Here is a 63,511-nt window from a genome sequence, read left to right on the forward strand (position 1 = left end):
AAAAGAAACTGGATTTTCAAACAGTTCGTGGTAACGAACTGTAGTAAGGAGCGACCCGGCTCAATAGTAACCAAAACTCTAAAAAATTGAATTTTGATATCAATAGCTACATCAAAAGAATCGCATTTTAATGCTGATTTTAAATATATAAGTTTAATCAAGTTTAATCTTACCCATCAAAAGTTACGAGCCTGAGAAAATTTGCCTTATTTAAGAAAATAGGGAGAAACACCCCCTAAAAGTCGTAGGATCTTAACGAAAATGACACCATCAGATTCAGCGTATCAGAGAACCCTACTATAGAAGTTTCAAGCTCCTATCTACAAAAATGTGGAATTTTGTATTTTTTGCCAGAAGACAAATCACGGGTGCGTGTTTATTTGTTTGTTTTTTTTTGTTTTTGTTTTTTTTTCTTTTCCCCAGGGGTCATCGTATCGACCAAGTGGTCCTAGAATGTCGCAAGAGGGCTCATTCTAACGGAAATGAAAAGTTCTAGTGCCCTTTTTAAGTGACCAAAAAAATTGGAGGGCATCTAGGCCCCCTCCCACGCTCATTTTTTTCCCAAAGTCAACGGATCAAAATTTTGAGATAGCCATTTTGTTCAGCATAGTCGAAAACCATAATAACTATGTCTTTGGGGATGACTTACTCCCCCAAAATCCCTGGGGGAGGGGCTGCAAGTTACAAACTTTGACCAGTGTTTACATATAGTAATGGTTATTGGGAAGTGTACAGACGTTTTCAGGGGGATTTTATTTTGTTTGGGGGTGGGGCTGAGGAGAGGGGGCTATGTTGGAGGATCTTTCCTTGGAGGAATCTGTCATGAGGGAAGAAAAATTCAATGAAAAGGGCGCAGGGTTCTCTAGCACTACTATAAGAAAACAATGAAAAATAAACATGAAAACGTTTTTTCAAATGAAAGGAAGAAGTAGCATTTAAACCTAAAACGAACAGAGATAATTACGCATATGAGGGGTTCTAAAAATACTTTAGTATAAAGAGCGAGGTATTTAGGAGGAGATAAATACCTTGCTCTTTATGCTAAAGTATTTTTAGTAATTTCAACTATTTATTCTACGGCCTTTCTGATTCAGGGGTCATTCTTAAAGAATTGGGACAAAACTTACGATTTAGTGTAAAGAGCGAGGTATTAACGAGGGTAAAAACCCCCTCGTATACATAATAAAAATATAAGGTTATGAAAGTTTGTTATGTAAGTTAATTCTTAAGCTACGTGTATTTCTTACTAATAAAAACGTTCATTAAAAATTAAAAGTTCTAGTTGCCATTTTAAGGGACCGAAAAATTGGAGGGCAACTAGGCCTCCTTCTCCACCCCTTGTTTCTCAAAATCGTCTGATCAAAACTAAGAGAACGCCATTTAGCCAAAAAAAGAATTAATATACAAGTTTCATTTTAATAATTTATGTGCGGAGAGCCAAAACCAAACATGCATTAATTCAAAAACGTTCAGAAATTAAATAAAAAAAACTAATTTTTTTAGCTGAAAGTAAGGAGCGACATTAAAACTTAAAACGAACAGAAATTACTCCGTATATGAAATGGGTTGTCCCCTCCGCAATCCCTCGCTCTTTACGCTGAAGTTTGACTCTTTGCCACAATTCTACTTTTTAAAACAATTAAAAGCTTTAGCGTAAAGAGCGAGGGATTGCGGAGGGGACAACCCATTTCATATACGGAGTAATTTCTGTTCGTTTTAAGTTTTAATGTCGCTCCTTACTTTCAGCTAAAAAAATTAGTTTTTTTTATTTAATAACACAAAAAAGACAGAGGTGATGATTTTTGCCGTAGACAATCAACAGGAAATAAAGATGAAGAAAGTTTTAATTTGAATGGTGAAGTTGTGAAGGTTGTGTCTCAGGCAATATATTTAGTATTCCATCTAACATCGAACGGAAGATGGAGCAATCATATTTCGAAGATGGCAAATCGAGGAAAAGCAGCAATGGCAACGCTGTTCAGGAACAGTAATTTGACGGGAATAGGTGACTTAAAGATGCACAAAAACGTGTTCAACCCAAAAATAAGGCCAATCCTCCACTATGGAGGAGAAGTATGGGGCCTAGAAGTGGCAAATTCATTAGAAACTCTACAGCTACAATATTATAAACGAATGCTAGGTCTGCACGCCACAGCCCACCCACTTTTCATCAAGGAAGATTTGGGACTTCTCTCCATGAGAAAACATAGACAGATCCAATTAATTAAGTTTTTGGCTGAAAATACTGCAATGTCCCTCCTCAAGACTCATCAGAGCAGCGTATGATGAATTACTTATCCTGGGACAAAAAATTTTATGGCCCTTCCATGTCAAAAAACTCCTGGACAGCACACGTTTATCGTATGCATGAAATGGAGGAGATAGCCCAATATCAGATCACAAAGTCTTTCTGTCAGAGATCCAAACAAGGCTGGAAGACCAAGAAATTCAGAAATGGTGGAATAACCTTAGCCAATCGGAAAGCTTAAGTTCTTACTATAAGGTGAAAGAAAATTAGGGTGAAGGATTATATATTGAATTAGGGATTCCAAAAGAATCCCTGAGGTCTTGGATGCAGGTGCGATCAAACTGTCTCCCTCTTTATAGTGTTTGGGAAAATAGGTGTCATCAGGAAATACGGTATACTTGCCCGATTTGCGGTGATCTTGATGGGCTGGAACATTTTTTTCAGGTGTCAGGGGCTAAATGAGCTAAGAGCGAGCTTTCTTCGTGTAGGTGGTTGTGAGCCCCTTCTTGGAACTTTCAAGTCCACGTCGAAAATAAATATAGTAGCAGTGAGAAATTTTGTCCGGAAGGGTCTTATTATTCGAAAGTCGAGTGTTACATGATTTAGTTTGCTTGTTTTTGTATATGTATGTATACGGCCTGAAAAATGGCTTTGAATACAGTCATTCATTCATTCATTCATTCATGACACTTGGTTTCTTTTTGTGCTTTAGATATTCCTCTATATCACTAATATATAGAGACAATAGCCTAGGACACAAAGTCCGTCCTTGTTTCACTCCTATCCTCGTTTGTACTGCCCTAGATATAGCGTCTACCAACCTTCACAACTACCCTCACTGCCAAATTCATCTTAACTATAATCATTACAAATGCTCTCGGCAGGCTATTTCTAACAAAATTAGTAATTTCTTGTCAACTCCATCAAACGCCCCTCTAAGGTCTAGAAACGCTACAAAAAGCTCATCTCCCTTTTTCTTAGTATGTTTTCTAATTAAACTATGTAAGATAAATACCTGGTCTATCGTACTATAATTGTCTCGAAATTCTGCCTGAACTTCCACCAGTCTTTTTCCTCTTTCCAACCATTTATCTAGACTTCTACACAAAATCTCAGAGAATAGCTTACTTAATGTGTTCCCTAATGTTATAAGCCTATAATTTTCATGTTCTTCTGGGTTTTCCTATTTTTAAAGGGGTACCACTATTGACATAACCCATTGTTCCGGCTGTTGGAGAACCTTTATCAACTTTGAAAATATAATCGCTATATCGGTATTACACAAACCCGTGTGCACTTCCAAATTATTGCCAGTATGTCATCTATTCCCGGTAATGATCGATCTTTTGTCCTTTTTAGAGATTTCCATGCCTCCTTTTGAGCTACAGGTTGAAAAAGCTCTTGATCTTCTTCTGTAACAGGTCTATCTGACCGCTGGCTTTCTAATCCTACTATGTCCTAAGATCTACATTTTCATCTAATCCGCTATGCCCTTGCCTCTCTGTTTCCTCTACATAATCTAGCCAACTTTTTCGAAATTCTCTACTAGCTCTAAATGCTTCTCTAATTTTTTATTCCTCTCATAATGACCTCTTTTCCCCTTTATAAACCTTTTATGCTCTCTCCTCTCCATCTTATATTCCACATAATACTTATCAAGCTCTTCTTTCCCTCTATACTCTTTTACTAACAAAATTAAAGTATTCAATATGTTTATCCTAGCTCAACATTCGCTGTAAAAAAAAAAAAAAAAAAAAACTCTCCTCGGACCTCTCTCTCCCAGTTGCTACCCTCTCCCAAACTGAATATACTACTTGACTGAATGGGCCTATAGAACCTTCAACTTCCCCATCTCCCGCTAATCTCGAGCTTCTCTCCAAACTTTCTTGCTCATTTTCTTCCATTGTTTTCTCCTGAAATGACTTTTCCACCTTAGGAGACACAAAAAGCGGATTCTTAATTTCTATATTTATATACTTTTCTTCTTTCCTATTTTCTACTGCCCTGCTCTTATCCATTATCCCACTTCCTTTTTCTTTTTGTCTCAACCTTTTTTCTCTAAATTTAAATCTATCTTGGGCCTAATTAGCATATGATCAGACCTCACCTGCGCCAGAACCTCAAAATCAACGCATGAAAGACAAAGAGACAAATCCACCATGATAAAAGCAATCACACTTGGAGACCTCCCACTATAACAAGTAAATTCTCACTTACCCTTATAAATTCCTATTCTCCTAATCAAAATTACCTACTTATCATTTTTACAAAATCTCAAAAACTTACATCCCCAATTATTATTTCTGCAGAAGTGATCCCTATTTGCCCTCTGCGGAAGAACCATGTCAATGTCATCTTTATGTCTTCCCACTGGTACATCCATGCAGTCACGAACAGACCAGAGCATCTCCCGTGTCGATCCAACATAAGCGTTGAAATCTCCTAGAGAGCAAAACAATCGACAGGATGCAATTTTAAAAAGACACATTTCTCCCTCTCAAGAATAGTCCAAGCATCTTCTTCCGAAAATGAACTGGACTCAGCTGGAATATATACAGCACAGAAAATAATATTTATTTTTGAAAAACAAACCCTAATCCCTACTAGATTACATGACACTCTTTACAGGTTTGAAACTTTACTCTCTGAAAAAAATTTCTTGAAGACCTACACCTCCATATGTTCTCCCATTTCTTGATTTTTTTTTTTTTTTCCTGTGGGCACCAAAATATACGTATTTTTCCATAAATATAGGACTTTCCAACCAAATCTCAACCACTGATATTAAGTCCCACTTGTAAAAACTTAAACCCTATAAAAGACAGATTTATCTTCCGCAAGTCCTTGAATAATACAATGCATATTATTTAAATCTTTTTGTCACCACGGCCCGCTAATTCCTAGTTCCAGTTTCCCTTTTCACTATTTTTTTCTCTGATTAAATCCCAGATTACTTGGTCGCAAAATATTGCCTTTCATTACTAAATGAGTTTATATGGTCACGAAAATAGGGCGAGTGTTCCTTCCACTACGATATGTCGGGTCATTGCGGCTAATAACTTCCACATTTGACCTTTTAGAGGCCTGACTGGAAGCAGCCGGCTTAAAGTTTCTGCACCCTGCGGCGGATGGGGTCGAATCATTTCTACTGTCGAAAACACTCTGTGCACTACTAAACGACACCTGCGAGTTACCGCTTTACAGAGACAAGTTGGCAAGATTTCACTCTCTAGCTATATTATTTGCCATTCCACTTTCTAAATTATCTCCTTGCTGTTGCCCATTACTTCTTTTTTCCCCGCCGTCTCATGGTTCTCTAATTATTCAGTTCTGCTTGTTTCTAAGTTATAACGATAGCATTTATTTCTAGTAATTCATTTAAAACCTTGTAGCTTCACGTCTGATTAACCATCGTTTTCATTTTATCTTTCTCGATTTTTAGCTGGCCTAGTGCCAACATTTCTCGGTGTGTGTTCTGCGGGGCTAACTGCTAATTTGTGCTGACGCAGATAAACGTTTGATTTCAATACGAAGTCTCTGGCAGATACAGTATAGGTTGAAAAAGCTCTTGATCTTCTTCTGTAAAAGGTCTATCTGACCGCTGGCTTTCTAATCCTACCATGTCCTAAGATCTATGTTTTCATCTAATCGAGTACTCCCTTGCCTCTCCGTTTCCTCTAAATAATCTGGTCAGCCTTCAGCTGGTGTAATCCTTTTTTCTTTATTCCTACAACCTAACGAACTTTTCACTAACTTCCAAAACTCTCTACTATCGCTACCTCTAAAAGCTTCTCTAATTTTTTTACTCCTATCATAATGACCTCTTGTCCCCTTTATAAACCTTTTATACGCTTTCCTCTCCATCTTATATTCCTCATAATACTTATGAAACTCTTCCTTCCCTCTATACTCTTTTACTAATATAAGTAAACTATTCAATACACTTATCCTAGCTCGACAGTCGCTGTCAAAAAACTCCCCTCAGACCTCTCTCTCCCAGTTGCAACCCTCTCCCCTACTAAATATTCTACTTGACTCAATAGGCCTATAGAACCTTCATCTTCCCCATATTCCACTAATCTCAAGCTTCTCTCCAAACTCCTGAAATGACTTTTCCATCTTAGAAGGCATATAAACCGAATTCTTCATTTCTAAATACTCTTTTTCTTTCCTATTTTCTACTATTTCTACTATTTTCTACAGTCGCTGTCAAAAAACTCCCCTCAGACCTCTCTCTCCCAGTTGCAACCCTTTCCCCTACTAAATATTCTGCTTGACTCAATAGGCCTATAGAACCTTCAACTTCCCCATATTCCACTAATCTCAAGCTTCTCTCCAAACTCCTGAAATGACTTTTCCATCTTAGAAGGCATATAAACCGAATTCTTCATTTTTAAATACTCTTTTTCTTTCCTATTTTCTACTGCCCTACTCTTACACATTATCCTAATTCCCAATACAGTACTAAATTTTTGTTAAGACGGGGGGAATACCGTGTGTTGATTTTAAGCGAAACATCCCTAAAACAACTAGGGCGCATTTCTGTGTTTGGTATAATGTTGTTAAATCATCAAAACTGACCGACCTCTTCTAACTGGATCAAAGTAATATAAAATGAGGTAACAGCGCTTACCATCAGCTTCCAGCTGCTGTAGCTTTAATTTTGTTAGGTCGAGTTCTCTATGTAGGCTAGCCACTTCAGACTGAATTATATTGCTTTGCTAAATTCGTCTTGTAATGCTTTGTAATAACAGTAAAGAAGAAGGCTGAGCACGTTTTTCAGTTTCTCCATTCTCCTAGTACCTTTAAGGTACTTAACATAAAACCTTTTAAATTACTCAAGCTGATTTCTGAACGTATTTTGGCTTATAATACTATTCTCACTTTACACAGTAAAGTTTCCATATAACTTAGAATTTATTAGATTTTTTATGCATAAAATGAAACCTGCGACTCGATCAAACCCCAAATTGGGATTCATTACGCCATAGAAGCTGTGCTAAAAATTATAACAATAAGGCATGACAAGGAGATGTCGTTGCAGGTAGTCTTATCGATAAATCTGTAATGAGCGACGAAAAAAACTTCCAATGAAATGTTAAATCCCAAAAAAGAGCTACATAGACAGTTTAATTAATTTTTTTTATTGATAAAAACTATGCGTATTTAAAAAGCACAATGATTTCCAGAAACATACGCTTAAAAGACTACCATAAAAAGTAACTGTTGATCCTAGAAAATTGTATTTATATACTTAAAATTTTCTTGAATGGTATTATGAGAGACAAAATTTTCACAAAAAAAATCTAGATAATAATCAGTCTATTTTAATACCAGGCTCTTCAATATAATGAAGCATTTTTTATTAAATGAATAGCAAAACAGGGAATCTAAATTTAAGTGAAAAATCAACCTATGTCTTTTAAGGGTTTTTTTCTTAAACGTTAGGGTCACTATTTGCTGAAGAAAACCAATTTAGTTTCTAAAGATATTGACCTGGAATAGGTCTTTCAAAAGATGGATGAAATAAAAAAGTTATTGTATATAACAAAAACATCTTGAATAAGGATGAAGGAGCTTCCTACTTTACATTTGGTTGCTTAGGAAAGGCACTAGATGCAGTAATTTCCTTTCTAGTGAGCCCAAAAAATTTCCATTATGATATTTCAGTGCCCCACTAGCGGCAACAGGAAACAAACAAAGAAAAGGGAGAAAAAAAAGGGTGAACACATCACAGCTTCTTATGCGAATAAGGGACTTGTTGGTCGAGAGTGGGGACCGTAATTCTTCTTTAAGCTTTCAGCTATAGAGGTTCAATGGTGTGTTCAATGTATCACCATTTTTATGGGGTTTGGGGCAGTTTTTAAGAATTCCACAAATTTGTTTTTACAGTAAACTTTTACAGTTAAAATTAATCGAAACAGTAGTTTTACCGCTTAAGAATGGTAATTCTCGAATCAGCTTCAAATAGCAATTGTTTTCAAATTTTCTTTTATTATGGGCATTTCAATAGGTTGCAGAAGATGTCAAAGCAGTGATTAAATGTACAATTATTCAATTAAGCATAACACAGGCACAATTATAATTCGTAGGGGTCTTTCAAAGGGTGAAATGATTTAATCCCAAAGAAAATTAAACATTTACCAATCCGGGGGGGGGGGGGGGATAATGGAGAATATCCAGTTAATATGGCTAAGTGGTACTTACCATCACGGTATTTTAGGTTAACTTTTTGACACAATAGCCCTCCTTAATGTTGTTTGTCCATCCCTTCTATTTCGTGATTTTTCTTCAATTCGCGTTTGTAATTTCAAATCTATCTATATCTATATATGTAAAAATAAGTTGTCTGTGTGTGGATCTGTGGATCAGGTGACGTCACCTGAAAAAACTGGATCAGGTGACGTCAAAACTGAAAAAAATAAAAAAAGGCAAAAACTACAAAAAAAACTAAAAACTAATAAAAAAAATAAAAAAGCTAAAAAACTAAAAAAAACTAAAAAAAAGGCAAAAACTACAAAAAAAACTAAAAACTAATAAAAAAGCTAAAAAACAAAAAACTAAAAAAAGGCAAAAACTACAAAAAAAACTAAAAACTTATAAAAAAAAATAAAAAAGCTAAAAAACTAAAAAAACTAAAAAAAAAACTAAAAAAAGGTAAAAAACTAAAAAAACTAAAAACTAAAAAAAACTAAAAAAAAGGAAAAAACTGAAAAATAAGCTAAAATAAAGGTAAAAACCAATAAAAACTAAAAAAAAAACTGAAAAAACTAAAAAAAGGCAAAAACTACAAAAAAAACTAAAAACTAATAAAAAAAGTAAAAAAGCTAAAAAACTAAAAAAACTAAAAATACTAAAAAAAGGTAAAAAACTAAAAAAAATAAAAAATAAAAAAAAAATAAAAAAAGGAAAAAACTGAAAAATAAGCTAAAATAAAGGTAAAAACCAATAAAAAACTAAAAAGAAAAAAAGGAAAAAACTAAAAAAAATTTTCATCTAAAAAACTAAAAAAAAAATAAAAAAGGTAAAAACTAAAAGAACTAAAAAAGAAAAAAATAAATGACGAAACTCAAAGAGAAAGCGACCAGGACAAAAGGAATGTTCGATTAGCAATCAACAAAGCACCGGGACACAGGGAGTATAAATGACGACCAGGGCATAAGTAAAAAAAAAAACTAACAAAACTAAAAAGAAGGTAAAAACTACAAAAAAACTAAAAAGAAAAAAAAACTAAAAACTAATAAAAAAACTAAAAAATCTAAAAATCTAAATAAACTAAAAAAGAAAAAAAAAGGAAAAAAAATAAAGGAGAAAAACAAAACTAAAAAACGAATGTATATACAGACCGGGACACCGGGATACAAATGACGACCGGGACACAGGGAATATAAATGACGACCGGGACACAAGCACACAACTACGACGGGGACACCGGGGGAAACAGGGGGATATAAATGACGACCGGGACACCGGGACAGGGAATGGTCGATTAGCAATCACCATCAACAAAGCTCAAGGGCAATCATTAGAATCATGAGGTATAGATCTGAATACAGATTGTTTTCCCATGGACCATTATATGTTGCATGTTCAAGAGTCGGTAAACCTGACAATCTATTTATATGCAAAGACAATGGGACAGCAAAGAATGTTGTATATTCGCAAGTTTTACGTAGTTAAAACCATATATATATCTTCTATATATATAAAAATAAGTTGTCTGTGTGTGGATCTGTGGATCAGGTGACGTCAACTAAAAAAAAACTTAAAAAAAAGGAAAAAACTGAAAAATAGAAGAGAAAAAGAAAACTAATAAAATTAAGAATAAAAATAAAAAAAATAAAAAAGATAAAAACTAAAAAAAAAAGTAAAAAGAAAAAACGAAAAAAAACTAAAAAAGCTAAAAAAAAAGGTAAAAACCAATAAAAAACTAAGAAGAAAAAAGGAAAAAAACTAAAAAAAATTTTCATCTAAAAAACTAAAAAAAAACTAAAAAAGGTAAAAACTAAAAGAACTAAAAAAGAAAAAAAAACTAAAAAAAGGAAAAAAACTGAAAAATAAAGGAGAAAAAGAAAACTAAAAAAATATAAATAAAAATAAAAAAACTAAAAAGATAAAAACTTCAAAAAAAAATAAAAAGAAAAAAGAAAAAAACTAAAAAACCTAAAAAAAAGGTCATAACCAATAAAAAAAACTAAAAGGAAAAAAAAGAAAGACCGGGATGCAGGGACACAACTACAACGGTGACGCCGGGGGGACATAAATGACGACGGGGACACAGGCAATGTTCGATTAGCAATCACCATCAACAAAGCTCAAGGAGCAACAAAGCTCACCATCAAACAAAGACGAACGGGACGCTCAAAGAGAAATTACAGACTGGAACACTGGGACACAAATGACGACCGGGATACTGGGAATATAAATGACGACCGGGACACAGGGAATGTTCAATTAGCAATCACCATCAACAAAGCTCAAGGGCAATCATTAGAATCATGACCGGGACACAGGGAATATAAATGACACAGGGACACAACTACAACGGGGACGCCGGGGGGCACAGGGGGATATAAATGACGACCGGGACACAAGGAATATAAATGACGCCCGGGACACTCAAAGAGAAATCACAGACTGGGACACCGGGACACAAATGACGACCGGGACACAGGGAATATAAATGACGACCGGGACACAGGGACATAACTACAAAGGGGACGCCGGGGTGCACAGGGGGATATATAAATGACGATGGCGACTCAGGGAATGGTCGATTAGCAATCACCATCAACAAAGCTCAAGGGCAATCATTAGAATCATGAGGTATAGATCTGAATACGGATTGTTTTCCCATGGACCATTATATGTTGCATGTTCAAGAGTCGGTAAACCTGACAATCTATTTATATGCACAGACAATGGGACAGCAAAGAATGTTGTATATTCGCAAGTTTTACTTAGTTAAAAACATATATATATATATATATATATATATATATATATATATATATATATATATATATATATATATATATATATATATATATATATATATATATATATCTATATTCACAGGTGGGACACAGGGACACAACTACAATGGCGCGTAACTATTATGGCGCGTAACGACTTACGCGCGCGGGGGGGCTTGGGGGGGGCGCGAAGCGCCCCCACCAACTAGGTGTTGGGGTGGCGCGAAGCGCCACCCCAACAGCTAGTATTTATATATAAATAAGTTGTCTGTGTGTGTGTGTGTCGAGTGACGTAATGTTTGTGTGTCGACTGACGTCATGTTTGTCGACTGACGAAATTACAGACCGGGACATCGGGACACAAATGACGACCGGGACATAGGGAATATAAATGACGACCGGGATACTCAAAGAAAAAGCGACCGGGACACAAGGAATGTTCGATTAGCAATCACCATCAACAAAGCACCGGGACACAAATGACGACCGGGACACAGGGAATATAGATGACGACCAGGACACTCAAAGAGAAATTACAGACCGGGACACCGGAACACAAATGACAAGCGAGACAAAAATGACGACCGGGAAACCGGGACACAGGGAATATAAATGACGACCAAGACACTCAAAGAGAAATTACAGACTGGGACACCGGGACACAAATGACGACCGGGACAAAGGGAAACAACAACAACGGGGACGCCGGGGGGCACAGGGGGATATATAAATGACGACGGGGACACAGGGAATGTTCGATTAGCAATCACCATCATCAAGGCTCAAGGGCAATCATTAGAATAATGAGGTATAGATCTGAATACAGATTGTTTTTCCCATGGACAATTATATGTTGCATGTTCAAGAGTCGGTAAACGTGACAATCTATTTATATGCACATACAATGGGACAGCCAAGAATGTTGTATATTCGCAAGTTTTACGTAGTTTAAAATATATTTTACACCAACATCAACTAGGTGTTGAAGTGGCGCAAAGCGCCACCCCAACAGCTAGTATATATATAAAAATAAGTTGTCTGTGTGTCGAGTGACGTCATGTCATCAGGTCGTCATGAAGTTAGTTGTCGTCATGTTTGTTATGACGATAACGTCATTAAAGGTATTTAAGAAAATCGTTCAAAGACAAATTTTTAATTGTAAGAAGATCATGGACGGAAAAATGTTTAATTGTAAAATGACTGAAGAACCTACAATGGCAACAGCCGAGGAAGCTGCTCAAAAGACAAATTTTTAATTGTAAGAAGATCGTGGACGGAAAAATGTTTAATTCAAAACGTGCTGCTGATAGAGAAAGTAAGAAAAGAAAGCGTGCCGAGGAATCACAAGAACAGCAAGAAAACAGGCTTGCGGTTAAAGAACGCAAAACCCCGCAGTTAGATGAAAATCCACCTGGACAGCCAGAGTCAAAAGATATCAAAACTGAAAATGATAGCGATGATAATTGGGTTTGGGATTTTGACTTGGATAAGGTCATCAATGCCTACCAGATTTTACTTTAAAAAAAAAAATAGTTCGGCGATATGTATTTCATAGTAACGCTGAAAAATAAAGAAGAAAAAGAAAACTGAAAAAAGAAAAAAGGTAAAAAACTAAAAAAAAAAACTAAAAAGGAAAAACACTCAAAGAGAAATTACAGACCGGGACACAAATGACAACCGGGACAGAGGGAATATAAATGACGACCGGGACACTCAAAGAGGAATTACAGACTGGGATACCGGGACACAAATGACGACCGGGACCCAGGGAATATAAATGACGACCAGGACACAGGTATTTAAGAAAATCGTTCAAAGACAAATTTTTAATTGTAAGAAGATAGTTGAAAGAGAAATTTCTCAAAGAGTCTATGCCAACAGACTTACGGCTGATAGAGAAAGTAAGAAAAGAAAGCGTGCCGAGGAATCACAAGACCAGCATGAAAACAGGCTTGCGGCTGATAGAGAAAGTAAGAAAAGAAAGCGTGCCGAGGAATCACAAGAACAGCATGAAAACAGGCTTGCGGCTAAAGAACGCAAAACCGCGCAGTTAGATGAAAATCCACCTGGACAGCGAGAGTCAAAACATATCAAAACTGAAAATGATAGCGATGATTATTGGGTTTGGGATTTTGACTTGGATAAGGTCATCAATGCCTACCAGATTTTAGTTAAAAAAAACAAAGGTTCAGCGATATGTATTTCATAGTGACGCTGAAAAATAAAGAAGAAAAAGAAAACTGAAAAAAGGTAAAAAACTAAAAAAAAAACTAAAAAGAAAAAACACTCAAAGAGAAATTACAGACCGGGACAGAGGGGATACAAATGACGACCGGAACACTCAAAGTGAAATTACAGAGTGGGATACCGGGACACAAATGACGACCGGGACACAGGGAATATAAATGACGACCAGGACACAGGGACACACCTACAACAGGGACGCCGGGGGCACAGGGGGATATATAAATGACGACGGGGTCACAGGGATTGTTCGATTAGCAATCACCATCAACAAAGCTCAAGGGCAATCGTTAGAAAATGCGGTATAGATCTAAATACGGATTGTTTTCCCATGGACAATTATTATGTTGCATGTTCAAGAGTTGGTAAACCTGACAATCTATTTATATGGACAGACAATGTGACAGCAAAGAATGTTGTATATTCACAAGTTTTACGTAGTTAAAAATATATATATATCTATCTATATTCACAGGTGGGACACAGGGACACAACTACAATGGCACGTGACTAATATGGCACGTAACGACTTACGCGCGGGGGGGGGGGGGTTTGGGGGGGCGCGCAGCGCCCCCACCAACTAGGTGTTGGAGTGGCGCGAAGCGCCACCCCAACAGCTAGTATTGTATATTTTTACTTGGCTCCCAATTTGCTTTTGCGACATTAAAATAGTCTTTAGATTTAAAGTTTGAAAAAGACGGTTTATGGCCGTATTCAAGATAAATAAATGGAAAGAAGGGGGAGAGGCAAAAGTTTGTGATGATTCTGACACGGAGCGATAAGTTCCAAGAGATGACAGTGAAATGTTAAGCCAGCCCATAACTGAACATAACAAGCTTTGGGTTCTACTAAAACATGCAAAGCCCCAGGAAAAAAAAGATTCTTGGTGAGATCCAACATGGAGGCCTAAAAACCGAAAAATTCAGATATCCTTGCAATATTTGGCAACTTACTCCTTAGAAAAGAAGGGCTGTCGGAAGATAATTTCAAATGAGGGTTAATATGTGTTAATTTTGTCTAAGGTTGCAACTCAATAGAGCGGCATGTGCTGTGGATACTGATAACAAAAAAAAACATCCGTTTTGTAGTGGACTAAGTCGATATTTACAAAAATATATGCCATGGCGCATCAGCAAAGAGTTTGTGAATGGCAGCCTCTCCGGTAAGAAGACCCAATCTCTTCATTCCTATTTGAGATATATTTTGGCCCGTTAATTCAATACCTAACAAGAATAATGGATGTCAGGTTACTGCCAACTCTAGCTCTCAAGTCTGAGGTCTTTGTGGGTGATGCAAATTTTTGGCCAATGGATGGAGTGATGTCAAAACAGTAACACTAGGCCTTGAATGGTATGCTAAAAGCTTTGCAGTTAGGGCTCACAATGAAAAGAGGCAACATCCTCTGGTTAACAAAAAGCCCAAAGACAAGTTAGGCTACAAGCTTAGAAAACGATGCTTGGCTGGATGTCAGTCTATCAGTAAAGATAGTTAATATTGAATTGTCAGTCAGGGGAAATTGTTGGCAAAATTGAGGAGAAAGAAACTGCTCGAGATACAGCGCCTATATGGTGATGACGATAGAGGCAGGAATCTCTCCTTATTTCACGGTCACCGTTTATCAACAAGTATTGTATGTCAAGAATGTTTTATCTAGTTACAGTATTACCCCTCCCTAAACTTGTACCATAAAAAAATGACAACAGACCATGGCGGTTTCTACGGGGACGGTAAGCTACAAAAATTTATTAAGAAGATACTCCTTCACCAAAGGAATTTTAAGGTCTAGGTGTTCTTGATGTTAGAAAAATGACCCATAAAAACTTCTCCCAAAAGACAATTGAATTCCTAACAGACCTCAGAAATACTGAAATGATCAAAAACTGGTTGCCCACCAACTAAATGATGCTAGTCCAACAAATTCAGATATAAATACCCCAGGTTTCATAGAAGATTCAGTCCTGATACTGAAGCAGCATAGATTTTAGCGGAAAATGCGATAGATTTATTCTCCTATAATCGCTTTTCGGAATAACGATAATAAAATAATTTTTTTTAATTATGTATCAAAAGGCTAGACAGAGTTAGCGCGTCTTGTGTGTCCTTTTCTTGGCGTAAGCGTGCTGACACAAACTAAATTTGTTCAAAGAAGACTAAATGCTTTCTTTATGATTATTTTGAAATTGTAATGCACAGAGACTCCAAAAAAATATGCGTTAGTTTAACTGAAATGGGATTGGGTGAGCATAAACCTCATTAACAGGAGCCATTTCGAGGGCGGGGGGAGTCAACTTCTTCATTCCATTTAAAAATTAAGTGTATAAAGAAAATCATAAGCAACTATAGAGATAACAAACTTTTGGAGGGACATGCGCTCAAACCGTCTCCCTCCTCTAAGGAGGCCGCTCTTCAATGAGCATTTTACAACACTCATTATCGAAATCTATCAGGTAGAAACTATCAGGCTTGATTTTTCGTAATTAAAAAGTATACGTAAGAAACATTACATATGACCGTTAACCATAACGGTTATAACAAAATCTCTATAACAAAATTTTCAGTGCCCAAAATCGGTATAACATACAGCCCATTTAAACAACGTCTATCCAGCCCTTCATTTTCAATGTTCTCTTTTTCTCATAAACAAACTTGTACTTTAGAAAGAAATAAGTGCCCCGGTGAAAGCATTACAAACGAAAGACAAAAGTTTCCTCAGCCAAATCCCTTGGTGAAAGAACAGAAAACAGGGAAAAACTGAAATGAAATCTTGTGCTTACAAGTCAGTGTAAATATTATTAAGCTGAGCGAAAGACAAAGGAGTAGGAGAAGATGAATTTTAAGAGCAGCCTTTCTAAAAAATTCAAACAATGCTATTATTGTTTTCAATTTCACTATAAGACGTTTATAATTAGCCCCTCCCCCTCCTCCCATCCCTTTCTTCAAGATGCCAACACTGGAGGATAAATGCAGCCTTTTATGTCTACAATATCCCAGTGAAATATTTTACAAAATGACGTACTCATTCACCTTAAACATTGGGACTCCAAAGCTTCGCACTATTAAAAATTCCTATTAGCCAGAGGCTGTCCACAATTTGAATAGAACTTGATATATATATTTAACCGAGTAAGCTTGCCGTTCAAAGAGGTAACCTCAGAACTAGAAGTTGAAAGTGTGCGTTATTGCTCGGAAGAACAGATCTAATGATTCCATAATTACACCAGGCACTCTGTCATTACGAAAACAATAACTGAATGGAGGTCAAAATTTAATTTCTAAATACCATTTAAAAGTCCAGAACTACAGATTTTGAAAAATCTACAACCTTGATATAAGACGGCATCAAACATTTCTGAATCCTCAAAATTTGAACCAGGCTATTATTTAATTTACAGGGAACTTTCACATTCCAATTTCATAAACTGAGCATGGGAGTGCTCTGAAATTGACAAAGCTTACCCCCACGCATGGAAAGGAAAATTCCCGAAAACAAATAATTTCCAGTAGAAACGGTTAACTAATTGCTACCATAGCCATGTTTTATGCTCAATTCCTGCAATACTCCCACCTCTTGATAAAAATAGCCAAGATTTCTGAAAGAGACATGCGTTTTTCCTTGATTCTAACGTTACACTTGTACTACAGAAGCTGAAAACTGAAATAGCAAGAAATTAGCGTGCCAAGTTTGTATCACCAAAAATAATTCCCAAGTTTGGTCTACTGATTTTAAACTTGGCATATTTTGTATCCAGGTTCGGATCGGAAAGGTCTCTCCATCTTTTCTAATTTTAAGGATTTATCCTTTATATTTTATCTCTCATTGGTCAATAGAAAAAAAAATACACTTGGTAGTTGAATATATTTTAAATTTGAAAAATACTCTCAGCAGAAAAACTAATGAAAAGAAAACAAGTCTCCAGAAACTAAGATGGCGCTGGTTAAGTTCCCTTTCCAATTGCAGCATATTCGTTTTGCTTTTTACCATATCTTAGGATATTCCCCAGGGCATAAGAGTCAGTGTCTTAACTAGCTATAAAGCAAAAAGGTTGAAATTTTTGCAAGCGTTTCAAGACTAGTTTGTCAGTGAAACAGTTTTAAAGCTTTTGCTCTGTTAATTTCAAAACAGTTATAAAATTTCCGCATAATGTTGCAGGAGACTTGCCTACGTCTAAATTCAGGAGGCAAAGTGCAACAAGTCATGCTCAAACCTATACTTACATTTACTGCACTAAAAGTGCGATCTGGGCCTATTTTTATCTGTTTAACTATTCCAGTTTGAAACGCTAAAGTACCAAAACCGTGGCCTATAATTAAATTTCAGTCCATAGACTTAAAATTCCAAATTCTAATCCGAACTAAATACTCGACTAGAAAAGGAAGAACTTATAACGTCGCACTATTTCAACTGGTAAACAGGAACAAGTGCCGTTAGTTTTAAAAGTATAAAACTTTATATTTTATTAACCATCCAAATGAATCGGTATTAAAATCATAAGAAGTGTCAAAATCATACTTCAACAATAATTTGTAACAAAGAAAGAAAACGACGAATTTAAAGCTTTTCTGGCCGCAGGAATGGTTCTCATTCGATTTCTTCGACGATACCTGATGGTTTTGTCTCTGAAAGACCCCCCATAACCGTGTTCATTGTGATGGCTAAAGACTTATTTGCATCCAGAATTTTATTGATGGTGCCCAGTTCATCGCTTCTAGCAGCTATTTTGGATTCAGGAGTCCAGCTGTAATCGTACTCCAGTTTATAAGTGCCAAGATACTCGTGGGGTTGACTGTTGCCCCAATCCTACAATAAATCACTTCAGTAAGTTAAAATCAAAACCAATATATAAAAAAACATGAATAAAAGGGAATGACGGATAGCAGCAGCATGACTAGCGGGTTCCAAATATTAAACTTTTTCCTCACTTATTGTCATTATTTCGCAGTGTCAACGGGCTCAAACCAAACTAACGGTCAAGAATGCCCCTATGGAATTCAGATGAAACATAAATTATCACTTATTCTCTTATAAAGGAGTAACTAAGGATGTAAGGGTAGCGAAAGGTGAAGCCCGATACTAAAATCTAAAGATCAGGAACAGAATTGATGAAGGGTTCATCTAGAAGTTCATACGGCTCATGACTCATTCAAGATTTGATATTTCAGTCGCTATCTGAAAAGTTACTGACCCTGATGTACTATTTACTTTTAAATCAAAGAACACCACAGAAAGCAATTGTTTACCCCTGTTCATACGAAGTTTTAAAAATTTAACATTTTTACACTTCTAATCTCAAACCATAGTATGGATGGTATTTGGGCAAAGAAGTAATAGCAGGATGATCAAACCCCGATGTCCTCATATGTAAGCTGAAATACAAAACGAAATTAACTTGTTGCGGGCGACTTGAAACACGTTAGCGTCCACTATCTGGTCAGCAGAAGCCGATCAGGAACAAAATGACATGTTAAATCGGTTAACCTGCGTTTTCCAGGATTGCCTTATGAGTGTAATTTATTAACACTGAAAGCTTGCCAACGGTAAATCTCTGCAACATCTGATGCTGTTATTGCGTCTGAAACTCTCTAACCAAGTAATCTTCGTTAGCGGATGAATAAGTATGTCATGTTTAAAGACCATGATACCAAAAAATAATCCAATATTTATTTTATTTCATTCCTATTACGTAGATGTTTGAAAGATATCTGAAGAGTTCCTTAGACACTATGACAGGACAAGCATTCTCTCGCAAAGCGTCATTAAAAAAAAAAACTGAAATCCAACAATGAAACTTCTTCCTTTATAATTCAGTATTACAGTCTTCGTCTCCTAAATTAGTCGGACTAACTTTGTAAACCTCTGTAAACCTATAAGAAACAATTTGTCATTAGAACTAAATTGAGAATTCCACCAATTCCAGTACACGCTCGCTAAAGGCTCAGGCGGTGGACAATTCAGTATATGGTTCATTTCCAAATGTAAATCAGTTACTCAAATGCACTGGAAAAAACGGATTATGGAATCTACATTTAAACTATTTCCCGGTATTCAATGTTAATACTACCAATTCAGAGAAAATAATAATTCCAGACTCACCAACAGAGGGAGCGAAATGCTTCGTGTCCAAGAGTAACAAATAAAACAAATCTATGTGCCAGAGGTAATAAATAATCAACTTTCTATACTTTTATTCTTACTAAGGACTTCATCTTTTACGGAGACGAAATTGTCAATTTAACAGCACCACGTTTAATTTTTAAGCAAGGAAGGATTGATCATTGACCAGCAGCCTTAAGAACTGACTGAAAAAATAATTAACGTCGCTATCAACCCACCAGTGAAAATGATCTTATTCCTGCGTTTAAACTTCAGCCCATTTGTGCACAAACTCAACTTAATTTACTTTCTAAATAGAACTGAAAAATCTGTAAATTGAAAAAGTCAACTCTTGTCTAAGTTTATGTGATATGGTTGAAACTGGTATTTATTTTATCTTAGATTAGCCTGTCTACTGTAGAAAAATTGAAATTGATGTACAAGTTAGGTGAATACAGAACAAGTTTCCGTTTGATTTTATTGTAATTGGTCTGGACACGTGTTACAATCAAAATGAAATTTTCCATAGATTTTTCTGTTCAGACTCATAAGCTACATTTCCTAACTACGATACACATTTTGTTTAAGTGTTGACTTTTCATTTTGTTTCTCCTTCTTTTACACCATTTTGTATTTTTGGTTCCCCCTATCTCTTTTTTTGCTTTTCTTCCTTTTTGTTGATCTTGTTTGTTAAAAATAGATTAAATTGAAAAAAAAAATATATATATATATATATTTTCCAGGGCCATTTCTGGCACAGAGGATGTATTTTCAAAGCTCCCTGTGACATCAAAGAGGTTCCTTACGACACGCGGGACTGAACCTACCCCCCTTCGATTACGTTGTGCAGCTTTGTCCACAACGTCATCGCAAGGTCCCTGGGCCATCAATTTTTCTGTATGTCATTCCAAACCTCCCGCCCCTAATTACATGAATGGCACTAAATGTAAATTACAGCAATTACAGCGTCATAGAACAGACAAAGAAGTACACTTAGCTCTCCAGGAGAGTGGAAATACTATGACAGAAATGGCGAAAGATAAGCAAACACTAAACAAAATTCCCTAATGTTTTATCCTTGTACGATCTTTGTATTTATAATGGAAATGAAATTACGTATTTGTATATCCTTTACTAGATTGCAGCTACCGCTGCAACCACGATTTATAGGTTAAAATAAATGAAGTACCATAGCATAAGTTTTTTGCCCCAACTATGAGAGATTGCATCTGAAAAATTAAGATATTTTAATTCTATTGTTTTGGAGTTATGCTCTCACACAATGGTTTCCATGAGAAATAAGCATGTCAATATTCTAAGACAGAGAATCCCAGCTAAAATGAATCCCTTGAGTCAAATAAATCCAGTCCACTTGAATCGGGAATAAGCATTGACTGCACTAAATGGAGTATATAGTGAGAGACTCACAAAGTGAGGATAAAAAAATACTCCTAGTCTAGATGAAGGACTAATGAAACAGTGGTATGGGAAGGAAGTAAGGACAACTATAGCAAGCTACCTTGTAATACAGATCTTGAAGACAAGATTCATTTATGAGTCTATTTGCAAGAACAAAATCTCTAAAAATTGTAGAATTAAGCAGTGCAGTGATACTTCAGCCTCATTAGAGTCTGGATAATACATCCATGCAGCATCAAACCAACACAGTATTAAACTTTCCTTGGAATACAATTTTGTTGTAATTTTCATCTTACAAAATAATTTAGTAACAAAATAGTTTCAGAATTTGTAGCTCAACTTCCTTCTGATACGCTCCTAAACTAAATTTCTTATCTACACAAGTGTTTAACTGTGCATTAAAAAAAAAAAAAAAAAAAAAAAAAAAAAAAAAAAAAAAAAAAAAACAAAGAAACGTATTTCAATACTACAAAATGATTTGGCCTTATGGCGGTTGATACAGCCGTTGAGTGTCAAACACTGTTCAAGTGCCGTAGCTTCACCATTTAACAAACTTGTTTTTTTTTTATTATTGTTAAACAACATTTGGGACAGAACATTCACAAATTTTATTAAAATAGAAAAAAAAAAACATGGAACACTCATTTAACTATTCTGAATATTTAGAATATGTTTTACATGTTCTCTTCCTCTACGGTTCAATGGAAATTAATGGAAATTAAATACCCGTGAGTTTTTCACAATAAAGAAAAAATCTCACTGCTTTGCATTATTTTTCTGTTTTGCTTTAATATTTTCTATTACTTGGTGGAGCTCCTTTCTTTTCTTCTCCTTTGCAGTTTGTTCTTTATTCTTTTTTTATCCTCAAGAAATTGAATATCCCAATTTCTCTTGCTCTTTTGTAGTGTTGGATTAAGTCTTTTGACAGGGTTTATCAACTGCATGCTTGGCAATTGCATCCAGAACCAGGTGCAATGCTATAATACTTCTTTCCTTGAAGTTTTCCACAAGCATGTCCTTGTTTACGGAGTAACCTGGCTGGTCCATGACACAGTTGGGAGGCATTTCATGTCGCACAATGCTGCATACTCTGCACTGCCACTGACGAATCTCTCAAAATATTCGTCAAGCTTGCAACTGTATGAAAAATCTTAGAATTCTTCCCCGAGGTTAGCAGTTGCATGTCCTGAGAACATGTTATGCTTAGCAAGGATTTTGTCACGCTTTGAAGCAGTCCCCAATCCTGCATTCAGAAAAACCTGTAGGAGTTTGTCAAACATTGCTCCATAATTTTTTGCAAGACACAGCAAGGAAGGAAGCACACTCCTTCTTGACACCTTGTATATTCACTGGATTTTCCAGGAATTTTTTTGGTGCTTTCTCTAAAGCCTGTTTTGTAGCAAATCCGGCGTCGAATTGTTTGAGTGGCACGTATGTTTTCATCTTCTCCAATTCTTCTTTTTTTATAAAGCATGACAGCAAGCATCTCAGGATGGACTTCTTTTGCAAAGAAAGGTACTATTGGTACATCCGTCTGGAATTTTCCCCCCAAAAAAACTTTAGATGTCTAGAAACAAATGCAAAACACTGGAGCTTAGCTTGAAAAAGAGGTCTAGTTGTGGCACCTTTTACTGTATAGTGGCCGGCAGATGAAAGTAGTTAGATTTTCAGGTTTCTGGTAGCTGATTCATTTTTCACAGTTGGACAGTTAGCCACACTTTCATTGCCTGCTTGAGATAAAATTTTCTGATTTTGTCACATCAATGAAGTCAGATCGTGAGTCATGGAGCATTTGCCAAAGTGCCATAAGACCACATCCGACCAGCCAACCAACTTTCTCTCTCTCCATCTTGACAACTTCCATAAAGAACATGCAAACCATAACTTCCGAAATTTATCATCGCGTGTGCATCTGAGTCTTCTTGGCTTTTGTCCTTCTGGAATATCTTCAGAAGGTTCCAGTTGACAGCAGGGCCATCCATTGAAATCTATGAAACAGCTTATTGGGATTATGTGGTGACAGAGCTTTCTTTATTTTTTCCAGAAGCTTCTCTACTTGGGTGTGTCCCATAAACTCTGAGTCAAAATAATACACCATGAACTTCCCTTCGCATTAACTCGAGTGCTTAACCGTAGCATCCAACTGTTCTGTCTGTGTTACTTTATTCAGGCATTCATCAATAGAACTGCCTAGCATGAAGTTTTTCTTATATCATTGATCAGTTTATCTTTGAAACAAGGAGCCGAACCAAAATATACAAGGTAAGGTGCCTTTGTTTGTCTGGGAACATCTGACCAAAAATGGCTTGATATCAGAGCTAGAGAGGAATGAGTAGTGTGACATCACAATCTGAATTACCCAGCGAATTTCTGCTTCAAACACGGCTTGGCTTGAAAAAAGGCTGAGCACCTCTGTGATTCTGAGCTTCTTCTCTGGCCGCTTGTAATACTGTGCTTTCATTACTGACACTTTCCTCATGAGCACTGGTTGTTGGTAGGTCTCTGTTTGTTCTGGAGCTGCTTTCCTCTCCTGCATTTGTTTAAGTTTTCCTCATGAAATGTTATATTTCTTTCCCTGTTTAAATATTCTGAAATACTGAAATGACCTTGTCCCTGGGCATGACTCCTGAGTGCCCCAACGCACATGTTACCAATGCCAAAAGACACCCTGCAGAGCTTGCAATATTCCCTATGTACATGTCCTGATACTTCTCCTAGACAGTCCCTGGCCTGGGGGTTTTTCTTTCTACTCAAACTTGAACTTACGCTGTCCTCCTGACATTGTCACTCACTCCTACCTAAAAAAAACGAAACAAATTTGAAAGACTATTGCTACTTCTGTTGGCTGTTTATTCAATATACAGGCCTATTTTTCAATCCCAGGTTTTTCATATCTTTTATATTCTATGTATTATATTTACTAAAATGTCTAACCCGTTTGCGTGTCAAATACTGTACAAGTGCCGTAGCTTCATACTCATTTAACTATTCTGAATGTTTTCGAATACATTTTCTTCCTCTAGGGTTCAATGTAAAACCTACATTCTATGTATTATATTTACTTAAATGTTTAATCCGTTTGCGTTCATCCACAATGAGGGAAAGATTATTTTCCAGGGCAACTGAAATATTTCCAGGACATTTTATTTTTTCCGCCATTTTTCAGGTATTTTCTATGACTGGAAAATTGGTCTTTTAAGTTTTCAGGCTTTTCAGGACGCGTGAGGACCCTAATCAAGAATATAGGCTACAAATCCTTATTTGGCAAAAAATATCACATAGTGCCTTTTTAATTACCGCAGCAGAAAAGTTGACACCTACATCACATGTTCCCACTTCAATTGTTAATCGTAGTCTAAGAACAACCTAATCAGATTTAAGTTGGGCCATGCTACATTCTGTCGCACTAAAACTCAATCCCATCCAGCATTAATCAACCCTTTGTTCTTTTGACGATTTTCTGTGCATCAAGAGTGTTTTACCTTTTTCAAAATTATAATTTTATAGCTGTTACTTGGTTAGTTTGCTTTTCTTTTTTTGGTCATGTTTCTTAATCAAGCGAAAGTCAAAACGTGGTCAAACATGAACGGAAAATACAAAAAACATGTGTCTTTTTACGATAAAAAATAAATTTGTCTTGGTTTGTCAAATCGGAAAAACAAAAACAATTCCAGTAACAATAACAAAAAAAGAATACTTAGTAGAGATCAAATTGATATTATACTATATTGAATTTGGCAAAGAATCTGAACTGGTAGTCGTACCGGGATCCAGAGCTTAGGGTGGAATCGAAAAATTTCTGCAGCTCGCCATCACTAGCTTTAGGAAGAATCTTAATGTTAATTTTCTTTACTGTAAGATTCAATATAGTATACACTATAGTATATATAGAATAGATGTAGTAGTGATTATATAATGAATATTCCAGTGCCAGAAGCCAAGTTCGACCAAGCTAACGAGCTCCAAAATAAAAAATTAAACCGACCACTTAGTGAGCACGGTGATTTAATAACTGCATTAAAAAATGTGCCTTCCGAAATACAGGAGTTAAAGAATGACGCTTTAGGATGAGATAGAAAAATAGCCGAATTAGAACTGTCACTCGAAGAGCAAAAGTAGAAGAACTCGTTGCTCAAGCGTCGTGCGCTACTAATTGAAGTGAAAAAGAGAGGTTCGAACCTCATCATACACGGCTTACCTACTGATATTAATCCTAATGAATCTCTTGAAGCTAACGTGAAAGATCTGCTTAAGAATACCCTAAAAATTGTGTCACCTGTGTCAGTTAACAAACGTTACTGCTTAGGAGGAAAAACTGACAATATAACGAATAGTCGCCGTAATATAAGTCAGTCACGTAAACCGGCAGTTAATCTGGTGATGATTAGGCTCAGGAATAAAGCTTGTCTAGTTATGCAAAACCTATCCAAGCATAATGGCTTTGGAATAAAAATTTGCAAGGACCTTCCTCCAGCACATAACGCTTTGCGCACAGGATCCCTCACTAGAGCAAAAGAGATGAAGGTGTCTGGATTGATTGTTCTTCTAATGTTAAAAATAAAGGAATCCATAATAACAATAATAATAATAATAATAATAATAATAATAATAATAATAATAATAATAATAATAATAATAATAATAATAATGCAATAAAAAGGCTTGCACCTCTATAAAAATTTACTTTCAATAAGAAACTTGCTAATACTATTCTTGAAAGAGTTGGTAGTCAGCCATAACCACTTCATGGGGGAGGTTGTTCCATTCCTTGACTACTCGGTTTGAAAAGGCCCACCTTCCGACTTCTTTACTGAAAGTGTTTTGTTTTAGCTTAAAGTTGTGTCCTCGCAGAATGTTTGTGTTGAAAAAGAGTATCCTCTGGTCCAATATTATTGCAGTACTTGTGACATAGCTTCTAAGTTTCAATAAGATTACCTCGGAGGAGTCTATAGGAGACAGAAGGAAGTAACAGCTTTTCCAATCGTTCCCAGTAGGAGAGGTCTCTTAGTTTTGGTACAGAGTTTGTTGCTATTCGCTGAATCTTCTCAATTGCATCAATGTCTTTTTGAAGGCGAGGTCTTATTGTCGTGTGACCATATTCAAGGATAGACAGAACAAGAGACTCGTTTCAGAATAATAATGGATTCAAATTTATCGTTTAAAGGCCATGCAATTTATCTTCGAATGAAACTGACAAGAAATATTGGAATGATGAATCATCCTTTTTTTTTTTTAATAATTTAAAACTCGTATTCTTCCACTTCAGAGGCAACAAAATAAAGCTCTGCGTATATTGAAAAATTGCCTGCCTAGCCTGTATTCTTACCCTAGTAAATCGTCAACGAGAAGTATGTATCAAATTTTAAATATCCTTCCACTGGATCTTTTCCCTTCGTTCCATTCTGTTCTTTAAATGATCAAACACGTTCAACGTCTTTTGCCTGGATTTTTTATTTGCATAATATATTTTTTCAGGATTATAACCAGGTTTTACATGCAAAGTTGACCCCTGGCAGTTCTGTAGTTCGTCAGGCTTTAACAAAATCTGAAAGGTCTCGTTTTCACCACAGCATAGCATTATATATAATTGGAACAAATTTCAAAGTTTTATAGATCTGAATAAATCCTTGGTTTATAAAATTAACCAAGCAATGAAATTATTAATTAATTTTAATTCAATAAAGTAATTAAGGTAACTAAATAAATTAAACAAAATTAAATAAAGTAATTAAATAAGTAATTTATTTTTTTTTAATTTTAAATAGGTAGTAAAATTAGATTAAAGAATCCCTTAATTAGTAACTATTAATTTAATTTCTGGGTTGGATGCTCTTAACTTTATTTTATTTATTTATTTATTTGGTTATTTTGATTTTATTGGGATTTTTGTTTTTTGCTACCATACGGTGAGTGGAAGAGCAATCTTTTTATTCCAGTATTTGGAGATGGTATTATTTATTTATTATTGAGTGTATAAACCCACACACGAGTTATTCTCACTGTGGGTCATTAATTTGATAGTTTTGTGATAACATTTTTTAGTTGATTAATAAAGAACTTGAACTTGAAAAAAAAACTTGTTACTAAGTAAGGACCAACTCTTTGATCAAAGAAGGTTGTATATTGATATCGAACATACAATGATAACAATGTGCATATGAAAAGCTATAATTTCCAGCTAACTTTTAACAAAAAAAAAGAATATACCGCATTTTTAACAAAAACAAGTACTTTTCAGAATTTTAAGAACTAAGTAAAATCCAGAAAAATAGATGGGGGGAGGACGAGGGAGTCAAGTGCAAATCATTCGACAGAACTATTACCTTAGAAGAAATGGCCAGAGTATGGGACGAAGACTTAAGCTGTTGGTAGTTATAACGATCTATTGCCGTTTCGCCACATTTTTAGCGTTGAAGCCTATCTCTTTCCCCAACCCTAAGGAAAGTAAACAATATTGTCAGTCATGTCACGATATCCTTATGATGAATAATGATTTAAGTCTAATCATTTGTTATTTGAATTCAGTCAATTAAATTACGAAACCAGTTAATTACGTTCTCATCCCTAGCAAGACCCCATGGCCTCGAAAGACAACGGGGAAATATGGTAAAACAGGACAGTTCTAACTGCTTACGATTTTTAAATCTAAATATTATAAAATAAAGACAGAAAAACCTGGAATTCAACACCATAAAGATTGAATTCCACGAGCTGACTTAGGAGGTGTACAATCCGATGCTCAATTAAAAGATTGAATTAAATAAATATAAAAGGTTTTCTCAAATGAAAATAAAGGACGACAATTAAAACTTACAACAAACAGAAGTGTTTACGTGTATGAGGGGGGCTCTCCCTCTCCCCAAACCCCAATTCTTGCGTTAAAGTTTGACTTTTTGTCCCAATTCTTTAAGAACGTCTGTTCAAACACAATGCCCGTTGGATTGGAATGAGAAGTATTTCTAAAGCGATAAGGAACTTTAGCGGAAACACCTACCAGCACAGAGGTAGAAAAGTGAAGACGGGTCATCATGGGTCTCATCAGAAAATTTCTTTGAGACGTGGGAGGAGTTGGTAAGTACTATAAGGAGCTTTGTTTTTAGTGACTTTGAAAAGCAATATTTTTCATTTTCTATTTATATACAATGTTTAATCCCTTCTTATTTCCCGGGGGTTGTCACTCCCCTACTGGAGTCCATCGAGATCATTCCTATAAAAAAGATAGGCTCAAAGAATCTGCGTTTAAAACCATTGAAATAATGACCCGGTAAATAATTTGCGATATTCCAACTTCCGCCCTCCTAATAAATATTCACAGGGGATATTATTTTTTTTACGGATGATTGTTATTGTGGAATTATTATCTTACGAATTTAATTGTTTTGTATTTAACATAGGCTTGAATCAAACATCTCGTAATAAAAAAACTACAAATAAAGAGCAACACTTGTCAATGAAAGCAGAAACTCTAAAGAGTTTCGATTACAGCATATGCAACAAAAAATGTATTTTTCATGCTGACTCTGGATGTCTAAAATGTACTAGTTTTAAGTTAATTTAATTTTAAGTAAAACTAAATCAAAGGACATAGTTGTATCCAGATTGTCAAAAGAGCGTCTGTTGCATATCCCAGGAACAGCAAAGGACATTATTTTGGATCTTTCAGATCAAGGTTTTAGGGATCTTTAGCCAAATCAAGACAATGCATGCATCCAAAGCTGTCAAAAAGTGTATTCGCGATATATACGAAATGTCTAAGTTTATTAAGTTGAAACTTCCAGGGCATGTTGAGGCAGATGTTCAACTAAATGAGGAAAAAAAACTATACGCATCCAGTTTCTCAAAAGGGCGTATCCGTAATATCTTAGGCGGGTCTAAGAGTATTAATTTGAAACTTATGTTGATGACGATGTCGATCTTGATGGTAAATGAGTTTCTTAAATATGGTGGCTCCGAGGTCAGGAATAAGCTATTGAAGATTATGAATAGGATTTTTGAAAGGGAGAAGTAGGCTACCTAGCGATTTTAGGAAAACCCTAATTAAACCACTGTATAAGAAGGTGATGAGAGTGAGTGTGATAATTATCGAAGCATTAGACTGGTCTCTGCAGGTGGCAAATTACTTAGTAATATGATACATTTTAGAATGAGAAATGCTGTAGACAAAGCTTTTTTCTCTTTTATAACATTAATAGATACAAAATTACAGCGTTTTTTCAGGAATAAGTATCAATTTATATTAAACTGTTAATTTCCAATCCCTTAGATCTTTTAATTACCCTTGGTTAATCTGATAATTTTCTTAATATGATTTTTTTGGGGGGTTTCGTCGTTGATGTTAAGACAAATAAAAACACACATTTTGAGATAAGAATTTTTTCAGCAAAACGCAAATGACATTTCTAGTCTTTAGGCTGCTACTCCTTCGTAGTTTCCTTTGATGTAGTTTCCGTTCGCTCTAATTTTAAGTCAATTATTTATTATAATTTCTGATGGTTTGGGGTTTCACTTCTTTATTGATAGGGATTTATGTTCGATTTAGATTCGAATTATTTGATTTTATTTCCGCTCATCAAATTGGCGTGGAAGAGGGCTAGTTGCCCTCTAATCTTTTTGGTCACTCAAAAATAGCACAAAAACTTTTAATTTTCGTTTGAACGAGCCCTTTCCCGATCTTCTAGGACCATTGGCCTGATACGATCACCCTTGGAAAAAAACACGCATCTGTGATCTTTCTTTTGGGAAAAAAATAATACAAAATTCCATATCTTTGCAGATAGAAGCTAGAAACCTCTACGGTAAGGTTCTCGGATACGCTGAATCTGATTGTGCGATTTCCATTAAGATAACCTAGAATTTTTGAGGGTGTTTCCTCCTTTTTCGATAATCACGGAAACCTTTTCAGGCTCATAGCTTTTGATGGGTAACATTAGGCTTAATGAATTTTATATATTTGGAATCAGGATAAAAATGCAATTCCTTTCATGTGTCTATTGCTATCAAATCTTGATTTTTAATTTTGACAACGAACTGTTTGATAAACTCTGTAAAAATAGATTCACCCATGTTTGAACGCGGGCAATAGTATTGACCAAAGATTTATCTCACCATGCCACCATCTCTCTCATCCCAATTTTACAGCAACATGGAAAATTTTCAAGGCTCCAAATCTAATCCATACAGCAAATATTGAAAATTTTAAACCCAGAAATACAGTCCTCAACAAAAATTAAAAGCTATCCGAAAAAATGAAAACCGATTACTTGGATGATAAGCGGGACTTCATTGTCAAAGTTAAGTTCTGCAGAATGATTGCAAAACAACTAATCATTTTATGTGCAGTTCACTAGGGACTCCAAATGTTTTTACGAGGTCACTGGGTTTGAGCCCCCTCCCCTCCCCAACATGTTTGTCCGACTCGTAAAACATGACAGAAAGCATAAAAACTCATTTTGGCGTTTTTTAAATTTTTTGTACCCCCCCCCACAGAATAAAATACTACCCCAAACGAAAATTACGGATAAACCCATGCTGGCAGCTATCCCCTTTACATCATCGATCTTATATTCATCAATACAAATAAGCTAAAAGGCGATTCACTTACTCCTGGTGAAAGCATAGAAAAATACTTTTGCCCACTCTCTCGCCTATAGAGATAGTATAGCTTGCCGGGGATCTTCTTAAAATTGCAAGCAACATGATTTAGATCATTGCCTCTTCTTGCATCTTCTAAAATTCGCTTGGCTTGTTCTTGTAGAAATCTAATCTGTTCGGCAATTACTTGAAGCTTGTTTGATGCATTCGCCTTTGTGAAGTCGTCTGCCTAAAACAAAACTAAAATTAGAGGAAACAATGACCAACTGTCTATATTCATCCATTCAGAACAGTAAAAACAATCGCTGCTTTCCAAATTTATTAGTCGGGGTTTGTCAATTCTTCTGTCAATTCGTCGGAGATTGTCAATTCTTTGTCAATCATACAGAAGACACTGGAGTAGAGTATTTCAGTAGCTCAGAGCAAAACTGCCCCCCCCCCATCTGAACAGTTTAACTTTCATACTAGAAATAAACATTAATAAATAAATCAAAATTTCGCTACGATCTTACAGGTATAATTAACAAAATAAGCTTCGTCTCCTTGGTGTGTGATTTGAAAGTCTCAATCTTACATAGGCCCTGGGATAAACCAGCTAGGATAGATTTTGAACGGAGTAGTTTTTATAAATCAAAGTTGACAAGACACACTTTTTTGGGTAAGGCCAAGGTCCTGTCCTGGTTTTCATTAAGTTGCAGAACAACTTAAAAAATGGTCATTTCAGCAAGAAACAGGACGACTTCGTGTAAAAGCATACATAATGCTTAACCGTATCCAAACCTATGGAAGTTCACGCGGCCTCGAAAAAGCGAGTGTAACACCCTCAAAAAGGGTGCAATCTTAGTCAAACTTACTCCATCGAATTCAGAATCTGTGATAACACTGCATTGGGAATTTGCACCTTATACCAGTTTTCCTTGACACTATAGGAATCAGGATATGCTCTTTTTTCTTGTTTTGTTCTTTTTGCTTTTTCAGAGGTGATCTCTTAAAAGAAAAAGTCATAGTATACAGGAAGGATTCATTCGAAAGAAAAGTTCGATTCTTAATGCCCTTTTATTAACCTTTTGAAATGCTTTTTCCCCACGGGATGGGGACTCTTGAGACAAAAATAATTAGGCTTAGATTTACAAAATAATATCTGGATAACCTACAACCATTTACAAAGCTTGATTCGGTAGCCCTCTCCCCAAAGACTGAAGACAGTACGGCTCTCTACTATTTACTCCTTATGATATGGTTGTTTATGTTGCTAAGAAATTATTTTTAAATGTGGTAGGTATTTAATGCTCAAATATTTATCCTTGGCAAACATAAGAGAAATAAGACGCAGCCCCGCACCCAAGGGAGCCCTAGGAGAATCATAGGAGAATCATGTAAAACTGGTACGAAAATACACAGAAATCCTACATATTGCACCAAAGATTCACATTTTAAACCATTTTTACTGTTTTTCATGCAAAAACAGAATTTCTTGTAATTTATGAAATGAAAAAAAAAAACTGAAAATTTATTCATGCATTAATTAAAAGAACCTCTGCCCCTAGCAATCAGTCTAACTATTAGACAGGTTGGCTCAGTTTCACCAAATCTGGGCAAAAGCAGAGGCTACGGTTTCCGATGTCCTGGCTCTTTAATGAAAAGGTGTCGTTCTTGTCACACGTATTCATCAGAAGGGCTTATCGTATCTCAATTAAGTATGTTAGAAAGTAGCAAATTCTGGAAAACCAGTCTTCAGTATTTCTGTTTCTTGTTATCGAGTTGCCCATGCGTTAACCTGGATTGGTGTTCCTTAACTACCTGGCAAAAAAGAGTCATTTTGACCAGTACTTAAATTTATTAGGTTAAATATGTTTCATTTATAAAATGTTTATAAAATAAAATTATAAAATTATTATAAATATATTATAAAATGGTATATATATATATATGTCTGTCAGTAGGAAAATAAATATTACATTCAACAGCATAACCCTTTCTCAAATTACAAATATAAAATAAGCAAATAAAAACCTTTTGGATTTCATGAGCCAGTTCCACAAGATCGGTTGCAGCTTTCTTTCTTATTCTCTCGGTATTCACAATCGGCAGGTCGTTGTTTGGTTCAACCAACATAACTGAAAAACAGACAGAAAGATCTTATAGGCGAAGTATCCAATGATTTGGAATTATTAATATATTAAAAGATAAGCCCTTGAAGAAGATATGGCTTTACCAATGCTTGCTAAATAGCTAACTAAATGAGTAGACTATGCTATTTCAACAGATGCTGTGAACCGCAGCGTTCCCCATATTCCCTGGACTATCAATCAATATATTTACGGAGTTAAAGTTTGTACCACTTAAGATTATATTAGATTGGGGGCGGGAGGGGAGGCTAATGTTTCTAAAGATTTGATCTTAACTTTGAAAAGTGTTACATAAAAAACAGTACTCTTAATTGTTCTCAAAATGTTCTGAAAAGGGCTTCTTCAAAATAGTCATAATGAAAAAGACACAAGCGAAAACCAGGGAAACTTTCAGGATATCTTAAATATTATGTCTCAGTGAGAAAGGAATACATCACTTAAGCTAAAAAGAAGGTTTAGACATTCCACAAGTGCGGAATAGCAGTGTGACTTCAATTCAATCATTCAAAGACACTCATTCGAAGGCTCAATCAGATGACTTCAATTTGATCATATACACCATATTGTTATAGAACCTGCAGAAACGAAATTATTTGCTGCAGTGGTCGAAAGAAAACAGAGATACATAAAAAAGGAACATCTTGCAGCTCTAATTAGATATCTTTATGGTGCAAAAATGAAAGAAAAAACCCTCAGTTGCTTTAATATAGAGAAACTTGATGCAGAAAGTCTCTCCAGGTCCATTGACCATCAAGCACAAAAAAAAGGACTCAGCTGGTCAAATTGTGCTTCAGAATACCATGATGGAGACGTTGTCATGAGTGGCCACTTTTAAGGAACATCCCTGTATAAAAATAATTGCAGCCCACGCAGCCTACTCCCATGCAATCTGCATTTACTCCCCTGCCCTAACCCTAACCTTGTGTTGGATGATTGAATCCATAAATTGAGATGGACGGATGGCTTCAGCCTTCCAAGAGCTAAAATTTATCACAGATGGTAATATATGCTACTATTTTTATGTTCATTGCCAGAAAGCTACTGGTGCTTTTCGTCAGCTATACAATTCCTCTACAAGGAGCTAAGCATACTAATTTAGACCAGGGAGCAAAGTACTGAACAGACGTGGCTGTATTTTGGCCATTTTTGCAATAATTTTGCATTTGACCATTTAAGTAATGTAAAACCAGCAGCTAAGGCCCAATAGCTTCCAACCAGACTTCAGACATTTGAATACACATGAGGAATCTATTTAGGAGAAAAAGTTATGTGCTACTAACTCTCTTTCTGAGATGCTTCAGGTGGTAATAATAGTTGTTTTTTGTTTTCTAAAACTATCTGTCTTATTGTGCTCCCTGACACATTTTTGTAAATATAGAAACTGACGAAGCTGTCGATGAAATCTTTTAGCAAGCAAACGAATTGTCTGGTGAGTGTGGTCTCGCATATGACCTTTTGCAAAATTTTTAGAGATCTATTTCTTCATCTCAAAAGTCAAAACATGAACATCAAGTAGCTTCCTGGCTATGTGACTTTTTAACCAGGTCGACTTTGGGCCAAATTGATATTACTGGAGTGAAAGTATTGACTATTGATGTTTTGAAAGGGATTATTTTCTTATAAACATATCTTAGAACAACAAAAGAAGGCTAAGTGATCTGCTGTTGATGTTTAGTGAAAGACTTTCGTAAAATCGTTTGATCTAGATGCTACAACTGACACGTTTGGGAAAATGAAACTTCACTGATTCCAAGTGATTCAATAAAACTGTGAATTAATTTCAGCAGCAATTCTATATGAATTCATTAGGTATTTTTAACTTCTATTAACAGCTCTGTGATACGTATAGATTTGTGTAATGATACCAGATAATAATTTTGTTTTAAACATACTCTACTACTGCTACTAAAAAATCACTGCAGGACCAAGCCGCCTGAAGCTACCACAGCTACGCATGCTCCTCCTCCATCCCAGTCTATTTAAAGTCTCCGTCTTTAAACCCTCCCAGGAAGTTCTCCTTTCCTTTAAATCTTTCTTTATCACATCCTCCCATCCCAATCACGGACGACCTAATTTTCGTTTAGCCCTTAGACGGTTGGCCGAAAAGGACAATCTTTGGCAATCCTTCACCTGCAGAATGTGCCCTAGCCATCTCAACCTTTCTCCCATTATAGCCTTAGAAAGCGGGATGGAACAACACTTTTCGTACAGGCTACTGTTTGAAATATAGTCAGTCACCCAGGTAACCATAAAAATACATACGTAATTTCTCTGGAAAACATCTAGCAAATCTTCATTTGCGTTTTCGAGCGCCCATGCTTAAGAGCCATGTTTGACCACTGTCATCACTGTAGCCTCCAATATTCTAATCTTGGTTTGCAGACTTATCTTCCAATTCTTACGAAAAAAAATTTTTAACTTTTTTTATGCCCTGAGCATTGGCTATTCTATTTTTAACAACTTCACTGCTCCCACCACCTTTACTAATAATACTACCAAGGTAGGTGAAGCTATCTGCCTGATCAATCTTTTCGTTACCAAATGTCAACTTTTCATCTTCACTTATTCCTAGCCTTAGTGACTTTGTGACCCTATTGATCTTTGCTAAAGCTCTTCTATCAACAGAATCAAACACTTGCTCATAATCATAAAACTGTTTGACCAAAGATGTTTGATAACTCAGGCACTTCTCAATTATTAACCTAAGAATGAAAAATTGGTCAACACATTATCCAATTTTCTAAAACTGCGCTGTTCTTCTCTTATAGCTTTGTCTACACCATCTTTCAGTCCAAAAAGCATCATATTACTAAGATTATTTGCTACCTACAGAGACCAGACTAATCCATCAATAATTACCACACTTACTATTACCACCTTTTTATACAGTGCTTTCATTAAGGTTTTCTGAAATTGCTAGGTATTTTCCCTCTTTCAAAAATCATATTCTTAATCTTCAGTAACTTATTCCTAACCTCAGGGCCACCATATTTAAGAAACTCATTTACCACACTATCAACACCTAGAGCCTTATTATTTTTTAATCCTTTTAGTACTGTTGCTAATCCTTCCTCACAAAACATCTTCCTTCACATTGAAGGCATTGCAGTCTTTTTCATTTTCCTCTATTTTTTCTCCTGTAACTTCATTTTGGTTTAGCAAATTCTCATTTTTAATCCTTTTAGTACTGTTGCTAATCCTTCCTCACAAAACATCTTCCTTCACATTGAAGGCATCGCAGTCTTTTTCATTTTCCTCTATTTTTTCTCCTGTAACTTCATTTTGGTTTAGCAAATTCTCAAATTGTCCTGCTCATTTCTCTTTAACTCCTCTTATCACTAAGTGTGGCCTTATTCAACTAAGACATGTCCAGATTTACTACTCTCTCTCAATTTATTAACATTTCAGAACAGTATTTTACTATTATGCCTTTTAGCTGCATCTTCCAGATTCTTGGCTATTCTTTCCATAGCCTCCACTTCACGCCTCCTTAGTTCATATTTTAAAACTTTCTTCACTATCTTTACATTCCTTTTGTTTTCATATGATCTATCACTCAGATAATTCTTTTACAAGCTCTTTCTCTTCTCTATTAAACATAAAGCTTTTTCAATAATATTCCGAGCTGCAAACTAACTTTCTTCCTTACTAACTAACTTTCTAACTCTCATCACTAGCTTCAACAATTGTTTTCCTGATATTATTCCATCCATCGACCACACTGTCAAATTTTAAACTCTCCAGTTTAGTATGCAACTGTTCTTGGAAAGTTTCACTCAAATTCTCATCCTGCGGTCACCAACATCATAACTTCCTGGGAGGCAGTTATACTTCCAAAACATCAGCTTTACGTTGACCCTAGACAGTACTAGATAATGATTTTTATTTTTAACATCAATAACAGCACTCCTATACACCCTATTATATTGTATTTACCCAGCAAGTCTTAGGTTTACAATAGCATAATCAATAAGGTTTGCTGTCTTACCATCATGCAAATACTATTGTAACTTATGGGCCATTTTAGGACCAAACATAATGTTAGTTATAACAGATTTTTATACCCACAAAATTGTAACAGTCTATAGCCATTACTGCTTTCTTTTCCAACACCAAATGTACCTTTGTTATTTTTTTGAAGCAAGAAATATGCTATATTAGATGATGTTGGCCAAGACATCTCAAACCCCTACTGCAATTTTTCAGGGGGGGGGGCAGACTTTTTTCAGTCTATCAGTTTTGATAAGCTCATCGGATTTCGTTCGTTCTAGTTCTATCATTGTGAATTTGGGTCTTCCTATGTCCTCTGAATGTTTCTTAAAGTATTTTTAATTTGAAACTTTTTTTTTCTTAATTTTGAATGCAATTCACCTTCAGCCTATAAAAAAAGAAAACGTAAATTTTAGAACTTTATAAAACTTGAAAGAGTCACATCCTGCTGATGTCCATTTGTTGAAGGATATGTATAAAACACTGTGCTTAATATCAACATTTTATTAGAAGTACTTCTTAGCAACAAGCTTAAATGAGTGTGGTTTTGTGTGGCATTATAATCCCTTCAGTTTACTCAGAATAAATGAATCTGGACATGTATTGAAGCAAATACTTAATACTATGCACTTCATACTTTGTCTTCTTGATGGAACAACAGTGTCCAGTGGTGTAACTACAGGAGCAAGGGGTTGTGCTTGTCCCCAGGTCCAGCATCTTCTGAGGCACCTTTTATCAAGGCACATTTTTTATCCTTTGGGTAATTAAATGCGGAAAGGTCCCCATCGGTTCTCCTTGCATTGGTTTGCCCAGTTATTTTTTTAGTAGCTTTATCTTTGTGATTAGTCTTTGAGATAGAGATTTAGAATGATAATCAAACTAGCAATATAAAATTAAAAGCACTGATATTTTCCTTAAATTGGTAAACGTCACTTCTTTTACTGGTCTGTCTTGTAGACAAAAGGTAGGTCTTAGTACAATCATGTTATTGTAAAACCCTTTCAAAACAAAGTATGGTTTACCAAAGTGGTATGTTCTGATGTCATTTTCACACTTTTTTGGGGTTTGTGACCCTTTTCATACCTTTGGGCAAAATTTATTTTTAAGTGTAATAACTGCCTTTGGGCAGTTATTACAAAAATCATACTTTAAGAACCTTTTTGAGTTTTTCCAATACAAGTGCTTTGAAACATGTGTTTAACTTATTATATATGACATACTTTTTTTTTACCAACCTCCTCTAGCTTGGGCCTTTGGACCCTGCCAAAGGCATACTTGCACCTTCACCTCTTACAAATATAAATCACCTCTCCCTGCCCACTTTGCTTGCTACAATCAGCAGCAGTACATGTCTTCAACCGTTACCAATGAAGGTCCTTAGGCCTCCCACTGCTATTTGCAGCATTCTTAGGAACTCATAAAGGGTCCAGCATGATATATTATATTATGCACAATATGCGTCTATTTGTATGTAATAGTTATTTTAGTCATAAATTTAGTTAAATAGTTAAATTTAGTCATCTGAATCTGTTTTTGGTTTAATATCCAACATATTTGTGCTGCTTTAATTTTACCACATTATTTTGGTGAATTTACTGAATTTTAAAATGGTACTCCTCATGGAGGGGAAAATTTAGCCAAATCCCTCAATAACTTTGCTATTTTTGACTTTCCAAAAGTTTTAAAAATATATAAATATATGTAGTATCAAATGAGATCTAGCTGTACTACACTAAATGACTTCAATAAGCCTTTAAAACTACAGATCATACAAAACCCATCTTTTGTTACATGGTTAAAGCCAGTTTGAATATGTTACTTTTTGAGTTTTTAAATGGCATGAAAAGACAGTTTTTACCAAAACAGAGAGACTTTTGACAAAAATAGTCAAAAGACTTTTGACTTGGCTGATAGTGTTTCTCCTTTTAACAAATAAAGATGTGTTTTACAATGGCAGAGATAAATACAGTCTTTCTTTTGTCATTTGGTTTATATCAAATCAACTTCATTAATGAGTAGAACTTAACTATAAATTTTATCCATAGTTTTATTAAGTGGGGAAGGGTATATGGTCTAGCCAATGTTTACATAGCTTTCTTTGCACAACAGTAATGAAAACATGCATTTTATGATTTTAATTACTGCTTAGTTAAAAATTACAGCTCAAAAGGATAATGGAGGTGGTCATAATTGGTTTCCTACTTACTCATCATATCCCTAATATCTCTTTACAGGCAATCTGCAACTGTATGTTTCATTCTTTTTTTCCAGATAATATACTTCATTAATTGGTATAAAAAAAAAAAAAAACAGTGAGACTTAAAATATGCTTCAACAGATACAATGGAAATAAAACTTTTTTTGCTTTTTCACAATCTAGTCAAAGTATGTTTTTGCTTCTTGACCAAAATTATGACACCCTGTTTCAGCTTATCATACAAACAATCAAAATCAGTGAAGCTTGTATATAGTCTAGGGCTATAACTGCCTCCATAAGAGGGGGTGGGGGAGTAGCAATTTTAAATGTGATTCCATTATCACTTGAGAGAATACTGAGTCCAAGATGTCCAGGAAATCAAGGCCCTGTTTTGGACTCTCAATTCCAGCAAGTAACTCATCTGAAAGTTCTTGTTTTACAGAAAAAAGTAGAATTCTGTTCAAGCTATTTTTGTAAGTTTGCAAATCCTTGTTTCTTCCCTTTAATTCATCTGTGTCTGACAATGGCTTCTTCTTTCTCCCTCATTTCTTGATGCACCCATTTGATTTTTCTTCTCTGCTTCTTGATTGAGGAGAGCCTCATAGTTCACCTATGCCCTCTGGCTAACTGAAATAACTTTTTCATAATGGAAACTTATCAAGTTATCCAAAAGTCTGTATACCATTGACAAAAGTTAGTTCAGCATTCACTGATATCTTGCTTATTCTATTTCTTTGATCAGCTACAGTCTAATGTGATTTGAAATACCATGATCAACAACAGCACTCCCATGACCTACTTCTCCAAATTCAAAAGTTTAATTCACCTTTGATTGCATTTGGCCTCAGTCAGAAATAAATTAAAATGGAATCTTTTTTTTATTTTCCCATGCATATTAGATGACAAGCATAATGGCTTGATGACTCCAGTTTAAGAAAAAATTAGAAAAATAAAATGTTATACTAAAAATATGAGAAATGTAAGATCTGAAAAAGTGATTATTTTCAGGAGTTGATTCTATTGTTACTTCAGTTCTCTACACATACCTTAGCTCAAAGCAAGATATGTAGCTTGTAACAAGAATTACTATTGCTTGATCTGTGATTTGTTACTACTCAGGACTCTTCATTTCTTTGGGGAAGTAAATACACCCTAGCAGAGAAATTTTTATTTTAATTTTTCTATAATACAGGTATATGGTTACTTTTATTCTTCCATCAAGAACTATCTTCCTTCTATCCCTACTGTATCATCAATTGAACCCCTTGGTTCATATGCATTGCCTACAACAGTATAGGTTTACTAGCTTAATATTTTTTTATGCATAGGAGAAATGAATTAAAATGTATCATAACTATACAACCCTCAAAGTTCCTCTTTGAAAGATATTCGTTAACAATGCACTTCAAAATTCCAAAATTATAAGAAGGGAAAATTGTCTGTAAACAATCCCAATAATATTACTGCCAAAAAAACTTTGAATCCAAAAAGGTCAAAGAAAAGCAAAACTTCAAAGAAAAGTTCTTTCCAAATATACAAAGGAAAAAGAAAAGCTCTTTCTAAGTATAATAATCACTCCCATTTCAAATTCCATTTTGAGTCCCTAAAGAGACACTTAACCTTTTTCATGCCTGAATTATGAAATAGGATTGACAAAATTCAAGCAATGCTCAAGAACACATTTATATGATTCAAACTAGATAAAAATACAAAAAAAAACAATTATATTACTTTAGGAATGTAACAACACTGTGATGTCATCTGATAGTAAAGCTCAGTCCTTTGCTATACCACTCTACAAAGAAATTAATCTGACAAGTAAGAAATATCCCTTTGTCACATTTTAGTACTGACATATCATGAGCAGTGAATCTTCTTTACTCATGAGGAAGGATAAAGGTTCTATTTATTTGATCTGGTACAAACAGCCTGAAAAAAATGGTAAATATTTAGTTTTGTTCCAAGTGCTCTAAAGTGCACATTACTACATATAGTAAGATTCTGATGATTGTATATTGTTTGTTTGTCATTATTAGAGAAGCACATCTGTTTTTTAGGTTTCTAAAATCCCTCTCTAATCACACTAAAAATGCATGAAGTGGGCTTGGTTATAGGTAACATTACCTACAGAGCAAAGCATATTAGTCCATGAACCCTGCAGGCAGTAGGGTGAGGTCTGTATTCTATATTTATTCAACAAAGAGTGATAAAACTAAAAAAAAACTCAAACAAGGTTTATTAAATAAATATATAATACTGGCATTGCCCTGCTGCCTGCAGGGCTCATGGGCTAATACACTTCATTCCATAGGTAATGTTGCCAGTAAGCATGCCCACTTAGCACATTTTTAGTTTGCCCCATGGAGGAGGAGGGTCAACCAGAAATGGATGCACTTCTAAAATTAACATTTCTAAGTGTTCTAAATGTTTACCATGATTCTTTATAGTAACCCTATTGATGTGTAGCTTAGATTTTTAGCTTTTCCCTGATATATACAATTCTTCCCAATTCCTCTTTGGTAACAAGATGTGAGGGTTTTAGTTTAAATAGTTTTGCTCAATTGGATACTGGTTTTTTACCCTTGATTCATTGTTCAATGCTTTTTTCAAATTTAATAATCAGTGCTGTAGTTTCCAGTTTAGAGCACTTGGAACAAAACTAAACATTTACCTAGAAAATCTAATCCATCAATTCTTGGACCAACACTTTTTAACTTCTATGTTAACGATCTACCCACCCTTCTTTCAAATCTTATTACCCTTTACACTGATGACTCAAAACTAGTTGGAAAAGCAGCTACTCCCTCTGACCAGCAATCAGTTCAAACAGATCTTGACAGTCTAGGAAGATGGGCTAACATATGTTGACAAATGCCATGTAATCCATTTTGGCAAACACAACAAGCATCAATCCTTCAAGACAACTTCCTTTCTGCTGTTTCCAATGAAAGAGATCTTGGTGTTATTGTAGATCACCAATTAAAGTTTAGCAGCCATGCTAAGTCTGTTTCATCTTCTGCAAATAAAACCCTTAGGATCATAAAAAGAACCATTTCCAGCCAACACCCTAGAGTTCTTATGAAGTTATATAAGGCACTTGTGCATCCACGCCTGGAGGTTGGAATGTCATTGGCAGCCCCTTTCTACAAAAAAGATAAGAAGTTGCTTGAGGATGTCCAGCATCGTGCCACTAAGATGGTTAGCAGCATGAATAAATTTCTATATGAAGAAAGACTATATTGTTTGAAGCTGCTGAGGCTGACATACCAAAGGAAAAGGGGTGACATTATTTCTTGAAGTCAATGTAGCCTAGCCTTAGTAGGCTATAGCCTAGTTTCAGGAGCACATTGTTATCTACTCTACCCATAAATCTATTAGGCTATAGCCTTCAATTGCAAAGGACTCATAAAACATCAGTTTGAATCACTGAAGGCTCTGCCACACCTACTGCTTGCAATTGTCATTATGAATCCCAGCTTGGAATGACAGAATATGGGCATCCTTGCTATCAAATGATTTTATTGCTATAGAGCCAAGCTCAGTTTTCACCCCTCAGTAAGCAGACCCATTACTAAGCTAAATGTGATTTACTAAGCAAGAATTGCTTTTCTTAATGCTTCCATTTCAATTAATGGCCTACTAACCCTGATTTTGCATTAATGCCTGACTTTTTAAACTAAAACAGTACCTGATTCTTGAACCTTTCCTTTAAGGGTCGAGATTTCCATTACTTCCAAGAAATTTTGGGCAGAACTATCAAAACTATACTATCTATAGAGTAAAATTAGATAAACACTTGTTAAGTAAGATTATCTAATTCCCTGTAGAAGTAGCAGTGTTGCAGACTAGGATATAAATGATTTTCTTTGAGAAGAAGAACCTAAAAAAAAATTTCACCCCTCAGTAAGCAGACCCATTACTAAGCTAAATGTGATTTACTAAGCAAGAATTGCTTTTCTTAATGTTTCCATTTCAATTAATGGCCTACTAACCCTGATTTTGCATTAATGCCTGACTTTTTAAACTAAAACAGGTACCTGATTCTTGAACCGTTCCTTTAAGGGTCGAGATTTCCATTACTTCCAAGAAATTTTGGGCAGAACTATCAAAACTATACTATCTGTAGAGTAAAATTAGATAAACACTTGTTAAGTAAGATTATCTAATTGTTGTTGTTGTTGTTGATTCCAACGTTTTTGGAGCATGAATCAGCTCCGTCACGTACGTATCAATCTTGTCCAGACAATGTGTATGGAGAATTTTTAAGAAACGATGACTACTTTCAGATTAGTGAATCACTTAGAATCGTTATTTGCAGATTCTTTATTGGTGGCAAACCATTTTTTCCACTAGTATAGCCACCTACGTCAGACCACCCTAATTAATTCTATAGTATTTACAGCCGTAAATTACAATTTACATTAAAGTTCGTGGGAAACACATTAAACTTATACAATATATTGAATACATTAATAAACATTTGACTTGATACAACATGACCCAAGACTGTTAAAGCACATCGAATAAACTTGAAGTTCTAATAAAACAACCCAGTGCAGAAACAGACACCCTACGAGCCCACGGAGGGGCGGATGAATGACCCACCACCGCACGGAAAGTAAAGGCACCAAAGAGCTTTAGAACTTTTCTTTTTAATATTTCACGCTGGATATAATACTTTTTACACGACATTATAACATGGCGGACATCTTCATATACATTACATACAATGCAATTTGGGGAGTCAACCAAATTCCATTTAAAGAGAACAGAATTCACTTTAGCATGGCCAGATCTGATTCGAAATATTGTTGTGGCAATTTTCCTCTCACTGTGAATTAGGTCCAATGGAGGAGGCTTAAAATCATATAGATCCAAGATTGTATTAGTGGACTTTCTTGTGAAATCAGCTTTCTCATCAATTGCGGATTTGGCCTCATAACCCTGAATATATTCACTCAGGGACAAGTTTACATCCAACAATTCACCATTTCTGCAAGCCCATTTTGCCATTTTGTCAGCTGACTCGTTCCCAGGAATACCTGCATGTGCTGGGACCCATGTAAGTTGTAGATCATAGCCATGTATTAGAAGGTCATCAACTATTTTTTCAATTTGTGCAGCAGTTTCTTTGGCATCATTTCGTTTCATAGCTAAGTAATTTAATACAGATAGAGAATCAGAACAAATCAAAAAGCTACCAACTATACCGTTTGACTTAATATAAAGAAGTGCTTGATAAATAGCAATCATTTCTGCAGAAAAAACAGTAAGCTTGTCAGGTAGCTTAAATCCGCAAGAAGTACCAGTTGACGGGACTACAAAAGCGCAGCCTACACCCATTTCCGACTTAGATCCGTCAGTATATATGTGAGTAAAGTCAGTCCATTGCAGAGTCAGCCTATACCACTCTAATTTTAAAATTATTGTTCCTGAATCATTAATTCTATTATCTAGAGCTAAATTAATTACATTACCTATTCCGTTGAAGCGTGAGGAAAGGTCATCTATATTTGGGGTTGGAACTAGGCCTGGAAGGCCAGCATTACTCATCAGACAAGAATATTTATAGACTGTAGGGGAAAACCTTGGTCTAAACTGGAGATCTTGATTCCATGTAGCAATGCATTCTTTATAAACAATATGATTTGTTGATCCCATTTTTTTTAGAAAGTAACGGGCTTGAAGATTATTTCTTCTCCTCTGAAGTGATGTGACGCCAAGCTCACAGTAGAGGGCTGGGGTGGGGGTGGTTTTTAAGCAGCCTAGAGCTCGTCGGAGAACTTGATTAAAAGCTGAATCAAGTTTCTGGAGGTTGTGCTTAGTTGCTTCCCTATAGAACATGCTACCATAGTCCAGTTTGCTGGTGATTGTTGCTCCAATTAGTTTTGAAACACAAGAATATGGGGCTCCTCTTTTAGAGAGGCAGATTGCATTGACAAAGTTTGCCCTACTTCTCAGGTTACCAACAAGATAGTCGATGTGGTTAGTCCATAGCAACTTTGAATCCAGTAAGACTCCTAGATAGCAAAATTTCTCTGCATGTTGGATGTCCACTCCTGCTAAAGACACAATGGGGGGTTGAGCATTTGTTCGATTTTTCCTTGAGAAAAGAACACTTACTGACTTCTCTGTTGAAAATGACATGTAGTTTTCCATTGTCCAATTTTCTAAGTAATACAGGGCTTTTTGGACTGAAGCCTTAAGGCATCCCCTATCTCGAGAGGAGGCAGCTACTGCAATGTCATCAGCATATAAGTATAGTTTACAACCCAGTATCGTATCTAAGTTTATATCGTGACAATATACTAAAAACAATAAAGGACTTAGTACCCCTCCTTGGGGGAGACCCACATTATTTGGAGCACTAAAAAAGCCAGACGAATGATTTTCTAAAGTTATTTCTATTTTCCTCTCAGTCAAGAAATTACCAATCCATTCCACGATTTGAGGGCTAATATTTAGCTTCTTTAGTTTTGCCATTAGAGTAGGGATATTCACTCTGTCAAATGCTGAAGTCATATCAAGGAAAACAGCTAGAGTTTCTTTTCCTAGGCGGAATCCCTGTTTTATTTGATTTTCAAGCCTCACAAGACAGTCTATTGTACTGCGTTGGGGCAGAAAGCCTAGTTGTTCTGGCTGAACTACTTTCTCAATTTCTGGTAGAACTTTCTTTTTTATCAGTCTCTCCATTAGCTTGCAGAGGCATGAAGTCAAGGCAATTGGGCGATATGATTTTGGGGATGTAGGGTCCTTTTGGGGTTTCAGGATTGGTATTATTGCAGCTTTTTTCCAAAGCGATGGGACATAACCTTCCTTGATGGACCTATTAAACAAAGTTAAGACAGAAGCCTTAAGCAGGGGGGACATGTTGGACAGCATCTCATTGTGAATCCTGTCTGGGCCCATAGCCCCTGGTTTTAATTTTTTAATAATCGTATCAATATCCTGTTCTACAAGTTCAATATCATTCTTAGGGAAGACCTGTGTAGGTTGCATAGTGGGTCGGTTTTGAGTAGAAAGTTGTGGAGGAATGTTTGCAATTAGATACTCTTTCAGAAGTTTTATTTTCTCGGGTGTTGTGGCGGCAGTGGTTCCGTTGTGTATCATGATGCCAGATATTGGGGAAGACCTTTGTCCAGTGTAGACTTTCCAGCTCCTCCACAACTCTTTGATTGATGTAGTCTTCGTAAACTTTGTCTCAATTAGAGTCTTCCATCCATTCTTGATTTCTTGGGGAACAATTTTCCTAAAGATGGCTTGTTTTGCATTCATTTCAATTTTGTTTGTAACTGTAGGATTTCTTCTAAACTTGTTTCTTGCCGTGTTTCGTTCCTTATAAGCTTTTTGGCATGCAGCATTCCACCCTGGTGTGGAGTTTCTAGATTTTCTTTTAAGTTTTACATACCCAAATACCCTTTCACTAGCATTCACCATAACTTGAGTTAACTTCTCATTAAGCTCCTCAACAGAGGTAGGTAGTTCAACATCCGTCAGATCCGAGTCTACCTCTCTCTGCCATTCAGGCCAGGACTCCTTGCGGAACTTCCAACTCACCGACTTCATTAACTGAAGTCTATAAGCAGAAAAATTAAGCACCGACATCACTGGGAAATGATCAGAGTCAAAGGGTGACGGTATAATAACCTCAAAGTCAACTGAAAGGTCTAAAGAAGCAATTGTTAAATCTATAGTAGAAGTCTTCCCATTTAAGGGGTTTAGCCTAGTACCTAGATCTATTGGAGTGATAAGACAAACCATATTTTGAGGATCAGTAATAAAATCTGCCAGTAAATTAGAATTATTATTTGGAGAAGATGTTGAGTCCCACATTGGGTTATGAAGGTTGAAGTCACCAGCAATTATTTTCCTCTCATTACATTTCTGAAAAGCATCTTTGAACTGTTTAAAATCAAAGTCAGTTGCAGTCCTGTTATAATAGTTGATAACGGATATCCAGTTATCCGTTCCATCCTCTTTGACAGATATAATCCCAATTTCATTTTTTCCTGGGGTAAAATCATCTACTATTTTAAACGGGATATTATCCTTAACTAAAGTCATAAGTCCTCCCCCTGGTCCTGTCTTCCTATCCCATCTAGCCATGCTATAGCCTTTAAAATTTGGGGAAGTTTTCTGTTCATTCAATAAAGTTTCCTGAATTAGTACAATATCTGGCTTACTCCTCACTAGAAGGTTTTTCAATTCTACTACCTTTGATTTTCCCATTCCCCTAATGTTTAGTTGGATTACCCTTGTAGTCATTCTTTGATTTTTTGTTTATGAACACGCTTATTTAATGTCTTTTTCTCTGGAGAGGACAAAATTTTCTTTGGAACAAAGATATCTTCATCCATACCATCCTCTGAGTCTGTTTCATTTCCAGAAACAAAGGATTCAGATTTCTTCAGTGAAGACAGGATCTTCTGTACCTCTGACTTCGAGCTTTTGCTTAACTTTACACTGGAAGCAATCAGTGAGCACAATGATGACACTACTGTGGTTAGTTGGTCTATTTTTTCTCTCAGTAAGACAACTTCCTTGTTAATTGGTTCCTGTATTTTTGCTTCTGGTGGGATTGAAGGGTGAACAAGGACTGGAAAATGTTCAAAGTTTAAAGCTGGTGGTGGTGTGTGCAGAGTCTTCCCTTTGGTGTCAGTGAAAGCTTGAACTGCATCTTTGAATGATATACCTTTTGTGACTGACGTTTTCAGAATTGCAGCTCTAAACTTGTAATCCTGGCACTCTTTACTGAGGGCAGTGTGCTGTCCATTACAGTTTGCACATCTTACTTTTTGTTCATTTCTGTTTTTGTTTAACTCAGGGCAAGCTGTCATGGGGTGATTATCTCCACAAATACCACAAGTATCTTTACCCCAACAGTTTAGAGAGTTATGGCCAAATTTCTGGCACTTGAAACATCTCAACGGTTTTGGTATGAACTGTTTCACCACAGTGAGGGCACTCCATATAGGAATTATTGTAGGAAAATCCATTTCTTGAGAGAAGTCAACATGTATAGTGTAGCTAGTGTATGGTTTACCATCTCTAGATGTGGGATGAGGGTTTAGTACAGTTGCCTTTGTAACCTGTTCTACTTGCTGAATCTCCTTACAGAGTTCTTCAGGAGTAGCTAAGTCCCTGGGAACGTATAGTACTCCTTTTCTGCTTGAGTATAGCATATTTTCTGGCTTCATTTCAAATTTGATCACTATATTATTCAATGTGAGATCCCTTATGCCTAAGATCTTATTAGCAATGTCTAGATTTTTTGGAACAACTTCAAGAGAGCCTCTAGGACCTATTCGTGGGAGTATTTTCCCATAATCATTTCCTAGAGCTACAGCCAATCTACGCCCTAGATATCCAGCAGAAGTCTTTGATAGAGGGACTAGCATACCCTTGTCATTAGTGTCAGTAATTTTTGTCATATCATGACCTTTAGCCAACAAATTTGGTACAGTGGGTCCACCTCTAACTCCCCCACAACCTCCACCCTTCCCAGGACTACCAGGAACCATTACTTCTTTCACGTGACAAGCTTACTTTGCAGAAAAAAAAAAAAAAAAAAAAAAAAAAAAAAAAAAAAAAAAAAAAAAAAAAAAAAAAAAAAAAAAAAAAAAGTGAATGCACAAATACGATTAAACAGACCTCAATAAAGTAAAAAGAGAGGCAAAAATACAAGCAAATAAGGGCACTATATACAACACATACATACAAGTAAGCAATATTTCATATGGCACAAGATCTCAAGGAGATAAAAGAGCCTAAAAGGTGGTCTGAATATCAACCATACAGTCCCTTCACTGTTTTGCATTTACCAAAATTCAATAAACACTTTTTCACCTTCACATTAATTTGTTATTTTTTTTTTCAACCATCAAAATCTTCAGGTATTACTATTTTCTACAACTTGAATTGTTGCCAAGCAGCGTTTTAACAGCACTTAAATTGATTATTTTGAACTTGTATCACTAATCCCAAGTTGAATAATTGCAGTTTAACCACAAAATGTTTTATTCAACCATGTTCTTATAGGCTACCAATTCCAATAGACTAGAGAACTTTATTATGACTTTTATATTCCTGTGTAATTCTTAAATTACTTTCTTCTGTTTCTTTCAATATCTTTATGAACATTTAAAGTTAACACCAAATAAGCTGCTCAATTCGCTTCATATTTGGGCCTTTTTAACGTTTATTGAGAAATTTTCAGCTTCTTCATCTTTGATGAATTTAAATTTTTTTATTCAATCCAGTGAAATGTGTTTACTTCTTCTACAAAAGTATTGCTGTTCCGATTATCTAATTCTAATTCCCTGTAGAAGTAGCAGTGTTGCAGACTAGGATATAAATGATTTTCTTTGAGAAGAAGAACCTAAAAAAAAATCAATTTTTCAATTAGCTGAAACATTTCGTTCAGTATACTGACCTTGTGTAGGAAAAACCAGATAAAGTGCAAAGTAACTATCTCTTAGGGGTTATTCATAAAGTGTGGAATTTCTTAAACCTTTTCTTTGCTCCTCGATCTCCAGCTTAAACCCAAACGCCACGCCGATGACACACGCACCAGCGTGGAGAAAAATTTCGGCGGCGGGCCTCTATATTTGGCCTTGTGTTTTTGCAGGTAATTTGTCGATATCGGTATGCTAAGCAAACTATCGCGCTTTTAACCCTTATTGTAAAGTACTCCAAAAAAGAATTTAAGAATAAGTACCAAGTACTCAACCAAAATTGTAATTAAGCATCAGTTCTAAGTACTCAAAGTAAATTGTACTTAATTAGTTAGTACTAAGTACAGGGGTACATGGCTTAAAGGCTTTTTTTTGCATGGTAAAGAATATGGTTAGGTTAGCAGGAGAGAAACTGATATTAGTTATTCCGTTATTTCCAGTGGAGAAGTAAAAAGGAACTTCATTCCAGTACCACCAGAGCCGTATCCAGGGGGGACGGGGGGGTTACCAGGTTCGACCCTTCCCCCCTGAAATGCTTTATTAGTCTAAAAATACCCTAATCTTACTCAAGGATGTTAGAAAGAGTACACGGGAGGATGTTTTTTGGTACCCCCCCCCCAAAAAAAAAAAAAATTGGTAAAACCTCTCCCGACCGAAAATACTGGATACGGCTCTTAACCCCCCACAAAAAATCAGCTTCAGCCATATTAGAACTTCTATAGCAAACAAAGCACAAAAAACTGGCTTCTCATTCATTATAATAATATAAACTGACTAAAAATTATACCAGTACGGAGTTTCATAGCAGCTTCATTAGGTGAACATGACGAGTGACGTAAGAAGCATCGCCTATCCAACTGTTATGTAAAATATACTTTTCTATCTTATTCATTATTTTCCTCATGTCGCCCGTCTCAACGCCGCATTAGACATTGTTCATATTGGTGTGATAAGAGGAATAAGGAAAATGAAGCTTGGCTATATTTTTTCGCATGTATCACCGTCAATAATGCTTAATTGATGGTGTCAAACACGTCAATAAAGATGTGGAGGTCAAAATGAACAAAATATTGGCTTTACGTGGCTGCTTTATTATATTCAGATGTAGTAAGGTAACCTTGCTCATCAGACCGATGTAAACAATTACTTACTTACTTAGACTTAGGTCCTCCCACGCCTGAGGGCGCATAAGGCAGCAACAGTGGTTCGCCACGACGACCTGTCCTGAGCCTTCGACCAAAGCTCCTCCATCGAAGACCTCGCCAGCTTCGCCTCCTTCTCTAACATCCTGCCAACTGTCATTTTGGGTCTCCCTGACTTGCGGAGGCCGGGGGGTATCCAACACCATATGTCATGAGGTAGCCTTCCATCACCCATTCGCACCATGTGCCCCCAATACATCCATCGTCGCTTTCTAATGGTATCAAGGATGGGGGTATGATTTGTTATGGTATAAATCTCATCATTTCGTATTCTCTCAGTCCAATGTATATTCAAAATATATCTTAAGCAGTTATTATCGAATGCCCATAGTCGTTTTCCTAGTTGCGCAGTGATACTCCAAGTTTCACAACCATATGTAAGAACGGAGAGGACATTGCTATTATAAATTCTGAGTTTTAGCTTCTGGGAATATTTACTATTTCTCCAAACATTTCTGAGACAATTGAAGGCAGAGCCAGCCAATGCTATTCGGCACAAAATTTCTCTTTCAGGATTGGCATCTTGCGTAAGAATGCTGCCTAGATATTTGAACTCTCTCACTACTTCAATTTCCTCGTTGTTGACCAAAAGTCCCTCAGCTAAGTCAGGAATGACTGCATTTGACATTGATTTAGTCTTGTTAGCGTTTATGGAGAGTCCAACAGCATTTGCCACACGCTCAAGTTCATTTATATTGTGTTGTATATCTTCTGATTCGTGAGCGAAGAGTGCAATATCGTCCGCAAAAACACCATCATGGAGGGTTCTTAGTGGGTTTAATTGTAGACCCTCACTGAAGCTACATCCACGAAGCACAAAATCTATGACTATGGCAAATAACAGTGGCGATAGAATGCAGCCCTGCCTTACACCCGACTGAACGGTAAACCAGTCCGTTAGGTCACCCTCGGTTTGTACTGCACACTTAATATCGAGGTAAAGCGCTTTAATTATATTTACAATTTTAATCGGGATCCCGTAATGTATTAAGATTTTCCACATGGTCTCGCGGTGTATCGAGTCGAAGGCTTTGAGAAAGTCAATAAATACTACGAGTAATTGAACCTGCCATTCGTTAGATTCTTCGAGCAGGATTCTCAGGCTAAATATTAGGTCACAACACGATCCGTTTTGGCGGAATCCATGTTGTTCATCTCTCAGAACTTTCTCCACTTTACTTTGAATTCTATTGAGAATAATTTGGCACAAAACCTTGCTGCCTACTGATTGTAAAGCGATGCCTCTCCAATTGTCACATTTAGTCTTTTGTCCTTTTTTGAAGAGTTTTATAATTACTGCCTTTGACCATTCACTCGGGACTTTTTCATCTTCCCAAATACGTGACAAAAGTTCAAACATGGGCACTGCTAGGGCGTTTCTACCACATTTCAACAGTTCTGGGGGTATGCCATCGTTACCGGCTGCCTTTCCGTTTTTCAAAGTCATTAGAGCATCTTTTACTTCACTCAGCAAGAGAGGTCCGGAATATATTCCAAGATCAAACAGTGTTTCTTCAGGGATATTTAAAAAGGTCGTGGGAGGCACCTGATTTAATACCTCGGTGAAATGTTCCATCCAACGTCGGTTTATGTCATCCGTCTGGGTTAATAAGATACCTTCTTTGTTTTCAACTTGAGTTGAAGAAGCCTTCGAAATACCCGCAAGCTCCTTCGTTATAGCGTACACAGTACGACTATCTCCTCGCCTGGCGGCTACTTCAGCCTGATCAGCCATAGTTTCGAGGAACACCCTCTTATCATTCCTTGTCCGTGTTTTGACTTGTTTATTGAGACGCTTATACTGCGCTTTTAAATCATCAAGATATTCTCTAGTGCATGTCCTATTATGCTCATGTCTATCTACGAGAATTTTGGCTTCTGCCCTTTGATCAATGATATCCCAGGTACTTTCAGATATCCACTGCTCTTTCTTCTTCCTGCTATATCCCACAACTTCTTGTGCCACTTCTTTCAGGGACTCGACGATCTTTTCCCATTGATTATCAATTGACAACTCGTCCCTTAGCATGGAAAATTTATTTGACAAAGTAGATGTATACTTTTGTAATACATAAGGGTCCTGCAGCTTTCTTACATTAAACCTTTTTACTGACCGCTGGGGCTTTATGACAGTTTTCAGTTTCAGCTTAAACTTAGCAACAACAAGTTGATGGTCGGAATAGCAGTCGGCACCTCGAAAGGTCCTAACATCCTCTAAACAACGTCGCCTGTGCTTGGCAATTAAAATATGATCTATTTCATTTCTTGTTACACCATCAGGCGAGTTCCAAGTATATTTATGTATTTGTTTATGAGGGAACCATGATGCGCCGACGATAAGTTCATGAGTCGCACAAAAGTCAATTAAACGTACGCCATTATCATTGATTTCCCCCAGTCCATGCCTACCAAGGATAGCTGGGGCATAGGAGGCATCACTTCCAACTTTAGCGTTAAAGTCCCCACACAAAGTCACAATATCATGCCGATGCGCTTTAGCAACAACATTTGACAACACGCGATAAAAATCATCCTTTGTCTGATCAACGGTATCATTGGTTGGGGCATACACAACAATAACTGTCAACTTGGCCTGAGAAGTGACAAAGCGAGCCCGAAGGATTCGCTCGTTAATAGGTTCCCAGTCCACTAGGCATTTTTTGGCCCGACTACTTAATGCCATTCCAACACCTGCCTCTTTTCTAGTTTCAAGTCCAGAATACAAAATATGGTATGTTTCACTATTCAAAGTACCAAAACCGGTAAGTCTGGTCTCAGAGAGTCCAGCAATGTCAATACGGAACTTATCAAGGGTCCTCATAACACTGTTGAGTTTTCCTGGCTGTGTTTCTTGATTAACTGTTCTAACATTCCAGTATCCAATACGAAAATACTCGGTCGTTTTCAAGAATCCTGTCCGGGGGCGTGCGTTAGTCATCATCAAAGAAGAAGTCAATCCGAGGCTATCTATTGCTGTTTCTTGAGTAATCAGTTTTACGGTGGTGGGTTACTAGCCCTCCGACCAACCCTCCTCCTTCTTCCAGGCTTGGGACTGGCTGTTAAACTGGCTGTTTAACAGGCGGAGTTAAAAAATGCATTGTAAACAATGCATTAAATTTATTAAAAAAACTGAAGTTCAGTCTTTATTGACAGATTTTGGTACCAGATTAGAGAATCTGAACCAATGAAGACCGGTCATTTTTAGACAGATTGACAAATCTGTCACCAGATAACTGGTCTTCATTAGCCCAGATTCCGGAATCTGGTGCCAGAACCTGTCAATGAAGACTGAACTTAAACCATGAAAACACTGTTTAAACAGTTGCCATAGCACTATGATCAATAGCAAAGTTTAATAGCCCACTACTTCGAAAAAAGATGTTTGAAAAAAGGCCTTCAATTTAATGAGGAGTCATGACATCTTTGTTTACTTTTAGTAGCAAAAGCTTCTCAATCTTAGCATCTTCTAAACGGTTAATTTTTGTAGTTAATACATCTCAAGCGGCGGAAAGTAGGTATTCAGCAGATGCAGATGATGTGAGAAGGGTATTAACATTCTTAAACAGTTTTCCAACTTTCGGATAGTTTTTCAGAGAATCAAGGTTCCTCCTCGTGTCTTGAAGAAATTTGAAGAATTCTGCCTTGTGACTGGTGTCTATATTTACTTTTTGATCACTGACAGTACCATCATCTTCCATAAACTAAGATTAATCATTAGTCTAATTTGTAACAGACTTCTCAGCACCATCAGCCAGCTCATCACTAGAGACAAGCATGGCCATTTTTTTCATTTTTAAGTTCGCTATGTCTGTTTGTTTTTTTTGCCTTTGCAAGGCTGGACTCAACCATCGTAATTTGAAACTTGGGTGAGAGCAAATAGCTATGACTAGTTCACCGAAGGCTTTCTCTTCCAATTCCACTCAGAAAACATGCGAGAAGCATTAAAGCAAACTACATAAAACGGCCTCTACTAATGGCAAAGCATGATTGAAAATACGAATATTCTGAAGTCCTTTTAGTTTAGTCTCCGAACCATAAAGTACTGGCAAACCAGCAACAAGATATCAATTTTTTCGCCTTGCAAAAGATCTAAGGCTTGGCACAATGAATCTTTAATAAGCAGATACTCTTTAAGCAGATCCCTCTCGACCAGCTTCAACTGTGAAAGTTTCACTTCATCTCAGGCATTGGATAACTTCTCTGTATTTAATATGTCTACAACACGCTTCACTACATCATGAAGAGAGTTTCAGCTTATAGCATTTGGTACGGCTGGACGCCTTCCAGCAATTTTCAAAAACTTGTTGGCAGCTTTTGTGCTATGATTTGTCACACTCCATATGCTTCGGCATTTGGACATGGCGGAATGATAAAGTCTTTGAAATGAAACATTAAAAAATGCTCGCTCATCATCTTTTTGCGGAACTAGGTTCAGTGTATGAATACAGCATTTCAAATACTCTGGGAGATAAAAATAGAGTGAAAGGAAATGGAATTTTGTCCCTGTAATTCAGCTTAATTAACAGAGATTATGAGCTCGATCGGATCCAACAGTGCCGGGTTGTATGGTATTAACCTGAAGGCTCTTCAATCAATTCTGATGTAAAATCTTCCTGTGCTAGTGTACCTAAAAATAATTATCAAGAGAGAAGGGAGTATTTCCTAAATTATGGCAAACAGCAAATGTTTTCCTTCTCTACAAAGGGGGCACTCAAATGGATATATCAAACTGGATACTTTTTTCAACTGGATAGATTGATAGAGTTGTGTGTAAAAGAGAAATTTTTGGATGGTTTAGTTCGTATTTAAATTGTAGGTCAGTCAGAGTAAATCTAGGAGAGAAGTTTTTTAAGTATTTTCCTGTTTCATGTGGAGTTCCTCAGGGTTCCGTCTTAGAACAACTGTTGTATTTAGTGTGTGTCGACAGTATATATTCCTGTATTTAGTGTGTGTCGACGGTTCTATATTCCTGTTGTGTCAATGACATCTTCCGCCGACGATACTGCATTTGTTGTGGCAGTGAAGCCTCTTGCCATTGTGCCTGATGTAACAGTCTCTATCGCTTCAGAAATACTCTATGTACGAAGTTCTGTTACTTTGGCAATTGAAAAATCAAGAGCTAGTAGGACTAATACCAAACTGCTCGTTCTGCACCCAATCACAAATCAACGACATATTGCACGGGTTCACGCATCTACACCGACTCTTAATTGATCAATGGTGATTTCTTCAAATCTCGCTTTGGCTTTTATAGAAAGTGAAAGCGCAATATTATCAAGAAACTTCACATAGATTTGAAATGTTTGGATTTTCGTCTTTCGTACATAAAATAAATGGAATCCCTCTAAATTTATCATTTGATAAATCCTATAGGACACTATACGAATTGACAATGCAATCCCTAGATCGAGGTTCGCAATTATTTGAAAATAGTATAGCCGATAAACTGTTTGCACGAAATTACGGTATCATTGTATTTGATTTGTCTGGTACCCAAGGTTTGAGTATTGTCTCAACAGGTACTGTACGTTTAAGGTTTACTTATACCGAACCGTTGACGGAGAGCATAGAATTAATCTCACTAAATCAGTTTGAAATCTTTTTGGAAATTACCCTCGATGGCAGTGTTTTATTAGTCTTGAACACAATGAACACAAATCAAATAACCAATATATTCAATATGGATCTGTACATGTCCAAATACAAAACCTATAACATCCTCGGATTTCCTGGAAAATATTCATAGCGCTAGCGAAAGCATTATTATTGTTGATAGTAGCCCGTCGACTGTAAATACGGTTCATTGGCTATTCACCTTTCAAACAGCGACAAATATTGAATTTTTCAATGCCCTTTGTCCACCATATGCATTCTACACACCCCACTTCAAAAAATTCCTTGAGCGAAGTTGGGACTCTATTGCTCAAAGTCGGATGCGAGTACAAGATTTATCGACTAAAAGTTGTGGTTTTCACGCACTACTATATTTTGTTTCTCGATGTGGTCGGTATACTTACAGTGAAGTTCTCAGCATTTAGGTAGAAAATTCTCGATTTAGGGACTTCGTAGTGGAAAATAGCCTTTCCTAGCTGTATAACATTGATTTCAGTGCCCTAAGAATAAAGTGTTTCAAGAGTGCTTGTGAATTTGTTTATTAATAAAAGATATGTATATATCTATATATACAAAAATAAGTTGTCTGTGTGTCTGTCGAGTGACGTCATGTTTGTGTCGACTGACGTCATGTTTGTCGACTGACGAAATTACAGACCGGGACATCGGGACACAAATGCCGACCGGGACACCGGGACATAAGGAATATAAATGATGACCGGGACACTCAAAGAGAAAGAGACCGGGACCCAAGTAATGTTCGATTAGCAATCACCATCAACAAAGCACCGGGACATAAATGACGACCGGGACACAGGGAATATAAATAACGACCAGGACACTCAAAGAGAAATTACAGACCGGGACACCGGAACACAAATGACGACCGGGACAAAAATGACGACCGGGACACCGGGACAGAGGGAATATAAATGACGACCGCGACACTCAAAGAGAAATTACAGACTGGGACACCGGGACACAAATGACGACTGGGACACAGGGAAGCAACAACAACGGGGACGCTGGGGGGCAAAGGGGGATATATAAATGACGACGGGGGAACAGGGAATGCTCGATTAGCAATCACCATCAACAAAGCTCAAGGGAAATCATTAGAATAATGAGGTATAGATCTGAATACAGATTGTTTTTCCCATGGACAATTATATGTTGCATGTTCAACAGTCGGTAAACCTGACAATCTATTTATATGCACAGACAATGGGACCGCCAAGAATGTTGTATATTCGCAAGTTTTACGTAGTTAAAAATATATATATACATATAGGGGAGAGGTGGGTACAATGGCGCACTTTCAGGTCAAAGCATCGTAACTTTGGCAAATATTAACATTTTTGGACGATTTTTGAACTGTTGTGCAGGCAGTTTATTATTCTACACTGGTGATTTATTTCACACTTCTTCTTTGAACCAGTTTTTGATGGAGTCATGTTTTCTGACAGCCACTTTTTGCGCCATTGTTGCCGACTAGGCGGGAACTATGGCGCACTCCATCTGGAACAGTGGCGCACCCATCTGGAACAGTGGCGCAATCAAACTGCTAAGATGAATACTTCGTTTAATGAGTAAGGAAGTACAAAATAATGAACTGAAAATACCTAAAAGATGAATACTTCGTATAATGAGTAAGTATACAAAAAATAATTAACTGAAAATAAAAGAAGAAGGCACACTAGTTAATATCGTAAGCAGTCAGGTCAATGGGGAAGACCAGTTGCTCCGCCTGTCTTTCTGTGCCACCAGAAATATTCGGAGCAGGTAGCTTCATTTCGACACTCGACTTGCTGAAAGTGTAATTTTCACTGGTTCTGATGAACTTGTAGAAAGGAACCATTCTCTTAATATACATGAGCTCAATGTCAAAGCTGGACTCAGAGAGGACTTCGCCCACGGAGTAAATTTTGTTCTTTTTGATCTCCCCCTCGCAAACAAGAACATAATCTCCAACACGGACTTCATCGTCACACAAAAGATCGTTTTGGTCTCCAAGGCCACAGTGGAGGCTTTCATCACTATCACAACTACGTTGTGGTCTCCAAGGCCACAGTGGAGTCACCAAAGTCATCATCAGACGAAGAATCAGAAAACAGGGTCTTTACATGACTGTTTCTCTTGAAATTGCGGTCAAATTTAGCAAAGTGTCCAACAGCACTGCCCTTTTTCTTAGGTTGGACATCCTGTTTTTTTGGCACTGGCTTTTCGACAACGGCTTTCTTTGTCTTGGGGTTAATCTTAGAAGTCTTGGCCTTTTTCTTTGCCTCCCTTTCCATGAATTCTTTCTCTAAAGCATCTTTCACTGGGGTATCCGTGGCAATGATGGTTTTCTTCCTCTTCCGAGCTCCTTCTGGCAGCTTCCTGGGGGGCGCTCTTGGGTAGGGCCTTACAGCTTCGGGTGTAATGGCGGTAGGGGAGGCAGCGCTTGGGGAGGCAGAGCTTGGACCCGCTTCGTTATGACTATTCAATTCTTGCTCGACTTCTTCGGCCTCTGGAGCTGCGCTGGGATTAGGGTCTGGTCTGTCGGTCACAGCTGATGCGAGAAAATCGTCGTCTATGAAAAGTAGCCGGTTGAAGGGGAAAATCCCAGTAGCAGCAAAGCCACTGACTATGTTTTTCTGTGTGAAGGAGAGTTGGAAGGCCTTCCCAACAAGTTGAGCGATGATAGAGATGCCAATCGTCTGTCCGGGGTTGCTGACCATCCAGTCATTGCAGGCGATGTTGTAGTAGTTTTTGAATGATTTGTAGACTGTTCTGTCCAGTGGCTGTAGCTTTCCGCTGGTGTGGGGTGGCAAAGTCAGAACCACTATCCCGTTATCTTTGCAGTACTGAATGGCCTGGATCGACACATGAGAAGAGTGGTTGTCTTCTATCAGCAATATGGGTCTCTCTTTTGTACAGCGGGCATGTTTCACAACGTGTTCGAGGACAAGCAGGAAGATGTCAGATGTCATCCATCCTTTGGCAGAACCGCTACCGCCACTGCCTGGTGGTGCACCATTCATCAATTGGGAGCCAAATCTTTTCCTTGGGAAGAGGAAGTAAGGTGGCAAGAAATTACCTTGAGCATTGATGGTGCAGCAGACTGTGGTCAGTTCGCCTCGCTCAGCCGAAGTCACTTGGTCCACCTGTTTGTGCCCCTTGGGTGCTATCACATTTGGTGGTCTCTGCACTGTTGTTGCCCCCGTCTCATCTAAGTTATAAATATCACTAGGCTGAAACTTAAACTTATTCATAACAGTCTCCAAGTTGTCATAGAACTCGTTTACAGTTGTTCTGTTGAATGCCGTGGCTCTGGCCAAGCTTGTTCCCTCCGCTTTGCGGATAGACAGGTCTGGGAAGCGTTTCATGTAACTGTAATACCAGTCTTTCCCCGTCATCTTTTTCTCATGCCATGTTGATGACACCTTCAATTGGTTCATCTTTGCAATTTCGAAAGCGAATTGGCGGACGTTGAGCCGTGTCAGACCATGGTGCATTTTGCATGCCTTTATCAAATAATCGTGAAGTTGCTGTTCAAGTTCATCAGTTAACACTTGACGGACTTGGTAATTCGGCTCAAATTTTAAAGTCAGCTTTTTATCGTCCGACGCATTGCGAGCCTTATTTACATATCGACGGAGTGTTGTCTCTGGGATCTCGTATTTTTTGGCAGCAGCCCGTTGTGAAAGCTTCAATTCCAATACCGCGTACACGGCAAGCTTCATACCCTCTGCTTCATTAGGCATTCTGCAAAAGACCAATATTTAATGTTTGGGGGATGTAGCCTTTGTTACTGAACTTCTAGAACTTGTAGCTTAACCTGAACCGAGCTTAACCTAGAACCCCAGCCTAACCAGGGCGATCGAATTCCTAGATTAGTTCTACTTAGTGGTCTGAAGGGCCAACTAATCTAGGAATTCGATCGCCCAGGTTAGGCTGGGGTTCTAGGTTAAGCTCGGTTCAGGTTAAGCTACAAGTTCTAGAAGTTCAGTAACAAAGGCTACATCCCCCAAACATTAAATATTTGTCTTTTGCAGAATGCCTAATGAAGCAGAGCGTATGAAGCTTGCCGTGCACGCGGTACTGGAATTGAAGCTTTCACAACGGGCTGCTGCCAAAAAATACGAGATCCCAGAGACAACACTCCGTCGATATGTAAATAAGGCTCGCAATGCGTCGGACGATAAAAAGCTGACTTTAAAATTTGAGCCGAATTACCAAGTCCGTCAAGTGTTAACTGATGAACTTGAACAGCAACTTCACGATTATTTGATAAAGGCATGCAAAATGCACCATGGTCTGACACGGCTCAACGTCCGCCAATTCGCTTTCGAAATTGCAAAGATGAACCAATTGAAGGTGCCATCAACATGGCATGAGAAAAAGATGACGGGGAAAGACTGGTATTAGAGTTACATGAAACGCTTCCCAGACCTGTCTATCCGCAAAGCGGAGGGAACAAGCTTGGCCAGAGCCACGGCATTCAACAGAACAACTGTAAACGAGTTCTATGACAACTTGGAGACTGTTATGAATAAGTTTAAGTTTCAGCCTAGTGATATTTATAACTTAGATGAGACGGGGGCAACAACAGTGCAGAGACCACCAAATGTGATAGCACCCAAGGGGCACAAACAGGTGGACCAAGTGACTTCGGCTGAGCGAGGCGAACTGACCACAGTCTGCTGCACCATCAATGCTCAAGGTAATTTCTTGCCACCTTACTTCCTCTTCCCAAGGAAAAGATTTGGCTCCCAATTGATGAATGGTGCACCACCAGGCAGTGGCGGTAGCGGTTCTGCCAAAGGATGGATGACATCTGACATCTTCCTGCTTGTCCTCGAACACGTTGTTCTTCCTCATGTAGGTGGTCATCGACAACGTTTAGTGATGGCAAATCATTGGGATTCAACTTATACTGATCTTGGCATGCAAAGTCAGGTTTGCATTTTCTTCAATACGATGCAGCTTTACTTTGTAAAGTTAATGATACTATTTTGGCACATATTCTAAAATTCACGTGTTTCCCTTTGCTTGTTTGATGCAATGTCACATATGGTATTCTCATATGAAGAACCGCTTTCTATAATGGCCAAATAAAAATCAGTCGGTCTATAATCATAGTAGCTATTGTCTTCACACTGATATCGTAGCAACCAGACTCTGTTAGTTTTCCAGCAATGGAAGCATAGACCAGATTTTTCCTCCAAATACAATTTAAAACCACGACGATACGAATCTCTTAAAAATAAATTTAAATCACGTTTAGGGTTTTTCTAATCATACCAGAGTAAGTATTTTCCATTGATCACCTCTATCATAGTGACAATTGGGGCATTAAAAACCTCTAGTGTGAGAGTCACAAACCTATTCACGAAAGGAATTACCGTCTTTAATTTGCACTGCATATCATCTTTGCAATTTAAAAGGATATCATAATCTACACTTTCCGTCACACTCATCGACAATATTGCAGTTCTCACAGGATGACATCTTTGTACACACTATCTGCCCAATGTAAACAAACAAAGTAGACACGTGTACAACATTTTTTTCACTGTTGACTTTTTCACTGCCAAAAAGAAACTAACTTGCGATAAAAAAAAAAAAGAATATTCTTTTTACTTCTAGAGAGAGAGGAGAAGTAATTGAGTGACATCGCACTTCAAATCGATTAAACCTGTTAAGACAGAATTTTTTATCCTATTTTTATCTTAAATTATCATTGAAAAACTTGAACGTCTAGTTAGCGTTCAAAAGCAAATCCACAATATCATTTTATTTTGTTTCGATTAGTATGTCAATAAATTTGGTAAATGCATATGGCCCACGACGCATAAGCATCAAACAATAATCCCAAGATAGGGACTCATCTTTCATGATATCGTCAAGCATTCTGTGAGAGAATATTTTCTTTTGAACTGATAACGTTTGAAACTGATCATTTAGATTCAAGAATTATTCCCTAGTTAGAAGATTCTGCATGATATTTTGTTTCTCAAGTCCAACTATTTTTAATCCTGACACGCCCACTCTTGGTTATAGACTAAACTAACAATGCCAAAGAATAAAGTTTCTTTGTACCTCAAGTACTCTCTCGCCGCCTATTGATTCCTTAGAGAGAGAGAAAGAGAGAGAGAGAGAGAGAGAGAGAGAGAGAGAGAGAGAGAGAGAGAGAGAGAGAGAGAGAGAGAGAGAGAGAGAGAGAGAGAGAGAGAGACGAGTGGTAACCTAGTAAAACATCTAACGAAAAAAAACATTTTTTCAATTTCAAAACATATTTTTTTCAAAAATATAATAATAGCAATCTCACATTTCTCCCGTCTTGATTCAGGTCATTTTCTTTAATATATTTCATTAGTGTATTTCATCTATATTGTAGTCTATGTATATGCATTTTATTCACTTTTGCTGCAAAATATGGCTGTTCCTCCAGCTTGAACTTGTTCAGTGATATCCAATATCTTGCAAACATGTCATCCCATTCAAAGGTTAGCCGACAACCCCCTTGTAATTTCACTGCAACAATGGGTACTCTTGGTTTCAGCTCACTGCTGCTGCTAGCACCTTCAACATACAACAGAGCAAAAGTACTCATATCCTATGCTAAAAATATGCTATCTATGAATAAAAATCTTGATTCACAATGTTAGTGCTCTGGACTCTTTAAAATACTGTGGTAAGTGAACCAAAACACGTCTTGCGTAAGTCCTCGCAAAACAAGCGTCCATGACAAACAAAATCCGTCTTCACTGGATTAGAAACCTTCCTGGAACCAAAACAAGTGTCGTTGACCCCCCTTAAACTTACATCATCCTCAATTAAATTGCCATAAGTAAACATTAGACGTCATTGACAAGGTCGTTTGAATTTACAAAAGTAAACAATAGACTGACATCTTGAGGGGTACTAAGATCAATCTTTTACAAGCGGGGGTTCCCCACTTCACTATCGGCTTGGGAAATGCCTTGAGGAAACATCTAAAAAAAATTGTTTTTTAAGTGTCTCGAAGGAAAAACGTCTTGAGGGGGTACTAAGATAAGTTTTTTTTAACATGCAAGGGTTTTCCACTTGGCTTGAAATATAACCTTGAGGGTTTTCCATCCTTAGCCGTAGGCTCTTAGACAGTTAAATTTGCATAAGTAAACAATTACATCTCCTAAGCTATGATGTAACAACCATATATGTGTAAAATTTAAGCAATAACACCTATGCACTCTATTAAGCATTTTCCAAATATCCAGTAGCTTTAAAAAAATGCCGGTACCGGGATTCGAGGGGGGTACTGGCCGCTCGGAATATCGTCATATTCTTACATTCTGGAAGAATAATCTCTTTTGATCCGCTTTTTCGTTAAT

General features: G+C 36.7%; 2 protein-coding genes across 5 annotated transcripts; both read right to left on the reverse strand.

Annotated features, from left to right (window-relative positions):
* Window positions 1–17,892: 17,892 nt before the first annotated feature.
* LOC136029607 (uncharacterized protein C1orf50 homolog) lies at window positions 17,893–49,201 on the reverse strand. Of its 4 annotated transcripts, XM_065708124.1 has the most exons (5): window positions 49,184–49,201; window positions 42,922–43,040; window positions 32,582–32,685; window positions 30,579–30,797; window positions 17,893–18,265 (listed from the first exon to the last, which is right to left on the reverse strand). In XM_065708124.1, the coding sequence occupies exons 2-5, from the start codon at window positions 42,959–42,961 to the stop codon at window positions 18,047–18,049; spliced, it is 582 nt and encodes a 193-aa protein (XP_065564196.1). In that variant the 5' UTR covers window positions 42,962–43,040; window positions 49,184–49,201; the 3' UTR covers window positions 17,893–18,046. The 4 variants fall into 4 exon arrangements, with proteins under 4 accessions (XP_065564196.1, XP_065564192.1, XP_065564186.1 ...); XM_065708120.1 differs by lacking the exon at window positions 49,184–49,201 and having other exon boundaries at window positions 42,922–43,060; XM_065708114.1 differs by lacking the exons at window positions 42,922–43,040; window positions 49,184–49,201 and adding an exon at window positions 42,573–42,794.
* Window positions 49,202–58,198: 8,997 nt separating this feature from the next.
* On the reverse strand, window positions 58,199–59,899 carry LOC136030767 (uncharacterized). The gene has a single exon (XM_065709836.1). The coding sequence runs from the start codon at window positions 59,897–59,899 to the stop codon at window positions 58,199–58,201; it is 1,701 nt and encodes a 566-aa protein (XP_065565908.1).
* Between the last annotated feature and the right edge of the window lie 3,612 nt (window positions 59,900–63,511).

Source organism: Artemia franciscana, chromosome 1 (genome assembly GCF_032884065.1).
Source record: "Artemia franciscana chromosome 1, ASM3288406v1, whole genome shotgun sequence".
Taxonomy (NCBI): Eukaryota; Metazoa; Arthropoda; class Branchiopoda; order Anostraca; family Artemiidae; genus Artemia; species Artemia franciscana.

What these genes read in the sequence shown, in the direction of transcription:
- LOC136029607 (XM_065708124.1), bottom strand. Translation starts at nt 42,961, where the DNA reads ATGGAAATCTCGACCCTTAAAGGAACGGTTCAAGAATCAG. An exon ending in AGGAACGGTTCAAGAATCAG is followed by an intron (nt 32,686 to 42,921) that starts GTACCTGTTTTA and finishes TCTGTTTTTCAG; the next exon opens with TTATGTTGGTTGAACCAAAC. An exon ending in TTTCTATGCTTTCACCAGGA is followed by an intron (nt 18,266 to 30,578) that starts GTAAGTGAATCG and finishes GATTTATTGTAG; the next exon opens with GATTGGGGCAACAGTCAACC.
- LOC136030767 (XM_065709836.1), bottom strand. Translation starts at nt 59,899, where the DNA reads ATGCCTAATGAAGCAGAGGGTATGAAGCTTGCCGTGTACGCGGTATTG.